This window comes from Marmota monax, unplaced genomic scaffold (genome assembly GCF_021218885.2).
Source record: "Marmota monax isolate L192 unplaced genomic scaffold, Marmota_monax_Labrador192_F-V1.1 WCK01_AAM20220418_F8-fsc00288, whole genome shotgun sequence".
In the NCBI taxonomy this organism is placed as follows: domain Eukaryota; kingdom Metazoa; phylum Chordata; class Mammalia; order Rodentia; family Sciuridae; genus Marmota; species Marmota monax.
The window spans coordinates 1,316,134-1,378,742 of record NW_026693586.1 but is presented as its reverse complement, the minus strand read 5'-3'; the positions used below and the strand labels follow the sequence as shown (position 1 = coordinate 1,378,742).

Sequence of the window (62,609 nt, the reverse complement as noted above, 5' to 3'; positions counted from 1 at the left end):
AGTGGGGAGGCAGGTGTCAGCACTTACAAGCCTGCAGAGGGACCCAGCCCCAGGGGGCTGAAACGCCACAGGGAAGAGGCTGGGCTGTGACAGGGAGGGAGCCCAGGAGGCACAGGAGAGCTGTCCCAGGAGACAAGAAAGGGCAGAAGAGCTGCAGAAGGGGTGGGGAGGCAGCTGCAGGCCACTGGTCTGGAGCCATAGGAGGCTGCAGGGGAGAGGGGACAACGTCCTATGGAGGCTGGCGGTGTGTGTGCGCGCGCGTGTGTGTGTGTGTGTGTGTGTGTGTGTGTGTGTCGGGGGTCACAGCTAGCTCCTAGCCACACAGCATGTACAGTCAGGGCAAACACCACAGCCGGCTTCGTCACTGCCTGCGACCACAGCTGGACAGCTCCGCAGGCCATTCCTCCTGGGCTTGTCCCTTGCCTGTCCTTCCCAGCACAGAAGGAGTGCGACCCTCCAGGCAGCCCCTCCCATCACGGGTGCACTCCCTGCTGCCCTTCCTTTCCTACACCCCATGTCTGCAGAGCCCTGGGACCGTCTGGTCTTCAGAGCGCTCCTCTTCATTGCCAGCCTTCCACAGAGGACCCTCTGCTTCCCAGCCGGACCTGGCTCTCTGCAGCCCTGGGGGGTCTCTGCGTCACCCCAGGCCTTCCCAGCATGGGCTATCTCCCTGTAACCTGCCACTGGCAGACCCCCCTTCATCCCCTGGGCACGGTCCCCTGCCTGTGAAGGGCACACCACTGGGCTCTGCCGCCTGCTGTTCCCTGCTGCTGCGGTCCCCTGGTCTCCTGCACTCTGCCCCTTCACAGGTGGAGTATGGCGCCTGGCAATGCCAATCAATCTCCCTGTCCCTTTTAGTACTGCCACCTTGCCTTGAGTCCTCCACATCTGAGTGATGCCCAGCCCACACCCCTGGCTGCAAATCCCCCCTCCTCAATGCCCTTCACCTTGCCCCACCCCAGTGACTCACCTGTCCACGTCCAGGTCTGGCCACCTGGACATGCTCAGATTAAGAGACTCAGTCCAAGATCTCCGTCCCTCTGACTCCCTTCCAACTCCCACCACGTCCATTCTCTGCCCTCAGCCCACCTCAGCCACCTGCTGGGAGTCCCTCCCCAGCTTCCCAGGTCAACCTCGCTTTCCACCCAGCCGTGTCCCCCCTGGACACCTCGAGCCAGTCACCGTCCTCTTTCCACTTCACAGATTGGGAGCTTCTGGAGAATTCACCCACTCCTGTGGGCTTGGGTTACTTCAGACCCCGGGCCTCCTCTGTGGGTCCGCCAGCCCTTCCCCGTCGGTGGTCCTCTCCCCAAGTCCATCTCACAGACCTCTGCCCAGGATCACGACCAGTCCATCTGCAGCTAAAAGGATTCCTCCACCAAGGAACAGCCACTCTCCTGAAGCGAAGCTGCACGCATCCTGCTACAGTTTAGCTTCCTCAGTCGCCTTTACTCAACGCCATGGTAAGCAACGTGGCGAGCCCCTGGGGAGCTCTGCAGCCTCCCACAGGACACCCGCCACCTACCCGGCCTCAGATTAAGGGGCTGCGGTGTTTGGGTGAAGAAGCGTTGTCTTCTCCTTACCGTCTTGATTCTCCTCCCCGTCCCCTCTCTACTTCTAGGAGACAAGGACACTCACATCCCTTCTGCTAGTGCAGAGAAGGGCCTCTCAGCTGCACCAGGCCACCAGCAGCTACATCTCAGGGCACTGTCACTGGAGGGGTGATTGACAGCCCCTTGGATCTCCCAGGACACAGCTAGCTACATGTGTGACCAAGTGCTATAGAACAGTGCTATAGAATAAGTGCCACTAGCTGAAGTGGAGTGAAGTCTGTCACCTGCACAAGATGGGACAAGAACAGATATTGAGAGGAGGCATTTAGACACAGTGATTTGACCTTGAGTTGATATCCAAGGGTGAGGACACTCTGACCATATTTTATGTCTAACATGTTACATTTATTTTATTGTATTCTTTTAAGAACTGAGTTATGACAGACTGGAAACTTTAAAAAACAAGTAAATAGGGTCTAACCTCTCAAGAGGCCCTGCTCTGCCCTGGGACCAGTGTCCTTCCCCTTTCTTTGGTGGGAGGGACCTGCCTTGGATTGTGTGTCTCACCCCATCCCACCCGTGAGGCCTTAGTGTCCATGTTGATAATGTCTGATCAAGAGGCCATAACACAGGATCGCCAACTGCGCGACTTGAACAATGGACACTTATTTTCTCACATTCTGGAGGCTGCAAGTCCAAGATCAGGGTGTCAGCAGGGCCAGTTCCTCCTGAGGGCTGCCTTCCAGGCTTGTAGGTGCATCTTGCCCTGTGTACTCACGTGGCCTTCCTTCTGTGTCTCTGTCCTCACGTAGTCTTTTTGTGGGGACCCCATCAGATTGGATGAGGTTCCAGCCTAATGGTCTCATTGACCTTAAACATCTTTAAAGACCTTGTGTCACTTTCTCTGGACCCAAGGGTTAGGGTGTCAACAGGTGCATTTGGGAGACTCGACTCAGCCCATAGGCCATGAGGTCACACTGTTGGGGCCTGGTCTTTCCAGATGGTGCGTCTTCTCCTTCCTGCCCCCAACACTCCATAACAGCTGAGCACCTCCATTGTACCAAGGCAGCAGAAGTAGCCGGACGTTGGGATTGTGGCTCATGTCTGACCAGCAATAACTGGAAATCAGCAGGGTCATTGGCAGCAAGATTGCTATCATCCAGGGGACTTCTGTCCTCCATAAATTCAACAAATATTAACCTAGTCCCCGTTGTGCGTGTGAAATGTTCTAGATGTACGAGCTGCAAAGCAAGCAGTGTTCTCCCAGCTGATATTCTGGGTCTCCAATCTCCCCTTCACCTCTCAGACCCCAAGCACTCTCTGCCCTGATGCTCCTCCCCAACCACTGACCTCCCTCCCTGCCACACCCTTCCCTCCAGGAGACACCAGCTGAGAAACTCTCACCCCTGAAACCCGTTCACCCCTGAAACCCGTTCACCCCTGAAACCCGTTCACCCCAGCAGCCAACTTGCTCAGGGAAACATTCATGGTCCCTGACTTATGATGATTCAACTTTCCAGTTTTTACTTTACAGTGGTCAAGATCGATACGCATGCAGGATAGTCCTCATCTTTAGGGTTTTGATCTTCTCCTGGGCATCAGCAGCCGCCGCAGCTCCCAGTTAGCCCCAGGAGACACCCGCACTCCTCAGTAGGCTACTACTAATCTAGGATGCTGGGCCGGTTAGGTGTTTCAAATACATCAAAACTGACAATAATTTTGGCTAAGGATGGTTTATCAGATGTCCAGGGTAAATCAAGAAGCGTCTGTACAGTAACGGTTTTGATTAGGTTTTCCACAAGGGCTCGGGCAATGCAGGACCACCCCTGTATCCATCGCCTGTTCCTGGCAGCCGCTCTTCCAAACCTCTGCAAACCCACCCTGCTCCTGGCTCAGCCACGACAGCATCTGTGCCCTGCTGCTGTAAACTGAAGATCAGACCAGGGCCTCACTCCTGGTCTCCAGCCCACCCTCCTGCCTGGGATGCTCAGCAGCCCCTCCCTTCTATGGAGGTACTTGGGGGGCTGATGTCTTCACAGGTCCCCCCTGAATCTGCCGATTCCCCAGCCTTCAGACTGGCTTTTGGGCTGCTGCCTCTCTCTGCCCCAAATCGATTCTGATCTCTCCATCCTGAGATCACCTGTGTGCACAAGTACTCTGTGGCTTTGGGGGGTAAGGGGAGGCAGCTGGGGCCACCGCACAGCCCAGCGAGAGCACATTTTAAGGTGACTCTGACAGCTCTGGACACCAAGCCCTCGGCCCTGACCCCTTCCACCCCAGGCCCCAGGGTCCCCCACTCTCCTCTCTCATGCACCCTCCTCTCTGGAGCTCCAGGGTCCCCACCTCTCCCACCTCCACCTGCCTGCCACATCATTCCCCACCCAAGTCACTGTGGCATTCGAGGTGACCTACCTGGCTGTCACTGCCCTGCTCTGGTTTGAATGTGTCCCCCGAGAGTGTGTGTTGGAAACTTAACTCCCAGTGCAAGAGTGCTGGTAGGCGGGGTCTAGGCAGGTGTGCAGCCATCCAGTGGAAGAGACCTAGAGGCTGGAGTCCAATCTCTTGCCCTCTTTCCCTGTCCTCCATGGACGATGCAACAGGAAGACCCCACCCAATTCTAGCCCCTTAGTCTTGAATGTCCAGCCTCTGGAATGGTGAGCCAATAAATTTATTTTCATTTAAATTATCCCCCATCCTGTGGCATTTTGTTATAGCAGCACAACATGAACTAAGACCCCATCATCTCTCCTGCCCAGAGAAGCCCATTTTTGAAGATATGGAACATACTGTCCACCTCTGGCACAGGGCCATTTTTTTCACAAGGTTCTTGTCCCCTTCCTGTGTCCCTCCACAGCCATCTTTCCAAAACCAGGGAGGCCCATTAAACCATGGAAAATGAAAGGCCATAGCCCGTCCCCAGGGGAGCGCCCAGCTGTGTGCTCACCGCCCCATCCCTTCCAGCTTCGAGGCCAGGTCCTGCTATGGCTCTTCTCAGCCTTTGCTGTGACCTCCAGCCCCACCACAGGGTTCTTTAGCTCCTCATCCTCCTGCTCCCCCCGACCTAGGAGCAGAAGTGGGCCCCATCCTGCCCTGCAGCTCATTGACCAGGTCCCACCTCTCTGTCCAGTCCCCAGTCCCCAGAGGGTCCTGCCGGATCCCCAGGGCAGAGCCACCTTCTCGGGGACGTCCCTGTCTTAATCAGGGGTGTCTCCTCCCTCACAGCCCCAGCAAGGACTGTGTGCAGGTGGCACAGGTGCTGTGGGGGAGGACCAAGCGGGAGGTGGCAGCTGTGACCTGAGACCTGTGACCTGAGAGCCGTGGCCTGGGAGGTGGGGGCAGTGGGACCTCAAGGCCTGACCAACCAGCCCCAATGCCACGTGGCAGAGAGCCTTGGGCAGAAGGCAGGGAAGGTACAGACGAAGGGATGAAGCAAAGCAGAACCCGTGAGGCACAGAGCAGGCAACAGGTCGCGGACCCTGCGAGGTCTCAGGGCCAGCGCCGCTCCTCACTCTTCTGGTGCTCAGTAGCATTTCTGAGGGACTGGGAGATGGGGAGGGACATGGTGGGCGAGTCTCCGACAGATGGCATCCCCCATGCACCTCCCTGCCCGCTCCCGGCCTGGCTGCACCATCTCAGCCTGGAGCAAGGGCTGCTTGTGCCGGGTCCTTCCCAGGAAACTGCGGCTCCCCACCCAACAGGCCGGAGCTCAGGAAGCCCGCGTTTGCGTCCCGAGGACGTGGACAGGGCCTCGAGTCAGCACGGTTTGTCCTTGATGGGCTTCTCTTACATTAGTGAGCGGACTGCCCAGCCTCCCCATTGTCCACCCTCCCCCAGCCCTGGAAAAGTCTCCCAAGATGACTGACCGACTGTCACTTTCTCAGGGCCCCGACAGGAAGTGGGACGTGCAGCTCACAGGGGTGACCAGGGGAGATATCCTGAGGCCTCGACGCCCCCACTTCCTGGTTCTGGCAAATCACTTTGCTTCTGTGATCAGGAGTCCTCCTCACTGACCTCATGTGACCCGACTGGGAGCTCAGAAATTCAAGCTGACAGCACCGAGGGATTGTGTGCAGCTACCTGGAACTCTAAACCAAACCTCAGCCACTAAGCCCACAGGTGGGTGTTTCCTCCTTGTCTCACATGGCAGAAAGCCCAGAGGTCAGTCTGGCTTGACGCAGTCAAGTGAGGCTGTCGTCAGGAGCCAGGATGGGATTCTCATGTACTTGCCCCAGGACTGACTGCCAGTGCTCCAGGCATCATCTTTGCGTTCCTGATTGGAAGAAAGGGCTGAAGGCAAGTGGGATGCCATCCAGAGATTACGCCACATGAACTGTTGAAGTTTTGTTTTGTTTTTTATTTTTTAGCCATGTCCTTGTCGCTGACAACAAAATTGGGGTTCTTTTGGCAAGGATTAGGAGCGTCCACCACAGTCTACCTCTGAGCTACACGCACACAATCCCTTCCACGTTCACTGGCACTTGGTCCTCCCACTGGGGGTGTCCAGGACCTCTGGGAGATGGTCTCCTATATCAGTTCTAGACATGGTTGGTCCTTGTGACCAATGCTCTAAAAACAAAAGGGCAAAGAGTCTGTCCCCAACAAGTCCCATATGCAATGACAAAAAAAGGAAGATCATTGTTTAAAAAAAAAACAACTCCCATAAGGAAAAGAGAATAATGGGGACCACCCCGCCGCCAAGGGCCCCTGATAGTTACCTAAAAATAGGGAGGGTGCCGGCTCAGCAGCAGACTGCATCCCGTGGCCAGCACCGCTCCCCGCCCTGGAGTCTCCCTTCATCCTTGGCCTCCATCGCTCTCCCTCCGGAAGGTCTGTCTTGGCGTGTCCGTCTCCCTTGCTGCATCTCAGAGGCACACTTGGGGCATGATCTTCCTTAGGCAGCCCCGGGCTCCAGAGCCCACCTCCTGTTCCTTTGCATCTGGAGGCCTGGGAATCGTCTGCACTGTTGCCAGCCAGATTGGGCTTTCTGTGGTCACACGTTCTCTCAGAACCTGGCCCACTCTGGTTCTGATCGCTTCCAGTCCATTTCACGCAAGTAGCACGTGGAGCCAAAGGCCTTACCCAGACACCATCCTCAGGGCCAGAGTTGCTTATTTTACTTACCTGCCACACAGTTCCCAGCCCCCAGCACTTAGAAGATGGGTTCTGACGTGAGGTGATGTCTAAGGTAATAAGCCTCCCTGGAAGCCAGCCCTCTCTCTGCCGACATCAGCACCTTTGCTTGGTGAGAAGGTCCACTTCTCCTGGGGCTGCCACTTTGAAGTCACCACTTACAACCACTCAGCTCCGGGGACAGGCGGAGTTGGGCAGTTGTGATCCTGCAGGACTCCATTTGTACACCCCTCTTTGTAGGCACTTCTGTGCAGTTGCCCAAAGGAGGAAGCAACCCACGTGTCCACCTACAAACCAATGGATGAACCGAACACGGCGAGCATGGACGACAGGAAACCAGTCAGCTGTGAAGAGGAAGGACATTCTGACACGTGCTACAACAGGAAGGTGCCCACCAAGTGAAGAAGGGTACACGTTGCAGGATCCCACTTATATGAGGTCCCTAGAGCAAAACCACGGAGATGGGGTGCCAGGTTTGTTGGAGGGCATGTGGGGAGCCAATGCCTAGCAGGCCCAGGAGTCCCCTGGGGAATGAGGGGTTCTAGAGAAGAAAGGGGGTGAGGTCTGCACAGTGTGCCCATCCCTGATGGTTCATTTTATGTTCTGTGAGTTTTGCCATGTTTTAAAAAAATCATCTTAAATAAATATGTGCACACAAAAATTACAGCCCACCGTGGAGGCACGTGAGTCAGGAAAGCAGTTTCCATGCGCCTCTGCTTGCAGCCTGGATGGAGGAGGAATTCGGCTCCCACCCCAAACCTTGCTGCCAACAGTCTGGATTCTTCTGGCCATATCCCCATTGCTACAGCCTCGGCTGGCATGTGAAACACACTGCAGGGGTTAGCAGTAGGTGACACCATCTGAACAAACGTCTGCAGATACACGGCGAGGTCACCAGCTGCTTGTCTGCAACGTCTACCAAGATGGCATCTCTCTAGCCACTTGCTTCATTCGCTCACTTTCAAATACCAGCTTCTACTGCCTGTGGCAGGCCACCCTGTGCCACAGCCCACACAGGTTAGGAGCCGTTAGGGCTCTGAGCATCAGGGATGGAGGCTTAAACATGAAAGAATTTGTTTTTGCAATTTAGTAAGACCAGAAGGAGTCACTGCTGGCATTTGTTCTGTGTCCCAGGATGTCAAGGTCAAGGTCATGGACTTTTCCCACGGTCCAAGATGCTTGCTGAGGCCCTTGACCTGTGTACCTGTGTTCTAGGAAGCAAGAGGAGGAGGGGAAAAGGCCAAAGTGTGTGTGTGTGTGTGTGTGTGTGTGTGTGTGTTCCAGCTAACTCCTTTCTTTATATTCCACCGCAAAACTTTCTGCTTGTTTCTTATTGGGCCTGAAACAGATGGGAGAAAGGTAGCTGTTGGCTGGGTACACTGATGTCTCTCCCTGCAAACCGTCGGTTCCATCAGTAGGCAGACAGGCCAAGCACTGGGCCATCAGCCTCCTTAGTGCCTCTCCAAAGAAAGCCGAGCCAGCATCTCCCAGCCCATCTGCTAACCGGTGTGTTTGGTTTTGTGCTTGGCCATTCTTAGTAGGGAGAAATTCTTTTTAGATAATCTTATTACTTTATGTATTTTCTCTAAATTTACATATGTCATCTGTATACAAAAACAAAAATTATGTGGCTACATAAGTTCCTTTAGGACAATGTATCAATTAGCATTCTCTAGAGATATAGGGCCAATAGGATGAATGGATGGATAGATAGATGATTGATAAATGATAGATAATAGAAAGACAAGCAGATAAATAGAAGGGTAGATGGATGGATGGATAGATAAATATGAATAAAATTTATTTTAAGTCATAAGTTCATCCATCATTTGGAATGATAAAAAAAAAAATCCAGGGCAAGTCAGCAGTCTAGAAACTCGGGCAGAAGTGAGTACTACAGTCTTGGGGCACTATTTCTTCTTTTTCAGGAAACTTCCATTTTTCCCTTATGGTCTTCAACTGATTGGATGAGGCTCACCCACAAAGTCAGTCTTTCTTACAGTGAACTGGTTGTAGATGTCAACCACATCTGCAAAGCACCTTCACAGAAGCACCCACTTTACTCTTTTATTATATACCACGGACACCATGCCCTGGTCAAATTGACGTACACCTGACCATCAGGCAGGTGACAGGATGTAGGGGAAATGGCACTAACATGGGGCCAGGGGCTTGAGTTCAAGTTCCGACTCTGGTCTCTGACAGCAATGCCTCTCTTCTCTGGGCCTCATCCCTTTGCCTGGACAGTCAAGGCCTGGGTGAGAGGGCCTCTGGGTCCCCCCGAGACGAGTACAAGCTCATGCCTCAGGAGGGGCTCCCCGTGAGAGATGGTAACAGCAAGGTTGATGAGGATTCTGATAAAGGAGAGAGAAGAAAAAGCCAGGGCCGGCTGTGCCCTGGGCCAAGGATGGTCAAACCCACAGGCTACAGGGCACACTGTGGCCTGAAGGAAGCCGTCAGGGAACAGTGACGTTAGTTCTCACCAGTCCAGTGCCTCAGTGGCCAGAGCCTGGGTAGAAATGCCCCCGTGCAGCTATGAGTGTGGCCAGCGGTAAACCAGGGTCCCAGCACAGACCCTGTGACCCTGCAGGACACTCAATGCCTCTGCGCCCGACCTCCTCATGCGCGGAGGGGAACGAGGGTCATTAGGCGCATCTTACAGAAGCAGCGCAAGGATTATGCGCCAGGCATCCCCAGTCCTGGAAAGTTGCCACTGTCATTGACTAAGACGCCCTTTGGTTGTTGGGATTCTAGGAGGTTTTCGTTTTTATGACCAAACGGGCCTCAGAAGAGGTCAGCCGAGATGCTCTGTCCATTCCCCTGAGCTCAACGGGGACCACGTGGCTTTCACAGAGTCTCAGGTAAGATTTGAGAATGCCTGTGTTTGGCAGAAGAACACGGGTGCGGCCCACGTGAGGCAAGAGCAGGGCGGCTGCGTCTGTAACTGGTCACCTCTGTCAACATCATCTTGTTGGCCATGAAAACAGTCACTGGGTCGCTGCAGCAGGCACCAGGGCTCCAGAGGGAGCAGGATGTTGTCCACGTCCTGGCAAGATGAGCAGGCTAGAGGGAAGGCAGCCTCCACAGACACTCCGATGCCACGTCACCAGAGCCACGTCACCAGAGCCACGTCACCAGAGCCACGGCCAAGCCACTGGATGAGCCAAGGGCACCTACTCTATGCTGGGCGGGCACGTGGCGAATAGAACAGCCGCAAACCAAACCAGACCTCCCTCCACCTTACACCCTGGCCTCAAAACAATCATCACGAGGTGGGGACGATCACAAGGTGACAACTGAGTGCTACGAGTGTGTGTACTGGGGATTCAGGGGTCGCTGAGGGAGAGGTGAGCCGTGAAGCAGCAGGAGAGTCACCTGGGCAGAGCAAGGGAAGACCTGTCCAGAAGAGATGTCCGCAGGCAAAGTCCTGGAGGGAGCCGGAGGCGAGTGGGCAAAGCAGCCAGGCTGGGCTGGAGGGGAAAGGAGGGCCTGGCCACGGGGGCCTTCAGGCCACGGGGGAGCTCTGGGCTTGCCCTTGAGTGTCCAGGAAGGCTGCGAAGCACGAAGCTGGCAGTCCACTTTGATGCGTCTGTGTGTGGAGGGGGAGGTTCAGAGACTTGGTAAGAAATCCCTACGCCCCACTACAGAGGCGGGGGGCAGGGGGGCAGAGAGGAGAAAGGACTCAGTGACCACTAGGGCGGCCAGACCTGGAGGTGGGTGGGGAGGAGGGAGGGCGAGTCAAGAAGAGCTGGAGGGACGGCTTGAGGGAGGAGGAGAGGAACCTGGGAGGTTCCCTAAGAGCCACCCCGCAGGCTCAGGGGCAGCAGGTGAGGGTTGGGGTGCGTTTTAGGGAGGGAGCAGGAAAGGGCGTCTCAGTGAGGCTGTGGACATGGGCAGTGAGGCGGGGGAGAGACAGACTTGCCCCCAGGTGACCCGGGGGTGCCAGGGGCTTCCAGGTGGAGAAAGGGCAAAGCCGGGCAGGAGGGGGAGCCCACCCCGGGTCCCGGCATGCGATGCTCAGGTGCTGAACTTGGGGCACCTCTGCAGAGCTGTTCTCTGCGCCCCTAAGTGAAACCATGTTGCTGGAAACACGGGAAGAAGTGGGGTCGGCAGGTCCTGAGGGACGAGGTGTCGGAGGACCCCAGGGACCTGAAGATAGAGGACGGGGCTTCAAGGTCTGGGAGGAAGGGGAGTCCTGGGTCCTGTGGGAACTAGCATGAGGGGGAGCCTCATGCGTGTGAGGGAGGGTGATGCCCGGACCTCGCTTCCGATGGAAGACAGCCTGTGAGGGTGGGGTGAAAGAGGGAAGGGGACAGAGGTCCCTGCTCAGGCACAGGCGGACCCAGAGCATCGCAGAGAGGAGGAGCCAGAGGAAGCCACCCAGGAGCCCGGGCGCCTCATGACCCAACAAAGCTGCACCCCACCCGCCCCGGGTTCCAGACTCGGCAGTGCCGGCCCGTCTCTTGGCAACTGGATTCAGGGCCATGGCACTCCTAACACCCCAGGGAGTGAAAGAAGTCTTCCAATTCCAGGTGAAGAAAGAGAAAGCGGGCCTTTTGAGACAAAGTTTGCCCCATGGGTCCAGAAATGGGGCGTGTGCCAGGGGTCACTCCAGAGCGGTGTCTCTTCAGGGTGGTGTCTCTTCAGGGGACACCCTGAGCATCCACCTGTCTCTCACACCACCTGTGATGGGTGCGGCCACATTCCAGGCTCGCCTACCCCTGCTGGTGGCCAGTGTTGGGGCCTGCAGGGACAGCCCCTGGTGTGGCAGAGCCTGCTGGAGAGAATGGGGGACTGCTCCTGCCTCCCCAGGAGCCCCGGCACCCTGGGGGCTCTCTGCATTTGAGCCCACAAGTGTGGGGAGCGGGGCCCTGAGCTGACTTCAGGGAGAAGTGCAGCTGGACCGCCTGGGTCAGGTAGAGGAGAAGAGGTTCTGGGACCGAGGACAGGGATCGGGCTCCCTGTGCCATCAGAGCAGTCATGGTCCCCAGGGTCCTCCCAGCCAGAGCATCCTGGCCCCAGGAGACTGACAGCCCTTGCAGGGTGGGTGTCCCCAGGGTCTTCTCAGGGGGGAGGAGACCATCACCCCATACCTTTTTCTACCCTGCCCCCTTAAGTGGCATTTGCATCTCCTACATGTGTCGGTGACCTATAAGAACCTTCTGGAAGGGCTAAAGAACTCTCAAGCAGCGGGGTCTCACTGCACACCAGGGGAAAGGCTTCCCATCAGTCTTTCCCTCCCGCTCTGCCCGAGTTCCACGGCTGAGCTTCATTCCTCCCGTGAAACATCGCCCGCCAGACGCCTTGTCTGTCTGTCAGTCATCTGCACATTAGTACGAATTCCATGATCCCATCAACAGGGAAACCCGTTGAAAGTAGTCTTGGGGGAAAATCAACTTGTTTTAGGGAAGAGGGATAAGGCCGTGAATCAGAGCTTGAGACCCACTGAAGGCCCGCAAACCTGGGCCTGCGGTGGCTGCGTCAAGTCTCGGAGAAGTGAGTTCAAACCAAAGAACAAGTCCCCAGAGAGGAGAGAGAAAGCGGAATTCTCCCGGGAGACCCTCCCTCCCTGTCCCCGGGGTCGGAGGGCCTGGGGGTGGGCCTCCACGGTATCCAGCCGCGGCCTCTCACTCCTGCAGAAACCTAAAGGTCGGGAGCACCTGCGGAGACTCCTGAACTGGGAAGCGTTTGACGAGTTGAGGGACGCGCGCAGGAGCATCCTGCTGGACACCATCTATGACAGCGTCATCTTCGCGGTGGGCAAAGGCTTCCCGTGGGTGGAGGTGGTGCAGGTGGTCAAGTTCACGGAAGAGCTGCTCAAGGAAACCAAAGGTATGGACACGGGCTGGGGGCGCCCGTGAGCCCCAGGTCGCCGCCCCGAGAGCCCGGGGAAGCCAGACCCTTCCTCCCACTAGAACTGGCTCCTCTCATGCTGTCCAGGCCTCCCCAGGGCTGGAGGCTCCTAGGTGTCTGCCCAGCTGTGAAGCTCGAGGCCCTGCGGACCAGGCCTGCGCTAGCTGGGGTTTGCGTCTGTGGCGGTTCACTTTTGCTTCAATGGGTCACGTGTCACCCCTGCTTGCAGCCCCTCGTGGACTTCCCGTGGTGCCCTGGAGGACAGCGAGCCTCCTGGGATCAGGCTTGCTGGTGGAATGTGGGGGGCTCCAAATTCCAGCAAGCTTCAGGTCTGAGCTTGCTGGCCTGACATGGAGCGGTCAGGTACATCTGGGGTGCGTCTGGGCCACCCCTGCCCTGTGCACGGCTGTCATGGGGAAGGAGCCCGAGAGCACGTGGTCACACCCATCCACCTCTTGGGCTCTGAAAGGCAGACTCATTTATGGAGCAAATACCATGTTCAGAATGGCCCTCTGTGCTGCCTCCGCCGCAGTTAACTTGGCCAAGAATCTCCCGAAGGGTCCGACTCAAGGGAGAAGGCAGTGAGAAGGGGGGCATTCCTAAGAACCCCCTCTTGGCATCCTTACCGGTGACCAGATGGAAAAGGCCAAAAGACACTTCCCTGCCGAAGTGGACCCAGCAACGTCAGTGAGAGGCCACACAAGAGCCGGGTGTCCCGGTGGGACAGCAGTGAGAAGCCACCTCCTTGTGCGTTGTGGCCAGCACGGGCCCAGCACCTGCATCTCCCTGAGGAGCCACATTCAGAACGTGGCCCCAGGTCTTCCCAGTAAGCCTCTGACAGCCCAAGGCCCCCGAGGCCCGGCCTGAGAGCGGCTGAGGAGACCGGGCCCCAAGGCGCCTGGGGCCCCACTCAGGCCGGGGACCTGCTGTGGCTAGAACTGCCCTTCTGTCCTGATGGTCAGGTTGGGTGTGTCCTTGCTTCAGGAGGCCCCAAGTGGGGACCCTGGGGAGAGTGGGCTTCGTGTGGCCTACATATCCCAAGTCGACTGGGAAAAGAACTGGTATTTTTGTAACTTTTTTATGTTTAATTTGTTTTATCTTGAAATTATCTCCCAAGAACGTAAAATGGGGTTGTGACCACGTAGGGGACGTTGGAAGGTCCTCCTTGGGCTTTCTGGGCATGATCAGCAGCGGCCACGGACCCAGGCCACACGACGCCCCCTCTCCCTGTCTTCCCCGTACGGTGACTCTGTCCCTGATGATGCCACCGTCCCTCACACAGGGTGCCCCGCGTGGGATGCACATGGCCCCGTCCGGATGCAGCCTAAGCTCACTGTCGGGTCCCAGCACCTACCCCAGTGTCCTCCCCTGAGCTCACCACCTCTCACCATCCCACCAGGCACCACGTCCTCCTCCGTCTCTTGGTGGCCGCTGCGTCAAGTCTGAATTCTACAGCCCACTCACCAAACCGCAGGGTGAATTTTCAGACACACGGTCCCACCAGGTCCCTCTTGGAAGCTGCTCGGGGCTCCCACTGCCCGTCGGGCAGGCGAGGATCAGCCTCTTGCTCTGCTCACCACACGTCCCTCTCCACCCAAGGTGCAGAGCTGCACCAGCCCACACCTCTGGAGCAGTGTCTCCTGGCCGACACCTGCTGCTCCTGGTGGGGAGGCTCTCTGGGTGGCAATCTCCTCAGCAGCATTGCACAGAGACTCTCAGAGAGCATGAATAAGCTGGACCCCCAGAGGCAGAGGATAGATTGCCTCCATCACCTCTGAAAATTCTCTTCCTGGCCCTAGCAGAGATTTCTCCACAGTCAATGCCAGTCTCAGGATGAGCTCTGAATGTTTCCGGAGTCCTAATGCTATCATTTCCTAGCTGTGTGACCTTGACAATTGCCTCAACCTCTCTGTGCTTCAGATCACGCATCTATAAAATGAGGATGACTGTGGGGTTGTTGTGTTCGTTTCTATAAAGCATTTGGAAGAGTGACTGGAGTGTTGGGTGGGGTTTGGGCCACACTCCCAAATGGTGAAGTTCTGAAAAATAAAAATCCTCAAAGTCTAAAATTCTGAAGAAAAAATTCTGGAAAAAATAACTTAAAAATATTTATCAAAAAGCCTTTTTTTCCCCTTCTTTAACAAGGAAATTTGTTAGAGAGACATGTAGACCTGAAAGATCTGGGTGTTGTGGCACACGCCTGTGACCCCAGAGGCACAGAAGGCTGAGCCTGGAGGATTGAGGGTTTGAGGCCAGCCTCAGCAACTTAAGATTCTGTCTCCCCACCAGAACAAAGTGACATAACACTTCACAGACCACTTTACAAAAGAAAATAGACAATGTTTTCGAGGTATAACCCCTCAGGCGTACACGTGACAGTAGCACAGGTCTAACAGCTACCAGCCAGTGAACCAAATCCAAGAAGAAACAGTGCAAAGTAAAACGCCAGGAGATGCGCTGTGATGGTGAGCACCAGCGCACACCTGCAGTCGTGTGAAGCACCTGGGCAGACCGCCACGGCGGATCACTCAAGAACCACGTCAGGTCACAACTCATGTCCAGTTTCCTGGAAAGCCGAGACCCTGAGACATTTCATCCTTCACAGAAGCCAGTGTATAAACATGACACCTCACAAAAAGAAAAAAAAAAGACATCTTTATTAAGGAAATCTCAACATTTTCAAATGACACAACGCACACATAAAGTCCTCGTTGAATGACGCACTTTCAAGGAGTCGAATTTGTAAAAAAACAAAACAAAAAAAAAACACCTGCCTGTGATGAATCAGGACTCTCTAAAAGCCTTTGCACGTTTATACCTGCATTGGAAATGACGCAAAGATGAAATGAACAGCATAGAAAGTGGTAAAAGTCACCAACACTGACCAACTAAAACAGTGGAGAAAAGAACTGTTTCAAAGAAGAATGCAAATTTTAAAAGGTCAAAAGCTAGAAAGGCAAAGAGCAGGATGATGATGTTCACGATCATTGACCAGATTTCAAAGTCTCCCATCAGAACCCGCAGTTTTGTTTTTTTTCTTTTAGGACATGGCTCCCTTTGAAGAATACGCTCACATTTGCTTTCTACTTGGTCCACCTTTGGTGAAATTCTCCTGTGACTCCACATCCACCCGCGTGGGCCTCCCTGTGAAACTGTCCCCCGGTCTGGGCTGTGGCCTGGTGTTCTTGGGGAGTGTGGAACTCACTCCTCTTGCACTCGCGTGCAGACCCCAAATACAGCACCAACATTTTGAAGACCAAACAGGGACGCTGGTGCCTGTCCTCTCATCCTCCTCGTACATAATTATTTTCAAACTCGTCAGTAACGTCACTGGCTGCTTCGGGCAAACGCAGCTTTAATTCATTCAAAGCTCCCGGAGTCCCATCAGTTGAAGGAAAGCCAACGCAGACAAAGGACGCATTTGTAAACTCAAGCTCTTATTGTTGTTGTATCCACTCATCTGAATTTTCTGCCAAATGCTCTGGGCTGAATGGGAAAACTAACTTTATTGTAACACCTTGAAATGTGCCTTTAGAAGCCTTGATCACACCTGATTCCAGATGTCGTCACGGTGTGGAGATTCCATTCAAATCCTTCTCTTCTGCCAAGTCTACCAAATCTCCAGATAAGCATTTTTAAAGTGCGATGCTTTCCCCAGTTGTGATACATGATCCTGCAAATAAGGTCTGGAATTCGGGGATCTAACAGGAGCATGAATTGTATATTTGATTTTAAAAAGTGAGATTGGTTTTGAAAGTGCCATCTATTTGCCAAAGTCAAACGTGCTAGTTTTTGTTGTCTTGAGACAGGTTCTCACTCTGGTGCCCAGGGGGGCCCTGTGCTGCTGGGCTCAAGGGATCCTCTTGCACCTGAAGTCGGTTTTAGGCTGTTAGTAGTAAATAGAAGTCTGTCTCTGTCCATAAGCAGATTCCCAAGCGAGAACAGTCCAGCCTCTAATGCGTTTTGTAGCACTGGGGAGGAGCTGTCATGCACATCCTTGCTTTAGAAGGTCACCAAGACCCTTGATGTCTGCCTTCTCTGACAAAGGCCAGTTTTCGGTGCTAGCGTGGGGAGCCCAGCAGGACGCGACTGAGTAATTTAGCGACTACCCTGCCTGCAACCCAGAACGCGGATCCCCTCTGGACCTCCAGCTTTCCCGCTCCCGTGCAGAGCCTCATTCTCCTCCTGCGTGGGAACTGCAGCTGGGGATGGGGGCCTTCAGGATTCCAACTTTCAGGACTGCACCCAGAGCCGCCCCAGGCCCTCTTCATCGTGCCTCTTGGTTCAGCGGCTCCCTGCAGCCATGGCCAGCCGGGACCCTCCCCACGCCCAGGATGTCTCGCAGTGCTCAGGGTGCCCTGGTCTTGCGTCCACGTCGGCCCTCCTGCGCCGCCTCGCCCACCCTCGAGAGCTTGTTCACCCACGTCCTGCCCACTCAATTCAGACTCAACTCCCCAGGGTCCTCCACCTGGACCTCAAGGAAGGCTGGACCCAGAGAGACTTGAATCCCCCCCAGGGGAGGGGCTGCACCTGTTCGTTTTTGTCCCCTCTGTCCTCAGAGCCGGACAAGGCACATGGCGTCCACTAGGACTAAGGAATGAAAGGGAGGACCTCGACGCCCGCAGGGACACAGGTGCCCGGGGAAGGGGAGGCCAGGCCGCCCGCCCTGTACGGGTTGCTCCAGGGAGATGTGTGCTCAGTGGAGTTAGAAGCATCAGAGCAACGAGGCACCAGACCTGCAGCCAGAAGGTCTGGGTTCAAATCCCACCTCCTCGCCTGCTCCTGCTAACCCGGGGAACGCTGGGTACCTCTCTGTGCCCCTGTCTCCTCCTCTGTGAAGTGAGATGGTAACAGCTCCAACCCAAAGGGCAGTGGGCAGGATTAAACAGGACAGGACATGTGAAGCCCACAGCAGGTGACTGGCACAGAGGAAGCGCTCACTCACTGTTAGCCACCACTGCTCCCCAGTCCAGAGGTGGGATGGACCACGGGTGTGTGTGGTCCAGGACAAGGAGCACCACTGCTGACCAGTGCTGCCATTCCTTGTCTTCCCTTCCTCTGCAGATGGGGTCGGGTATGGGCCAGCAGAATGGAGGCCCAGGCTACCGCAGGGCTGGCTCTAATCCAGCTGCTCCACACAGGGGCACACACGCAAGGAGGCCTTGATGCCCCCCAGCATGAGAGGAGGGACCTGTCCACGGCCCTTGTCAGGGGACCTGGCATTGAGGGGCAGGAGCTGCTCACACAGCGGCAGATCAGGCCTTCCCGTCTGCCCTCCCTCCCTGCGCTCCCAGGCACATCCACCTATCACGGTGTGGACGCAGACCGCGTCCCCGGGGTCCCCGGCCGCTCCAGGGCGATTCTGCTCTGGCTGTCACCCACAGTGGCTGGGCTCCTCTTGGCAGGCGGCTTCTCCAGGGCCACTTTGTTGTGGCTCATCTGGGGCTGAGGATGGCTGAGCTCTGTTTGCATACCAGATAAGGAGGTTGGCAGACAGCATTTAAGGAGGGTCATGTTTGCACAACAATGATTCAGACTCTGCCAGGACAGCTGCCAGTTCCGATTATCGAGCTGCCTGATCGGGCCCCAGCGGAGGGAGGGAGAGAGCGGCCCTTTATTCAAAAGCATAAGCTGATTCCACCCTGGCAAAGGGCTCAACTCGAGGCCAGAGAGACAGACTTCTACACTTGGCACCTCTTGCCAGTCTCTGGGAAGCCCTGGACAGATCACACCCACCTGTCCCTCGGGGCCGGGAGTGAAGTCACCAGCCATGGCACAGAGGTGCAGAATTCTTCCAGCATGGGACATCCTGGGGGAGGAAACCCCAGGAAGAGGGCAGAGTTTGCATGCTTCCTGAGACCTAGGAGGTTCAGGGGAGGGAGATTTAGGGTGCTCGGGAGGCCCTGCACCAGGACAGGGGTCGAAGGGACAGCTGTTCTCGCTCAGTGGAGGGGTGTGGCCCCTGCCCACCTGCTCACCTGCAGGTTGCCTTGCCCAGTCAACCACCTCCACCGCTTTGGGCACAGGCCTCTCCGGGGCCCTCCAGACACCTGGAGTAGGAAGGCCCCTTGCCTGCTGGCCTGGTGGGCAGATCCTGGGGCTAGGAGGACCAGTTGGTGGAGGACAGGGAGGGTGGCCAAGTGTGTCATGGCCCTGGTATCTGCAGTTCCGCCCACAGCCACTCCTGATTCTTCAGGAAATGTCACCCAGGCCACCATTGGATGAGAAGGTAGCCACCTGCCTGTCCCCAACAGCTGGGGTCTGGAGGAGGAACAACCCCCAACTCCTCCATGAGATTCTTCTTCCGGGACATGGAGGGTTGTACCTTGGATCTACGCTGCAAGCCCCAAGCACCCTTCCCCATGTCAGGAGCCCCCGGCATCAGGAGCAGCAGAGCCGAGAGCAGGGGCCACCGCCTGCGACAGACCCTCCCTCCAGCAGGAGCAGGACCACCTCACCAGAGGCCCTCGGGGGTCTTTGGAGGCAACTTCTTTGTTGGAATCTCTACAAAGGCCACTGGCTGGGTCTTAGAGAGAGCATTTCTTGGGACAAGTGGACAACTATCATTTCCGATACCCCCTGAGTCCCTTTGTCTGCTCAGGCCACCACCATGAAATCCCACAGACCAGGTGATTCAACATCGGACATCTGTGTCCACACGGCTCTGGAGGCGCAGTCCAAGACTAAGGCCTCGGCAGGCCTGGCTCCTCCGGAACCCCTCGGCTTGGTTTGTGAATGGTGTCTTCCCCGAGCCCTCACCTGGCCCTCCTTCTGCGGGTGTCTGTGTCCTAATCTCCTCCCCTTATGAGGACACCAGTGATATGGGATGAAGGCCACCCACATGACCTCTTTTAACCTTAATCCTCTCTTTGGACACCATCTCCAAATGCAGTCACCCTGAGGTCCTGGGGTTGGGACTTTAGCATATAAATTCAGTGGGGCACAACTCACAGAGTGAGGTCACAGCTCACCAGGTGACACTGTCATAAGGAGGCCAGAAATCAAGACCATGCCATAGAAACCTTCCCTGACATCCCCTGGCGGGGCTATCCACCCTCCTGGGGTGGCCCAGCGTGGTGTGGCCACTTACCACAGCCTGGCATCATGGGAATTTTTTTAATGGGAGACACTGAGGCCCAGGAGGTTAAGAGGCTCGCCATGGCTGTGCCCACGGGCTGTGCCCACATCTGTCTGACAGCAGAGGACACCCCTTGGCTAGCAACTGTCCATCTTGACGGGGGCCTGGTCAAGGGGCCGTGAGTCCTGAAAGCCCGGGAGGAGCCCCTGCGTGAGAAGCATTAGGCGCCAGGTGTAGAAGAAAGAGGGACCAGGGAGACACCTGGGTGCGGGTGCCTCGGTCACCGGGAGTTCCCACAGGATGAGGCGGGACGGGTCCCGGCTCCTGACAGGAAGGCCCTGATGGGTGACTGTCGAGGCCAGCTGAGAGGCTGAGCTGCACCCTGTGCTAGACGCGCCCCCGTGTGTGGGCGATGTGCAGGGACCCTCAAGACAGGACCTCTGGCTCTCTGGTGTGACCTCTCGCTTCTCATTCCTTCCTTGGCCTGCTGGACACACCGTCAGCCTCAGGGACCCCCCTCAGAGGGTTTTGGGGATTGTGTGGAGCAGCTGGCTCTCTCAGTGCCGGGCCTGCTTCAGTGGGGTTACCTGGTGCTTCTCATCTTGGGGGAGACTGTGAGGGTGAAGAAGCCCCCTCAGCAAGCTGGAGTCCGCGGCAGAGCCTGGCTGGGAGGCACCGACAGTACCTCAGTGGTGGCTTTGGGGACTGTCCGCCCCATGGAAATTCCTGCAGCATCTTAGAGTGGAGGGGCCCAAGAGGTTCCACGGTCCTCGTTCCCCACCCAACTGCACATTCAGGAATTCTGTCTCCAGCTCTGGGACCCACAGCTGCCAGCTCTGATCTCATTCCTCAGGAGACGAGTGGCTCTCTCTTCTCAAACGTTCTTCCTATTTTTGAACCAAAGCTGGTCTCTTTGGACTTCTGCCTGATGGCCCTGTCCTGCCACCACTCACTCCAGCGGTCATTCCAGACTGAACTGCTTGGAAGTCACCCCCCTCCCCAATAAAGGCTGACCAGAAAGACAACCTCCTCCTCTCCCCTGCAGCCCCATAACTGGGGGCCCAGCCAACTCCCAGCCATCCTTCCCCCTGATGTCACTGTGTCCAGGGAACAAAGAGCTTCCCATGACACCACGCTGGCCCACACTCCACCTCCCATATGGTCAACAGAGACACCAGGTGACCATCTAGATGGAGGCCATCCCATTTCCAGGACTCTCGGCCCCAAGGTCAGGCTTGTCCCTGAGAGCCTGGTGGATTCCAGATCACCTCCCAGGGTGGGGGACACCAGTGGAGGCCTAGGGAAGAGAGGACAAGGACAAGGTTATTTATTGAGTGCCTACTGTGTGTGGCACACTGTAGAGCACTGGACGCACAGACACGTAGTCCACTGCTTCCACTGGACAGATCAGAACGCCCTCCCCAGAGGGCAGAGCCATGCTGGTGGTCAGGTGGCCGAGGGCAGAGGAGACCAGCACCCTGTGAATTCCCAGGCTCAGCCCCTCACAGCCTCACCATCCTTCCTTGTTCAGGGCCAGGCTCTGAGTCCACGCCCATCACCAGTGCTTTGTGTGACCGTGAATGGTGACCGAGAACAGTGTGCGGTCGCCTGCCCACACACGGGGGCGTGACCAGACCAGAGCAGCATGCCCAGTCCCAGGGCAGCTGGTGAGGTTGGTGCCAGTCACCGTGGTACTCCTTGACCCATCAGGCTGCCTGGAGACATCAGGAGGGACGTTGCTGGTCCTCCCCCAGAGGGATATCAGGCTGCACCAGGTGACCCTCTCCCTCTCCCTGCAGCTCCACCGGGAGCTTTGCACCAGCCCCAGAAATCAGGGGCTCCTGAGGAGACTGCTAGTTCTGCAGCTGGAGGTGAGGGGCCTCCCAGGACCTGAAGACCTTGGGACAGGCAGGAGCTATGGGAGTGGACTCAGCAAAGGTGGAGAGCTCTTGGATTCTCACCTGGAACTTCTGCCTGGCCCTAGGCCAGAGGTCATCCGAGCACCACAAAGCCCACCCAGGGCAGCCCCAGATCCAGCTCTCCTCCCTCGACTGGACCCCTTCCCCCTAGGGAGACTCCCCACCACCTCCTGAGACATTGCTCACCACCCAGAAGCCCCAGGCCCTGGGGGCACTGACAAGAAGTAGAACTGTCCCTTCCCCAAGCTGAAAGAGGCATCAGGGAGGACTCTGCTGGCCGGTCCAGGCCCCTGTGCTAGAGCAAGTCCTGCCTTTCTCTGGGCCTCAGTTTCCCCATCTTTGAACAAAGGAGCTGGACCAGCTCAGTATTTCCCCCAGTGTGCTCCCTGGTCCCGAGAGACTATTTGTTCTGGGATCTGAGGAGCGCTGTGCTTGCTCAGCCCTTTTGGATGATCTGCTGAGCTCATTATCATACTGAGACTCCATTTAGTTTCCCAGGATCCCGTGTTTCTTGGAGACTCTGGCCATGAAACATGCATTTTGATGCAATACCTATTGCAGAATGTCCCCTTGAGTTAGGGGCCCTTCCCACATCCACCTCCTACAAAGAAGCCACTTGGAGCCACATGGTCAGAGTTTGAATTCAGGCTCTACCACTTACCTGCTGTATGCCCCTGGGCAAATCTCCCAGCCTTTTTGAGCCAATTTCTCGAACAGATGGAAATGATGATGCCTACCCAGGCCTCGCTGCCCTGGGAGGGGCTGGGGGCCTGGGAGGCCGGGGCGTGCTGGGCCACATTGCCATGGCAGCCCCTGACCCAGAGGACAACGTCTGTCTCCTGCCATCGCGGTGCTGCCTCCTGGTCAAGGTCTTCAGCAGCCCCTGCGTGAGAGCAGGGGAGGGACCCAGAGCAGTCAGGGGCACGAGGACAGGGCTGGACAGAGGTGGCAGGCTTGTGCTTTCCTCTGCTTCGCACACTCCTGCTCCAGCTCTGGGCTCTGGGGTTGGGGCAAAGTTAAGCCAGCCAGGTTGCGGCCTGTGGTCTTCCCCTTGCAGCCAAGACAGGGGTGACCAGACTGGCTCGACCAGACGCTGGCTCCCTCTCCCATGCCCACCCAGAGGGGGCAGCCCCTCTCTCCATTCCCTCCTCTGGCTAGCCGGTGGCCCACCCCTGCACTCCCTGCTGTGCAGCCTCGGAGGCCCCAGAGACCCCCAGTGCATCCTGGTGCCTCTTTGGCCCGATGTGGGAGCGGCTGGCATTGCCATCGCAGCGCCTCCTCCGCGCTCCCCTCCTCATTCCTCTCCTCCTCCACTCCTGCAGCTTTCCTCACAGGTGCTGGCCTCCAGGGGCTTGGGGACAACTTCAGGAAGTTCTCAGCAGCCAATGCAAATGAAGGCCACTCCCTGTTATTGAAGAACAACGTGCAGGCACAGATCTGCTCAGCCAGAGGCTTCTCCCTGAGCCCTAATCCCTCTGCTCTGAGTCACTGGGGTGCAGATCGCTGGTCTCAGGAGCCAGCTTCGGATGGGAAACGCAGCACTGGCCAGAGAGTGTCTTGGGGCTGCGGTGAGAATCCAGCCAGGGACTGTGCCTGCTTGTGGACTCAGGACAAGGTCCACAGTGGGGTTGTCGGACACCCGCAAGGGTGACAAGCCACCAAGGAACACTTGGCCACGTCTGCTACAGCACGCAGCACAATGTGCCTCGCAGACTTCTCGACCAGGCTGGGCTCCGTGCATGATCGCTGGGCTGGCCTTGGCACAGAAGGCAGGCACGGCCACTCCCTTGGAGGACCAGTGACCCCATCCCATGAGCTGCCAGGCCATTCTGGAACATAAGCAGGGCAGCTCTGGAAGTTCAGCTCCAAGGAGTCCGGAGAAGCCCAGTGAGCCGCCCGGTGGAGTTCTATTATACTTCTCTGTGGTCCAGCTTTGATGGTCAGAAACGAGGGCCTCGTGCCCATCTGGGATCCCCCTGTTGGCCATTCCTGCACCCTGCCATAGAGCCTCCACCTTCCCGCTGGACCCCGCCAGGCCTCTGCCTTTAGCCTCCAGGCTTCTGAGTGGAGCTGCTCACGTGGTGAACTTCTCCACCTTCGCAGGCTCAGCCCAGAGCAAGCTGCATGCAGAATCCTGACGCGGTGGTTCCCGAGCTCCGGGCAGCCCTGACTCTCATCCTTGGATGTCCGAGGCTTCTGCGGGAAAGTCCGGCTCTTTGGTGTGGCCTAGAGGCTCCTCCCAAGCTCTCTGTCCGAACTGTCACTCCCAAGCCTTCCCGTCCCCAGCCAGTGCCCCAGAACCAGCTCTGCCTCCCGGAAACTGGAGCTCCATGTGGGTGCCCCCACAGCCACGCTCCCCCCGCTGGCCTTCAGCCGCTGTCCCTGCTGCCCATGAACCTGGGAGCCCCTCCCACCCAGCAGCCTCCCAGGGGATGACCACATCCATAGTCCACTTGTGCCCCACACCCAGCACATGGGGGGCTCACTGAGTAATTCTTCTAGAATGACATCCCCCCATGCCTCCAGCCACCTGCAAACGCTGCAGTGGCTGCCTGCGGGCTCAGGTTCATTCAACCAGTCTCTACGTCCAGAAGAGGTGCCGGGTGCCGGGCAATCTCCTTACCCAGCTGCCACGAGCTCAGGACTCACCTTCCGGCGCAGGGCAACACACACCAGTGAACTGCAGTGTGAGGCAGCGCCAGGTGCTCTGGAGAGCGGGCCTCTGTGGACAGGGCCAGCCCCCAGTGCCCCTCTCTCCTTTACCCACCTCTGCCCAGAAAAGAGCTCTGATGTTGCCCATCTGGGCTCCTCTGTCACCATGTCAGAGACCCCTCCCTGACTATCCAGATAATCTGCTTTTCCTACTGTGCCCTTCCAGCCCCTGTGGCCCTGTGCAGAGCTAGATTATCTGTATGGCTTCTCCCTAGAACTCCCTGGGGCCTGGAAGAAGAGCTCTTGTGCACAGAGGCCCCCAGTCAGTGTGCGTCAGCTGAATGAAGAACCGCTCGTCACTGCACTCCGCACAGTGGAGTTGCTTTGCTGGCTCACGATGTCCACCAGGCCCCTGTGGCACATGGTCCAGCGCTGGCCCTGGTGATAGTCCCTCCATGGCAGTCCCAAGCCCAAGCTTTCCCCAGAAAGCCCTGGGTGCTTGGGATTGAACCAAGGGCCTAGCATGGGGTAGGCAAGCTCTCTACCACCGAGCCACAACCTGGGCCTCAGGCCTTGTGATTTTCTGCTTTGTTTTCTTGGGCGAGCACCGTGAGGGCAGGGGATGGTATTTGCCAGGGCATTGCCAAGACAGGCTGCAACCATGTATAGGCTCAGCAACAGTCTGGCAAATCTGGCAAATGAGCCTTGGATGGAAGGAAGGGAGGGAGGGAGGGGTGGTGGGTGGTGGGGCTGGGAGAGACTCTTCCCACAGAGCAGGCACACTCTCCTGCGGTGACTGCTGACTCTGGCAGGCTCCGGGCGGAGCACTTGGTCCATGGCCCCAACTGGTCTCCAACCGGCCTGCAACATGAATGTGATTGTCCTGCATTTTACATGTGAGCAGGCAAAGGCCTCATGTCACAAGCATGGACAGTGCCCCAATCCTCCCAACCCGGGACCCCGTTCTGAGACGGAGCTCAGCTGGAGTGGGGGCAGTTCTGAGCCTGCAGGTTTGTCCTGAGAGGAGGGTGGCCCAGCCCAGGGACCTTCAGTGCTGCAACAGGATCACCACACTGCACAGAGGCCTCCTTACGCTGTTGTGGGAGACGCAGCCTGAGTATCCAAGACACCCCCAGCACATCCTAGTGAGGCCCACAGTGGAGCAGTGCCCATCCACTAAGACAGCGCCCTGCCCCAGGCCTCTGGGGGAGGAAGATGGATAGATAGCCCCACCCACCCAGCGGCCTCGGGAGGGAGCCAAGTGTGAACAAGAATGGGGCAGAGGACTTTCCAGGAGACCTGGGTGTGGGGCAGTGACCCCTTCTGCAGAGCCGGGAGTGATCCTGCCCGGCTGTGGGCTCCCTGAGGGAGCCGGGGAAGGGCTGTGCAGGCGAGCCAGCCCCAGGGTGGAGGCAAGCCCCCATCACCCACGCTGGACCGCCATCCTCTATTGGCCCTGGAGCACCAAAGGCGTTAAAACAGTGACATGATGGTCACCTGGCCTCAGCTCCCACCTTGCAGAGGACACAGTGGGGAGCAGGAAAGCTGTGGCCATGTTCACAGAGGGCTTCAGGGACAGCATCTGTGTCAGAACCATGTCTGCTCACACCCATGGGGCCTGTTCAGCTGCCCCCTGACTCTGCTCTATGAGTGTCACCAGGCCACACACATGCTCTAGACACCACCCTGTCAAATCCCAGTCACGGGCTGCAGACAACCTGACCTCTGCCTTAAACTCCCAAAGGGCCGTGAGCAGCAGGGAACAGGAGGGGACAGGAGGGGTGCTTCCCTCTCCGGAGCTTGCCAAGGCACTACCCTCAGAGGTGAGGCTTTTCATGGGGTCAGTGATCCTTGCCCCACCGAGAGCCCTGGCCACCAGTGCAGCAGTCGCCTGGGCCTTCGCCGTCCCTGCATGCCCCCCTCAGACCAGACCCCTCCAGCACCCTGCCTCCTCCTCAAGAGTCCACGAGGAAACTCTGTGAAGCTTGGCTATTAAGGCAGGGCCACTGTGCAAAACAGGTGAGGACGGATGGCCACTGGCAGCGGGGAAGACGAGCACGGAAGCCAGGCCAGGCGGTGGCGCACACCTGAGATCCCAGCAGCTCGCGGGGCAGAGGCAGAGGATCGCAAGGTCAAAGCCAGCCTCAGCAAGTTAGCGAGGCCCTGAGCAACTCGGCAAGACCCTGAATAAGAATTTAAAAAGGGCTGGAGATAGGGCTCAGTGGTTAGGCGCCCCGGTTCAATCCCCAGTACCAAAAACAAAACAGAAAAGTGTGTGTGAGTGTGTGTGTGTGCGCGTGTGAGTGTGGGTAAGTGTGTGTGAGTGTATGAGTGTGTGTGGGGGTGTGTGTGTGTGAGTGTGTGTGTGTAAGTGTGTGTAAGTGTGTGTATGAGTGTATGAGTGTGAGTGTGTGTGTGTGCGCGTGTGTGAGTGTGGGTAAGTGTGTGCGTGTGCACGTGTGTGAGTGTGGGTAAGTGTGTGTGCGTGTATGAGTGTGTGTGGGGGTGTGTGTGTGAGTGTGTGTGTAAGTGTGTGTGTGTGAGAGTATGAGTGTATGAGTGTGAGTGTATGAGTGTGTGTGTGTGTGTGCGCGTGTGTGAGTGTGGGTAAGTGTGTGTGCGTGTATGAGTGTGAGTGTGTGTGTGGGAGGGTGTGTGTGTAAGTGTGTGTGAGTATGAGTGTATGAGTGAGTGTGTGTGGAAGCCAGGGTAAAAGGGAGAGCGGCTTGCTCCACAGCTCCAGAGACGAGTGGCAGACAGAATCAAGGCCGGACGTGGGTTCTGAGGGCCAGCTGCCCAGCCTCAGCCCAGGCCAGCGGGCCACCAGTGTGATTTTGCCGCTCACGCTCTGCCCCTGGCCCTCTGTGCCCGCAGGCTGCTCCATCACGGAGGCGGTGACGATTCTGGGGAACAAGCTCCGAGACTACCAGAGGCAGTTCAGCACGGCCCACCTGCTGGCCCTCTGCGACTACTTCCACAACACCTTCATCCGCCACTACCGCCTCTACCAGTACGTCCTGGGCCAGGACCAGGAGGTCAACCTGAAGGTCGCCCACCTGGAGGTGTGTGCGCCGCCCCAGCCCCTCCCGCTGGCCGAGGGCACGGACAGGGAGGTGTGGCATCACGAGCAGCAGCTGGCCGAGCTGCGGACGGCCGAGGTGCAGAAGCGCACCAACATGCTGCTCCTGAAGGAGACGCTGAGCCTGGAGCAGGCGCACATGCTGCAGAAGGCCTTCGGGGGCCAGGTGGTGCCCGCGGGGGCGCCCGCAGAGCCGCACCAGACCCTGAGGAGAGAGGTGAGGCTCCCGCTGCCGGCGCTCGCTTCCCACGGGGACACAGGCTGGACTCCGACACGGCCTCGTCTTCCGCACGGAAGCACGTAGGAGCCCGGTGTGTCCCGCGGGCCGTGCCTGCAGGTGCCATGACACCTCCCAGCAGGGCAGACACTGTGTCCCCATTTTGATGGTGAGACAAATGAGGCTCAGAGAACTTACTCTGCCCAAAGCCACCAAGCTAACCTGGGTAGAGGTTACAGTGGGCCTAGGGTCTGGCCGACCCTAAGTCCAAGTTCTGCCACGCTGTCATCGTGGATCTGTGGCTCGGAGCCGCTGCACATTTTCCTAATGCCCTCGTCCACGGACGCCCAGGGACAATGGAGGAAGGAGCATGGAGACCGCTCAGGGAGGGGGTTTGGGGTGAGGCCAGGCAGGACCAGAAGGGTCTGGTGGTGGATGTGAGACACAGCTGCCCTGCCCATGGGTACAAAGACCCCAGGCCCCCGTTGCCAGCGCCTCCCCAACCTCTCGGATCATGGTGACCAGCCTGAGGGAGTTGAGGCCAGCTCTAGCTCTACACAGGCACTGGCACTGTCTTGGTTACCTGGTCTTTGAACACAGGGACGAGTGTGTGCTCGAGTGTAGGTGTGTGCCTGTGTTGTGGGCACGGGGGAGGGGGGCAGGGGAAAGGGCTGTGTGTCCCCAAGGAGTTTCGTAGTTTGTCAGTTGGTTTTGGTTTCTGAATTGTCACCTGATGAGGAAAGAATTCCTTTGAAATTCAAAAACATATTTGGAAAATCTCTAAAGAAAAATTAAAACGACAGAATGGATGGTACTCATCCAAGGCTAGGTCTCCAGAAACACAGCACATCCAGGTGCCATGTAACCTCAGTGCATTAAGGTATCCCACAGGAACCAGGCACAGTGGTGCCATCGTGATCCCAGCAACCCAGGAGGCTGAGGCAGGAGGATCGCAAGTTCAAGGCCAGCCTGGGCAATTTAGGGAGACCATGTCTCAAAGTAAGAATAAGGGCTGGGGCTAGAGCTCCATGCAGAGTAGCGCAGTCCCCAGTACCACACACACACACACACACACATCCAATGGGGACTGAGTAGAACCCAGGCACCAGCCTGTCTGCAGTCCTCTTCAGGGGACCTCGCTGCAGAATACGTGAGGTCCCCACTCCTGCTCTCTCTACACACTCGACAGCCCCTCCTGCCCACTCTCCCTGCCCTGTCTGGCTCATGAGCCGAGGCCCCTCCACGTTGTGCCCTGGCACTTGGCCTGAGCTGGTAGCACTAAGCTCCACAGAAAGAGCATGGGGCATCAGCTTATAGCCCATGTCCCCAGGACCCAGGGGAAGAACAGTAGTCTCATTCTAGGAGGCGAGGACAGATATTTTGAGGCTAATGCAAAATTCTGCATGGGTTTTGCTTGTTTGTTTTTTTGGGTGCTGGGGATGAACTCAGGGGCACTCGACCACAGCCCTATTTTGTATTTTATTTAGAGACAGGGTCTCACTGAGCTGCTTAGCATCTCACTTTTGCTGAGGCTGCTTTGAACTCACAGTCTTCCTCCCTCAGCCCCCAAGCCGCTGGGTGTGCATGGGTTTTTAAGCTAAAATGCAGATCTCAGATGTATCAAGGAATATTCCAGAACGTCCCCTGCACCCCTGGATGGGCATAACCTCTCCTTTGTTGGCTGGCTACTCAGGCAGGAACTGGAGCAAAGAGTTACATGTCCCTGTCTCCAGGATGCTATGGCACCAGGAGTTGACAGAGACGGTTTCCTGGTGACATGGCAGCTGGTGGCTCAGTATCCCTCTTCCCACGGCTAACGGGAGGACACGCCCACTTCCTGGAGTAGTTTCCCTTTCTGTCCAATAGGACTTGGAGATGTGACAATGGGCAGGGAGAGGGGAGCCCAAGAGAGAGCGGGGCCAGTTGACACAGCCGATCCTGTGGCCTGCAGGGCGGTGTGGGTGGAGAGGACCGTGGAGGTGTTCAGCTCAGGGCGGGCTGGGAAGGGCCTCCTGGGGGCCCGGCTCACCAGCCTCTGGCCCCCAGGTTCTGGAGCGCCTGGTCAGCGAGGCCATCCACATCCAGATCAAGTGCCTGCAGGAGCTGCTGCAGTACGAGATCCAGGTCACGTTTGACATCCTGGACCTGCGGCTTCAGAGGAAGACCATGAGTCTCCACGCCCCGCTCCCCGGCAATCCGGGGCGAGAGGACACTCACCAGAAGCCCAACAAAGGGAACAAGGGAAAGAAAGCTAAAGCGAAGAAGTGAAGCCCCTGCCCAGGCGCCCAGAGGTGACCAGGGAAGGGTTATATGGTGTGCTCAGCACCCAACAGAGCAGAGGCTTCTAGTGATTAAAAGAAAAAAACAAAATGCATCCTGAGTCTGTCTTGGAAACCGTCTTCAGCACCGTGTGCCCTGGTGACAGGAGAGAGTGCCCGCCTCGGTCCCACACGGCACAGGGCGTCCTCTTGGCAGGGAGTCAGGCACCCAGTGGCTGAATCTGAGCAGATCGGGCTTGGGCAGTAAGGGTCAGGGAGCCCAACACCAGCCACCAGCCATAGCTGACGGGGCGTCTTCTTACCCAGATGTTCACGGAGGGATCAGCTCAGTGGGGTGGATGGGGGGCGGGGGGAGCTCGCAGAACCTCACACTTCCAGAAAGCACCACCCAGGAGGTCAGAGACCCGGTATGAACCCTGCTCTGCCGCTGGTCTGCTGGTCACTCTGCTTGTGTCCCTTCTGTCCCTGGGTCCCTGCTGTCAGGTGGGAGGTTTGTGGGTGTGGCCAAGGTCCCTCTCACAACATCCGAAGACAGAGGCAAGACCAGGTTGCTGTTCCTGTGTGTCAAGGGCTTCACAGTTCAAGGGGGTCAGTATCAACGTCACCCATCGAGGGAGCCAAAGAGCCAGGGCGAGGCCCAGTCCTCAGGACTTCTCTTTCTCTGCTCTTCCCAGGGCACCGTGCCCCTCAGGCAAACCACAGCAAGACTGCTGTCGCTGCTGGCCTGACAGGGACTCTGCCCCCAAGTCAGGCGGGAAGGACCTTACCACACACTGCCAGAGAGTAAGGCCCCCTGGTGCCCAGGGTCCCCGGGCCCAGCACTACTCACTGTCCAGAGGCACTGGAAGGAGCAGCCCAACACTGGGTGGTCCCTTCAGTAGAAGTGATTGCTAGTCCCTCTCACCTGGCTCTCCCATGGGGGGCTCGCCCATTCCACCCATACCCACGTCCAACCTCAGGCCCCCAGAGGGCTGAGCCCTCTGGACTCAGGCCACTTAGACCAGGCTGTGCACAGTGGCTACTGGCACTGTCCTCTCCAGGATGCCTGGGTCTCCAGGCGGACCCAGCTGTATGCGAGGACTTCCAGCCTGGCGGATCCATCCTCTTCACACCAGCCCAGCTGCTCCAAGGGGGCAGGTGCTGCAGGGATTAGAGGGGAAGAGGTGGCTCTGCAGTCCTGAGCCGCGGCCCTTCTCCCCTCCTCCAGGGCACCGTCCCCTCCTGGAGGGTGGGTCTGCGCTGGCTTCCACCTGTGGAGTGAGGGAAGAATGAACCAACGACGTGAGAAAACCAAATCTCCTGCCTCTGACGCAAGGGGTGTCGGGAGCTCATCAAGCTGCCCAGGTACACAGGCCCCTGTGGCAGCTCTAACAGGCTGGCGGCTCTAGCTCAGTGCCGGGAAGACGGGGCCATCAGCCCACCCTGCCCTCCCCTGGACCCCTCTGCAGGGCACAGCCCTGTGCCAGCAGGTTGTGGCCTCACATCTCACGCACACCAGGCTGGCCTCCACCACTGTTTGGTGGCCTCTGCTCAAGGACATCTGAGGGGTAAGGTCTGAGGGGAAGAGAGCCTGCTGCATCTCGAGGCCCTTCCATGCCCCTAAGCAAACTTACTAGCTGGTGGGAGTCCCCATCCCAGGCAGCGGGGCTCTGAGCCGGCGTGGAGGCCAGCACCCCAGCTCCCTTTCAAGCCTGTAGGCTTGGCTATAGGACTTTTAAATACATATCTCACTGTAGCTGAGCTCCATCTGTGAAGGCAGTGGGCATGAGATGAGGGCAAGCCACAGGGAGTAGTTCAAGGCCCCTCAGGCTGGGAGAGGAGGTGCCATGGGAGGGGCACCCTGGAGCTAAAACTGGACCTACCGCTCCTTCAGAGAATGGTGGTGGAAGGGCCGGGGCACCATATTCCTGCAGAGCCAGGTGGACCCCCTGACCACGGTGGGACGGCCACCTGCCATAGGCCTCGTGCACACACGCACAGGCCAGGCCTAAATGCTTTCACCAGGCAGCACAGAGGCCACAAACTGAGACAAGACCCAACACCAGGAGGTGGGACAGGCTGGGAGCGCTCCCCAGGTACTCCAGCCTCGCCACACCTGCACTGGGTGGGGTGAGAATGTCTAGGCACGTGAGCACCCACGGGGTGCAGTGGTGAGTCCTTACCAGTGCCGGGGCTTGACGGGGAGACACTGGAGCTGGCCTGCCTTTCCACCAGCCCTTTCCCTGGTCAGTGGCACCCTCCTGGGGACAGCACGAGCAACCCCACCCCAGACGTGGAATGCAGGCGGACCTGAGCAGCCGAGGTGGGCCTCCTCCCCTACGCAGGTGGCACTGCGAGAAGAGTCCAGCGCTGCTACTCCTGCCAGCCACCCAGGCCTGAGCCTCTTGTGCCACTGCTAGGTTCAAGAGCCAGTGGGAAAAGCAGGAGCACGGAGCCCCACTTAGGAGGCGCCCCCTCTGTCGCCAGGAGCCGGGAGGCAGGACTTGGGCACGTGGGTGGTGGGATCCTGCAGCTGGTCATCGTAGTGTCTGCTCTGTGCTGTCACTTTTCAATGAATCCTTCTGACAACAAGGGGTTTAACAAAACCAGAGTGAGCACGCACCGTGAAACCACACTTATCTCAGCTTTCCCTTTTTTGAGAAATGTTGATGATGACGCCATAATGTATGCAGAATGGACCTCTGTGCTCCCTCCACGCCACACAAGCCACAGCAATGCCCTTGACCACGGGAGGAGAGGAAGCAATCTGCCAGAGGCCAGCAGGAGCGTAGCAGCTACCTGGCCCCGGGACGACCCCAGGGTAAATGACCCCACCGCACTTCCCTCGGTCCTGTTCTCACTGTGGCCAAGTTTCCTGATACACGATCTGGAGATAAGTGACAGCTGTTTGTGGAGGGCACCCCTCTGGGCAGAATTGGGCATGGCAGTGGGTTACCATACGGTTCCCGTTTCCATCTGTTCCAGGCAAAGTGAGGCATTTGGAAATTCATTCTGTTGCCGGGTTCAGAATACCTCTCAATATTGCAAATGCTGTCAGAAATTCACTGAAAAAGTTCAACATTAACGATAAAAGTATTTGCTTTATGCCAGGCACAGTGGCACACGCCTGTAATCCCAGCAGCTCGGGAGGCTGAGACAGGAGAATTGTGAGTTCAAAGCCAGCCTCAGCAACAGTGAGGTGCTAAGCAACTCAGTGAGACTTCGTCTCTAAATAAAATACAAAATAGGGCTGTGGGTGTGGCTCAGTGGTTGAGTGTCCTGAGCTCAATCCCTGCCCCCCCCCAAAAAAAGGTACTTGCTTTTTTAATAATACAATACAAATGCTGGTTGATCTTAGATCCTTGGCAGAGGGACATTCTCATTAGATTTTTTTTTTTAGTTTTATTTGTTTTTATTTTTATGTGGTGCCAGAGATCGAACCCAGTGCCTCACACATGCTAGGCAAGTGCTCTACACTGAGCCACAACCCTGGCCCTCTCTTTAGATTTTTTTTTAAAAAAAGCAACTGCACAGGCGTCCTGAGAAGAAATGTACTTTACATTGTCTGATGGGCACACAGAAGTCGTAGCTGCACCCAGAGGGACAGAAGTGGAAACGAGGATGGAAGAGGGCGGAGAAGGCAGTGAGCAACCTGAAATAACAGTGGGACTCCTCCCAAGAAGCACCGTGCGTCAGGGACAGTTGACCTTCCTTCATTTCACAAATATTAATTGACCAATTATTTGTAACAGACACTGTTAGGCTCTGAGGACTCGATGGTAAACAAGTCGGACAAGGTCCCCCACTTCTGAGGAGTTTGAATCCTCGTGCAGAATGCCAGCGGTTAAGTAAACAAGATACTCACAGACGGGGCAGGCACACATGGCGGGCAACCTTGGCGAGGCAGCGATGTCACTGCCAAGCTATTTAGTGCATATTGTATGTTCGAGGCATACAACAGGCACTCGATAGCGTATTAGGATAGGACTCAAATGCAAAGTCAGAAAAGAGGCACAATCGGCCCTCCAGAGTGCACAGCCTGGGGTTCTGGTGGGGGTCCCCAGCCGCAGTGCTTCTCTCCCTGGCCAAAGGGTGAGCCTGGTCTCTGTGGACCAGTCATCTACTTCATGGCCATGGGCCTCAGTGATTGGACCAGGTATGGGCCCATGACCCAAACTGGACCTTTTCAAGTATCCCGTCTTCATCCCACCCACTGCACCCCCAGTCACAGTTGATTCTGGAATCTTCCTACTTAAAGTTTCCAGGACTCCCTTCTTTTTGGTTGTGAGGCCGCAAGGATTTCAGGAGGCAGAAGAGCCTGCAGCTGGGATTCTAGTCTAAGAAGGAAGACAGGCACAGAGAAGCCGAGGAGAGGAGAGATGGAGAGATTGTCTCCTTAATCCAGCCACCCTGGAGGCAACCGCACCCTGACATCAGAAGTTGGGTTATCTGAGCCAACGTGCACACACCCATTATTTGACTGAGGTCAGTGAGACAGGAAGGGCAAGGAATGCTTCAACCATGACAGATAAAGAAACTGAGGCTCAGACAGGTGGAACTATTGCTCAAGAGCACTTGACTAATTGAGGGTGAAGTCAAGCAGAAGCAACCAAACCTCTGAACCACCTAGATGAGCGCTCTCGTCCCATCCACTGCCACAGAGAGCACGGCTCCTGTCCCCAGGTGGGCCATGTCCTCCAAAGCCACCCTTCAGTCTGGACTCTGAGGGCGACAGACCATGGTGTCTACTCAGATGAGAACTACTCGGGGCCCAGGGGCAGAATCTCTCCTCTGGGAACTTGCACTCACAAAGTCCGGTGGGGGACTGGAGCAAAATGGAACGAAATTACTTGCTATTGTCATTGCTCCTTCCTCTGAAAATGTCCACTCCATCTGCAGTGCCACCACCTCCCCGTCACTCAACGGCCATCTACCATCAAATGCATAAGTCCCGATTGGTGGACCACTAACACCTTACCCTTATAGTCACTCACACTGTCGCCTGTAAAATATCCTCCAAAGAACCCAGACAGCTTCCTGTCTATCCTGTCAGATTCTGTAAAGTGCTTTTATACCAAAAGGGTGAGGTGTGGAGGTGGTTGGCAGCACCCGCGTTTTTGAAATGAGAAGCAAGGGAACCTCTGTGTGTGTTCTAAGGCCACTTCCTGCTCCCACATGCTAAGAGCGTGGCTCCCAGCCATGGTTCTCAGGCACCTGGGCCAGACCGAGAACTGGGACATGGGTTTTCTAAGCCGGACCCAGGCCTCCAACATGATGAAACTCTGTGATGCAGGCCCCATCATTCCGGAAGTGTCTCCCAGGAGGTAGTCCTTCCTGTGGGTTTCAGATTTCCAGCAAAATCTGGAAATGCCACTTCCATTGACCCTCAAAGCAGAAGAAGAGACACGGCTGAAGCTGCCCAGAGCCTCTGAGTAAACCACCCTTCCCATTTTCTTCTTCATATCCCTCTGGGTTTATCTTGAGAGTAGGTTCAGGCTAGACAGGTCAACAAAGGCTCTGGAACTTTTGTAGCAAAAGGACAGAGCCGTCACTGAAAGCTGGGCAGCACCACCCGAGATTCTGCACTAACGTAGGCAGCAGCCACAGTCCCCAGGACAAGGGGGCCCCTGGGCGTCTGCAGAAGGAATGCAGCATTTATAGTTGGCAGGCTCATGGAGTAATCTCTGCACAGGGGTCTGGGCCTGAAAACGCCTCCTGTGTCCCTGTCATCCCACCTGTGGGCCACTTCCTACTTCTCAGCCTCTCCCCTGACTCCAGTCAAGGCTACAGAAAACCAGGCCACAAGATTCCAGTTCACGCCACAGAATCTCGTTAGTGCAGGCACCTCATCTTAAGCCTGTGCCAAGTGTCTGTTGCTTCCTGTCCTGTTCTCTGCTGTCACACAGTGGGTCTTCAGGACCCACACATGCACACAGAATGCTCTGTGTGTAACCCAGCTAATGGGAGATAGGAGCCGGTGGCCCACTGCTTCTCCCATTTATGTCTGGGGGGAACAATCCTGAGACAGAGCTCCATAGATCCTCTGCGGGACCCAGGTGATCAAGCACTGGTCACCTACAATGGTGGACAACCTGGTCCCACACCTCAGAGTGGCTTTCCCTTTGGGTCTCGCTCCTGCTCTCTGGGGTCACCTCCCAAAGACACATAGCTCCATGTTTATTTCCCCACATACCCACATACCCTATTGTTGCATAACAAACTATCCTAAAATTCAGACATTTCAAACAACCATCCTATTGTGCAGTTGAGGCAGATCATCTGAAAACAAGGGTAGTCTGTCTCTGCTCCATGTGGCAGAGAGTGAGACTGCTGACCAGGGCCTTGATTCTCCCCCAGGGGCCTCTGCAGGTGGCTGCTTGGGCTTCCTCACAGCATGGCAGCTGGGTTCCAGCAGGAGACGGAAGGGTTCCTTTACAGGCCTCACTTCAAGTGCTTTCCATTCACAAAGGCAGCGTCAGGCTGCCCCAGAACCAAGCGGGCAGGAGAGTAGGCGTGGCTCTCGGCACAGGAGTGACATCGAGTTTCAGCATCTTTAATCCGTCATGATTAACTGAATGAATGAATCAATCAATGAACAGTCAGCTGTTAATTAATCCACAGGAGCCCTCTCCCCATTCAGCTGCTGCCACTAGGCCTGAACTCTGGGAATAAGATATTACTTGGATAATTTGTTTGAGACTAGAAGGTTTTTTGACCTCAGAGTCTTCAAATGTTCAAGCTGAAGGGACCCGAGAGGTGCAATAATCCATTTAGTCACCTCATAGAACAGCTGGAGACAAGGAAGGGCAGGAAGGGGCTGTCTGAGGGCACCATTCTGGCCGTTGGCAGGGTAGGCACCAGCCCACGGCTCCCCTCCCGCCACCCGCCTCCTCCACCCAGGGATAATGAAGGAGGTGACCCATGGAGACCTGCCGTCCCAGAGCCTTTCCATCTCCACTCCTAGGAATGCTGCTGTCCCGACTCTCAGGAGCTCAGGGGGGACCCTGTGAGTGAGCCAAGGGTGTCGGTGAGGGAAGGTGCTCAGACCAGGGACTCACCAGCCCCCGCCATGCAGCCTGACCTGCTCTTCCATGATCCAAAGGTGACCCAGTTGCCACTCACGGCCACCCAGCCCTGAGGGTCACGTGGTCCACCCCTACAATGACAGCAGGCTACTTCCACACTTCATGAACACTCAAGAAACCTCTAGAATGTGCAAGGCAGAGAGGGAAATATGAAATAATACGATAAGCCCAGTCCCTAGCTCGTATTGAGTACCGACCAAGCCAGGCGCTTCAGAGCACATCCTCATTCTACTCAGGAAGAGGTTCAGGGGAGCCGGGCAATTCAGCTCTGGTTCCCAAGCAAAGTGTCACCTGCTGGGACCAAACACAGGCCCATCATCCACTCCTCTCCCTAAAGCGCGATGGGACTGCCCCTCCGGGAGAGGAGGTCTAGAGGTGAGGCCACGGCACCTTCCATTCCGTCAGCAAGGAGCTAGTCCCAGACACCCAGAAGCTGAAGAGGCAGGACTCAGGACCACAGCAGGGCACAGCAGGTTGGCCTTGGCTCAGGAGGCCCAGGAGAGGCTGGGTGGGGAGGTCCCCTGAGGCGGCCGAGCCAGAGGCTGAGCCAGGGCTCCTGGGTGGAGACGTGGCTGGTCGTTGGTGCCGTGGTCCTCTGGGGCTGGCTGCGGGATCTAGTGGGGGCAGAATTGCTGTGTGGAAGGGCCTGGGGGGCACTCCTGCACTTCAGGTTCCAAAAGGGGACCGAGGGGGGTCTGTCTTGCAAGCCCTGAGGTTTCTGATGTGGCTGTTTTCCCAGGTGCCATGTGTCCTGCACCAAGCCTGTCCCTTGACGATCACATCCCGCCTAGTCACAGTCCTGCTGCACAGAGGGGACACACAGGACAGTACCCCCCAAAGACCCTGGGGCAGCATCTCTAGCCAGACACCAGGGTCTCTGCCCCTCCTGCTCAGGAAGAGAGACTTCCGCCTGAGCAAGACGGCTCACGTCGGGCCCGGCAGCCCCAGGCCCAGGGCTGCTTCCCAGCACTGTGGGGCAGCCGGGCCAAGCTGCTGACTCACCCTGTACCCTCAGACGAGTCACTTCCCTCCTGGCACCTGTCATGGAATTGAAAGTGGGCATCCCTGTGTCCCTGGCCTCCGGATCCGGGGCTGGACTACCAGAAGGGCCTTTCCAAGCAGGGCTGACTGGCTGGTGGTGACTGAGGGGTGGGGGTCAGGGGAGCAGGGAACAAGTGATTTGGAAAGTTATACTCAATGAAAGAATGTTGCACTCAGAAAGTGGGAACTGCCTGCTTAACTTCACAGTCCACACCACTGAGAGTCTCCACGAACCTCCTGGGGACAGCAGTGTCCTGGGGTGGCTATGCCACTGGAGAGGGACACAGCTCAGGATCACAGTGGACCCCGGGCAGGACCACACGAATCACTGTGTGGTAGATGAGGGGTGTCCTCATTTTGGATACCTGGGGTTTCTCCAGCAAACTGACATCTGGTGACATGGGAAGCTGAAAAGGGTCTTGCAGAAGAAACACGGTGGGAGGTCCAGCCACCACCACAAGGCACACGGTGACACAGAAGGACAGTCAGGCCACATGCTCACTCTTCTAAAACATAAGTTTATAAAACAATTTAATCCCAATATTTAATTTTTAAAAAGAAATTTAAAAATGAATGTTGTAAATATCTATGTGTATCTATTTCCCCCAATACATATGTATCAGGGAGAAAGTTCTAGAAGCCACACAATGCAACATTAATAGGAGGTGTCCTTGCAAGGATTTCCTCTCCCTCCCTTTCGCTTTCTTTCTCTTGCCGTGTCTCTGTAGGTCCAAGTTTTCCACATGTGCTTATATAACACATTTAAATAAAGTAAACAATGAAAGAGTTTGTAATTGGGCCCGGAGAAGAACTCAGAACTTAGCACCCTATTGCCAACACCGTAGGGTGGTGGATCCTAGTGTCCCCCTAGGATCTGTTCCAAGGGTCAACAGACAGCAAGCTTCTGGGCCAAACGAGGCCCACATTCCCTTCCTCACCGTGCTCCAGCGAGGACAGTGTTACAGCTCATTCTCAGCATGGGGGACGGACATAGCCTGGGGAGTGGCAGGGATCCCAGGCAGAATTAAAGTTTTCCAGAATCATGGAGAGGCAACGATATTAGGAATTTATTCTCACCGCTGACCATCTCTCGAGCTATCCCTGCTGCTTCTGATTATGACCATAACCTGAACCTCTGGCCTAGGGCAGAGGAGCAGCACTGGGCCCAGAGAAAGGAAGCACTGGTCTAAGATCAGTCCTGAGCAGCAGCGTGCACAGAGTCCATGCTGGAGCCCAGAGCAGCCGTTCAGTCCTCCAGCAGGGTGATCAGACACCTACCGTGGCCTGCCATAGGACAGGCCCCGTGGAACCAAGATCAATAAGATGCCTTATTCAGATAAACACGTTCCCAGACTAGTGGGAGGAGAGAGACTCAAACCCAGAGAGATTACATCATCATACTAATAAATGCCGTGTGAGAATACTGTGGGGCTACACAGAAAATGGGGTCCCAGTCAGATGGGGGCAGGGACTCTGAGAGGGTGAGCTTGAGGGGGGCAAGTATGAGCTGGGTCCTGGGACATCATAGGAATCCACCCAGTGAGGATGTGCGAAGGCCCTGGGTCGTGGGAAATGCCTGTTTGCTGTGGAAACTGAGTCATGCGAGGAGAGTTTGGCCAAGTTAGTTGGGATTAGATCTAAAGAGCCTTGACAGTGTCTCTGAGGAGTTTGAGTCTCATTTTGTTGACACTATGGGGTAAGCAAAAACTTTTTAAGCAAAAACTGCCTTTTCTGCTCTGTGGACCTGACTTTCTGGCTGGAGAGGCAGTGGAGAAGCCCGGGTGATGGGTAGCCGGGAGTGACTAGGTGAGGGCCGGAGGGCTGGGGAGGTGGGGACGGAATCCAGGAACCCGGAGGGCCCGGAGGCCCTGCCCACAGGACCCAGGCTCCGGCCACAGCAGGCCCTGCCTGGCAGGGAGTGCGCTCCTGGTGCCAGGGTCATGTGAGGATCTGCAGACTGGGCTCAGATGACAGAGGCCTCTTGCTCCATCCTGCGCAGCCCGACTCCCGGGTGGGGAGGTGGTGGATCAGGCGATGTGGGCAAGGTGGGGCAGAGCTCCTGGAGGTGGGGCTGGGGCTGCTGACGCATGGGAATGGGGCCAGGCCAGGTGTCCGGGGGCCTCATGTGCAGCCTGGTGACAGAAGGTTGGGCGGCAGCCCAGGGCAGTGGGGGCAGGAGGGGTGCGACCATGGGAGGTGCGCGGGCACGGATGCAACCACAGCTCCAGCCCAGCCGGGCAGGGCTCCTGAGCCTCACCTGGCCCTGGCTCTGCCCTGGCACCCCCAGACTCCACCTCCTAGAGACCACCCCCCTCGCTGAGGCAGAGAGGAGGGATCTCTCCACAACTCCTCACTCCATTTTCAGGGCTCACTGAACCAGGATTCTGTCTCTTCATTTACCAAGGCCCAGAGAGGGGATGTGACTGGCCCAAGGGCACACAGGGTACCAGTGGCTGAGCCGGCTGGAAGAGCATTTGATGAGAAGGCCTGGTCCTGTTTTCCTTCCTTTGCTGGCTTCTCCACACTCAGGGGACCCCAGGCAGCTCGGTGGCACTGTGCCACCAGCCCCATCTTGCTGTGGGAATTCCCCACCTTCCTCTCGCCGCCCACCAACTGCTGAGGGCCTGCGGCTCAGCCCTGTCAGCAAAGGCTCCACCTCCATTCCCGGAGCAGCCCAGGAGGGAGCTCTCCTCCAGTGCAGGGTGAGGGGCTTGTCGTGTGGGTCTGGTCTCCCACCGACCGGCCGTGAGGACCAGCAAGGCCGGCCTGTGGTCTGCTCGTGGTTGCTGTCCCCCCAGCCAGTGCCGCGCCCTCTCCTGGCCTCCTACCCGCTGCAGCGTCAGCCTTGCCCTGTGGAAGGCCCAGCCACACCTGGGTCAGGGAGCCTGCTAGGCACCTGGAGCATCAGACGTGGTGATGCTCTCACTGAGGACAGATGGTGTCCCTGAGGCTGGCCTCTGGAATGTGCCCTCTGATACCTGCCGATGGGGAAGCCAATGTGACCCCGCGGCCCGAGCGCATCTGTTCTGGGCAGTAAATGGCTCCTGGCAAACCTTTCATGACCCAGGCTGGCGCCCTGGTGAGGGCGGGCGGGGGCAGCTCTGAGTGGAGGAGGAGGTGGACCCCTGGGTTTGGGGCGCCACCCCAGCCAGCCGGCCCTGGAGAGTGGTCCTGGGGGAAGGAACCAGCCGGAAGCCCCAAGTCCTGGTGGCACTGGCCTGTGAACAGCCCCTGCCCTCGGGGGGGGGGGGGGCCTGTCCTTATTAACAGGAGGATGTCAGTGGCTCTGAGCAGCACAGCCCCCTTCCTCTGCAGCTGTGCACAGCCACCGTCCTGCGGTCGGCCTGGACCCTGGGGGCAGGGGACAGCAGCAGGCCACAAAACTAAAGGAGAATTAATTTTCCCCATGGGAAGCGGAGAGGGGGGCTGAGGGGGTCCGTCCAAGCCGACTCAGCTCCAGCCACCTGCAGGGAGGGAATGCTGAGCCGCCCTGGGAACAGCCCCAGGCCTGCTGCCCCTGACAGCGCCCAGTCCAGCTCCCAGATTCGAGGGAGGGAGGAGCCCTCAGCTCCCATGTGAATGAAGCTCAGAGAGGGGCAGCAGCTCAGCCCGCCACAGCCGTCAGAGGAGGTGAGGTGGGATGGGAGCCCGTGGGTGCCAGCCTGCCTCCATAGCCCACCACCCCATCTCCCGGAATGTCCCTCTGAGAGGCCGGAGAAGAGCCCAGGGAGCGGGTGGGAAGAGGCAGGTCCATGGACCAACTGTGAACAGGTGACCCATTTCCCAGGCCGAATGGCAGCAGGGCTGTGACAAACACACAAAGGGTGGCCATCCGTACCTCCTTGGATACGGTGGACTGTGGCGGGGGCTGGCTTCTGCTCCCGGAGACCTGGAAGGCGGGGCCCCGAGCCAGGCGGGAGCCCCTGGGCCTGGAGTGCTCCGTCGGGACCTCTGGGCGTGCAGGCCGCGTTTCCTGTGGCTGCGGCGGGCGGGCGGGGAGGAAGGCGCAGCCTGGGCAGCTAATCTGGAGAAGTGATTTTCCTCCTCGGCCAGCCCTTCCCTGGGCAGGGCTCCGCGGCAGGCGTGAAGGTGGCCCACCAGGGCTCCGCAGGGAGGGGCCAGCTTATCAGGCAGGAAACACTGGGCTCCGGCCACATCCTCCTGCTCCTGGTCACAGCAGCTCCCATGGGCAGGAAAAGGCTCAGCAGCAGACGGCTCCTGGCCCTCCCGGCCCCTCCTGCGCTGGCCCTGCATTCCACCCTCCCCCGCTGTAGGGGCATGGGGCAGGGCCTGTGACCGGCTCTGCCCTGCGCTGGGGACCCTGGCTTCTGGGTGCCTTTCCAATCCTGCTTCCTGGTTACAGCAAGGGGGGCACAGATGGATGGCAAAAATACAACCAAGGGTCACTGGTGCCAGGGCGTCAAGGTTGGGAGACACCACTGCTCCAAGGTGGGCCTGAGGTACCCAGTGGGACTTGGCTGCTTGGAGTGCTGCTCCCGACCTTGGTCTCCTGAGCCACCCACACAAACTGGACTTCAAGAGGCTCAAGAAGACACTTGTTGGGAAGCACCTAAGACACTCGGGTCCCGTCTCCCTCCATCTGCACCTCCAGGCTCCTTCTTCCCACTCCCCCTCCCTGTGCCTGAGCCCAACACTGCCCACAGCCATCAGGCGAGACCCCTGAGGCAGCTGAGCTTGCAAAGAGGGCATCCATGGGCACCTCTCTCCACAGCGCTGACCCCAGCCTCAGCCCTGAGGGGACCTGCCCCACACCCACCAAGATCTCCACCCACAACCCTACACAGTGATGGGCGGCTCGCTCTGGGCAGCTAAATCCTTTTGCCACTCTGAACTTCCATTTCCTTTTTCAACAAATCTGAAGGTTGGCAGGGTGATAACAATGATTCCTTCCACCTCAGCCAGTCAGGGGCTCTTTCTTTTCATAATTACAGAGCTGGAAGGAGAATCACCTGGTTCCAAGCCACACATTCTATTCAATAAAAATGTGACCAACACACACCGTAATCCCAGCAGCCCAGGAGGCTGGGACAGGAGGATGGCAAGTTCAAAGCCAGCCTCAGCAAGTGAGGCACTAAGCAGCTCAGTGAGACCCTGTCTCTCAATAAAATACAAAATAGGGCTGGAGATGTGGCTCAGTGGTTGAGTGCCCCTGAGTTCAATCCCTGGTACCAAGGAGAGAGAGAGAGAGAGAGAGAGAGAGAGAGAGAGAGAGAGAGAGTTAGGCCCAGGCCCGGAGTCTGCACTGAACATGCATGGGCTTTGGTCTTGTCATTATCCTCCAGTGACACAGTTTAACAGCTATTGACATAGCATTTGTGTTGCATTAGGTATTTTAAGTCATCTAGACACAATTTAAAATATATGGAGGATGTACATAGGTTCTATGCAGATCCTGGGCCATTTTATAAAAGGGACTTCAGCATCCAGGGATCTGGGGCCACAGGGGTTCTGGAAGCAACCATCCCAGGATGTCACGAGGGGACGCGCTCTGTCTACATTAGGACACCTCTGGCTGGACTGAGGAGGTGGCGGGCGAGCACCTCCCTCTTGCTCTCCCCTGAGTGTCTTGAGATGGGCACACATTCCCCAACCTGCAGGCTCGGAGGTGTGGGGTTGGTAGGGAAAGGAAGAAAGGAAAAGAAAGTCCTCCGACTCCCTGGGGTTGGGACGAGGAACCTCAAGATGCTCTGGGTTTCTCCAGGGTGAAGAGACGCAGTCGGGAACCCTCAGACGCCTTGGCCACTTGCCCTCGGCACAGCCTTGAGCCTTGGATGTCCCAGTCTTATCACAGTCTCATCATGGGCGCCTCGAAGACCCGTGGCCAGGCTCCCTGAGGGCCCTGGAGGCTGCAAAGACCATTCATGCTCAGGAAGCAGCTCCTTCCAGGAGGAATCTTTCCAGGTGTTAAGGTCCTCCATTTATCTCAGCTCCGTTGCCCCAATGCCCTTGGGACGGGTGGAGATGAGTGACCTATGGAAGGACAGTTAGCAGGGCTGAGGAAAGCTTAAATCTGACCCAATATTGTGGACCTCTGAGAAACGAATACACCCAATGCCACTCTGGAATGGAAGAGCCCACCCTGGGGAAGCCCTGCCTTGTCCCCCGTGAAACTTTTCCCTCCCTCCTGCTCCCCGTATCCACACAGCGTCCTGAGTCTGGAGGAGACCCCTTCCAGCCCCCAACATGGTCCCCAAAGGGGGAGGAGGGGACCACCAGCTAAGACGGGGGCACTTGGCTCTAAGTAGACTGAAAAGGGAAAGATTTAGATGAGGCAGAAGAAAGGAGTCTCTGATGATGGAAACTGTTAGAGCAGCTTGCAGATAGAAAGATCCCTCCTCCTGGGGAATTCAGAAATTGAACAAAACCCATCTGCCAAGAATGAAGAGGCTGTCCTTCACAGAGGAAGAGAATGGCCTAGAAAGGGACCCCAATGGTCTCTTCCAATCCCAGCTCAGTGCTGAAGAGGGAGAGTAGCACAGACCCTCCACAAGGTCCTCTCCCCTACAGTCAGCCCCATCCTGAACCACTGAACTGCCTCCAGGGTCTCTGCACTAGTGCAGCCGCCAGGCCTAGCAGAACTTGAAGTTGCCTGAAGAAATCCAGAATAGACAAGAGCTCCTCTGCACGTGTGCATGAAGCTTTGCAGTTTTTGAAAGACCCATGAATCACTAACTACCTCCTCAGGGGTAGAAATCAGGTGCAGGGATTTATCCAAGCCCCCACCAAACTGCAGCGATAGGTAAGGCCTGTCCCCTGATGTTGTCCCTTCCAGATGCTGTCCCCAAGACAGACAGAGAGCTCCTCGGGGCCTGCAGTGGCTGGAGAACCCACTGGCTGTCCTGCTGATTGACAGGGTGATCCCTCCCACACGGGGAGTTGATACTAGGATTCCAGGTCAGAGTCACTCTCACAGGTGTCCTGCTGCAAGTGGCCCTCACAGGCCAGGCACCAAGGCAGGTGCATCCTCCTCAGTGAGATCTGGGAAAAGGTCACCCTTGATGGCCCAGTGAAAGGCACACAGAGCAGGTGAGTCCTCGAGCAGAAAAGGGCACTGAGAAGGGGAGGCTTTCAGCCCTGGTCCAGCTTAGTCAGAAGCAAATGGCCTTCAGCAACTCGAGTCCTTCCCAGCAAGAGCGAGGTAGTTCACCCTGGGGACGGGATAGTCCTTTTGTGCCCTGGCCACCAGTTGAGACCCCCTGGGAAAGCTGAGTACACTGGGAAAAGGCTATCAACATGCTGATGTGCTTGGGCCCAGGGTTGCCCCATCTGGAACCCAGCCAGGGACACAAACCAGGAAAAGACCACTGCACGGTGACTTATAATTGCAAGGAAAAAAACAAAAACAAAACATTCAGTTACCCAATAGCCAGAGAGTGGTCAAGTTGAATAAGCTACATCAATTCACCAAAGTACCCTGTGGTCACCATAAAGGGAGAATATAAAGAGACATCGTCATGGTAAACTTTCATCCTAGGACATGGAGTGGATCAAGTGTGGCATCAATGTCCACACTCCAGCTGCAGCGCTGTGTTGTGAGCGTGTGGATGTGGGACACGAGCCCAGTGTTGTAAAAACGAGTGGGTAATTTTTCTTTTTCAAAAGAAATTCACATTGTTTTTTCAAGTAGAAAGAAAATAATTTTTGCAGAAAAATAAAATTTAATGACATAAATAAAATGTTAATGTACTATTAATGAATAAAATATCTATCATAAAAGACACTTGCAAACGTATAGATAGTCCAAAAAATTAGATCAACAGACTAGGGGTGCAGCTCAGTGGTAGAGCATGTGCTGAGCATGCACACCGCCTGGTTCTGATCCCTAGCATCCAAAACAAACAAAAAGTCAAGTCAGGATGGGCACGGTGCCATATGCCTATAATCTGAGCGGCTCAGAAGGCTGAGGCAGGAGGATGGCGAGTTCAAAGCCAGCCCCAGCAAAAGCAAGGACCTAAGCAACTCAGTGAGACCCTGTCTCTAAATAAAATATGGCTCAGTGTTTGAGTGCCCCTGAGTTCAATCCCCAGTACCAAAAAGAAAAAAGAAAAAAAAAATAGCAGTGTGTCCAAAAATTACCAATAATATCTCTTAAGTTGTGGACAATAGATTACTTATTCTTTGTTTTATGTTATTTTCCCTAAACTTTCTCCAAAGAGTATGTCTATATTGAGAATTAAAATACAGATGCATAGATACAGAGATGGGGGATGGATGGATGGATGGATGGATGGATGGATGGATGGATGGATGTGGGGTACATGAGTGGATGGATGGATGGACAGATGAAGAAAGAAAAAGAGAGAGAGGGAGGGAGGAGGGAAAGAAAAGGAAGGAAAGAAGATGGTTGGACGGATGGATGGAAGGATGGTTGATAGATATGTCTCCCTCCCTCCCTCCCTCCCTCCCTCCCGTCCTTCCTTCCATCCCTCCCTTCTTCACGGGGATGAAACCAGGAGCACAGCTTCAGCCACCCCAGACCCTGCCTCAGAGCCTGTGAAGGACGCAGACAAAGGCTCTGGGGTCTTGGTCTCCAGAGAGATGGGAGGTGAATTGGGGGCCCAGAAAGGTTCAGGTCTTCACTAGCAAGCGGAACCAGAACACCCATGGGACTCTCAGGGGCTCAGTCATTGGTTCCTTCACTGACTTGTGGCTCCTTGGCTGGGAGGGTGCACACGCTGGATGATCCCAACGCTGGACAATCACTGCAGTCACCAAGGAGCACCCAAGTCCTGTGGGAGCTCAGGGAAGAGAGTGGCCAGGCCACCGCCAGGCAGGGTGGGAGATGTCTGAGGCCCACTTGGGCAGTAGGCAGGGTGTCACCAGACAGAATGGGAATAAGGGTCACCCGGTCAGGAAGCAGCATTGGTGCAGATGCTAAAGTAAGGAAAAGAGGGGCATCTCCAGAGGCCAGAAGGCTTCCTTGTGGTGAGATGCACTAGGGGGATCTATGCCAAACTTCTGGAAAGAAGAGGGTCAGCCATGGGAGCCAGTCATATGGGGACCAAACCAGGTATTATCATCCTGAAGCTTGTATAGGACTTAAAAGAAAAAACAAAAAAAGTATCTTTCTTTTTGCAAAGTTTATAAAAACAAGTTGCACAGGTGAGTCCCCAGAGGGGAGCCTCTTCACCTTGAGGAGAGTCCACCTCTGCACCGTGTGCTGTGGGGAACATGTAATTGCCGAGGGGTCTTAAGGTAAGGAGTGAAACAGTGCCATCTGCATTTTAGAAAAATAGCGTCACTGTGCATTGCCATCAGATCTCATCAGCCAAAGCAAAACAGTGCTCTGGTCACCAGAGGCACACCCTCCTGGGGTATGCAGCAGGGGCAGCTGAAAGTCTCAGAGACCCTGGCTTCTGGGTACAGCTGTTTCACTGACAGCCGAGCACCCACTGTCTGCCCGCTTCCTGTCCTTTCAGGAGGCAGGGATGACGCCCACCCAATGGTGTGTCCTGGAATGCAATGTGTCATTTGGCAGTGCCAAGCCAGCACTCCAGGCAGACAATCAACCTACAGACTGCCACCGTCAGCCAGCTGCAGTGACAGGCCTTCAGTTTCATCTTAGCCCCCAATTTCCTCTTGGTTCTTTCTCTGGGCTGTGATAGGTAGAGACTGGATAGCATATCATCCCACGCCCTGGTGAAGTGCTAAAATAAAAGCACCAAGCCTTCAGCTTGAAGGCTCTTTGGTTAAAATGCTGCCAACTAACATATGCGACAGATGCTGAAAACCTGGAGAGCACAGGGAGCCTCACATCAGCTCCCACCCTGGGCCTCGGTGTCCCTGGCCGTGCCACGGGGTGGGTGGATGACAAGCCCCACCTGGGGCTGTGGATGAGAAGTAGCCTGTAAAACTTTCCGTAAAGCTCTGTACACCTATAAAGTGCTATTAAAGTAATGACTATAGCTTATGAGGATGAACAGGGGCCCATTGGGCCCTCCCAAGACCCACTCCTTGGCCCAGGGGGCCTGGGAAAGCACAAGGCTATCCTTGACTCAAACAAGTCTCAACTGCTTTGCCATGGAGAGAGGCCAGGCAGAGGTGACCTGCACGGGCTGAGTAATCACCAGTGTTCCCAGGTACTTTGTGGCTGCAAGTGTAGCCCTAACCTCACCAAGTGCCACACATGTGCTGAGCTCCCGGCCTCTCCACAGAGTGCCATGAGTCTCCAAGAGCCCAGGGCAGCACCCACAAACACAGAGGCCAGGACAAGTGAAGTGTTTTCAAGATTATTTCATAAAGAAGAAAATAGTGTGGGAGACTCAAGTAAGCACATAATTGGAGAAAACTCACTTTGTATCTTCAGGTGGCCCATAAAGTGCGGAAAGTCCTCTCAAGGAGAAAATTCTCCTTCCTGTGGGCTGTGAATCGATATTTGCTGTCAGTGTCACTGACAGAGCCACTGTTACCAGTGTGTGAATTAGGATTTCTCCCTTTGGTATGATTTATAAAATAAAATAAACCACTCTGACAAGATATCAACTTTTAAAAATAAAACGTTGACGCAGAAAACTTTTTGAGACCCAGGCCTCACTCAAAACCTTGATCTTTTTGCAAACCTGTGTTTCAAATGACAGAATGATCATGGTACAAAAACGTTTATTTAAATTAAATATTTTCAACAAATCAATATTCCAACTGTTGCAAGCATGCGTAGTTCTTATAAAAAGTGGAACACTTGAGCTTAATGTCTGTGGTGCTATTTTACAAGATTATCAATACACATTCTCGACTGGACTCCAGTCAATCATATCACCAATGATTTACTATTTATTACCAAATGGCATATACAGTAACAATGTAAAGATTAACCTTATTTTATAGGTGATTTTACAAGAAGACGTCTCAGGAGAAACATAGGTCAACAATACAAAATATAAGGTGAAATAATAGAAGAATATATAAAACACACTTCATACAGGCAATATGCTGCTGTCAGAAGACAGCACGTGTCTGTCAGCTGACTGTTGGGTTTGTTCCTTCAAAGGAGGTTTGGGGAGGGTGGGGATATTGGGGTGGCCAGGGCTCAGAAACACTTTCAGTCACAGTGAGTTTCTGGTTTGGGACGTGAACCTCGGGAAGGTGCATCAAGGAAGCTGCTCCAGAAATCAGCTGAGGAGGTGCCTGACCGGCGTGTGAGGCAAACCAGTCCCTCATGGCCAGAGGAATCACACCTGGGCTTTTAAGTCAGGGCTCTTTGAGTTAGGAACCAATTCAGGGTGCAGGAAGAGAGAAAGAAAAGCCAGGAAAGAGAGAGAGGGAGCCGAGAGAGTGGGAAGTCATGTCCAGAGGGGAAAGTGTGCTGAAATCCTGCTCAAGAAATCAACACGTCAGATGCGCTGCTTTGTTGCAACACTCTTTTAGGTCCCTGGCTCTCTGGGTCACTCAGAGCCAACAGTGGGCGGAAGTTGCCATTGCTGAGAATGTTGGATTGAGGCTGCACGTGTGTGTCTAGGAGCATGCATGGGCGAGCCTCTCAGACTGTACCCGCTCTTGAAGTGTGTGTAATAAAAAAGAAGAATTTATCTAAAACATATATTTTTTTAAAAGTTTGAATTCAGTCTCATTTCCAGTGATGCAGTCAACCATACTGGTTAATTTCCCAAGTCAGGATGAGTGTCTTTGTCAAATTGGAAGACCCTTTGGGAATTCTAGGGCGAGGGAGGAAGGGAGCACAGAAAGCAGAAGGCCTGTGTCCTCAGGCTGGGCGCACGAAGCGCTCCCCAGGCTGCCGTTAATGGGCTCATCAATGAGAAGCTCCCTGCTTTCCTTTTGTAAGCCTGGAGAAAGCCCTGACTCAGAGGGACTCAGCTACTGCGTCCATCCTTCACTCTGCAGGGGCAGAGCAGAGGGAAGAGAAGGGGGGCAGGCTTGGGTTTCACTTTGCAGCAGAACCAAGACAGGACCTTAGGGCTAGGGTCCAGACCCAGGGCTCTTCTCACCCTCATTTGGAGCATCCAGAGATCAGGCTGTGTAAAAAAACAGAAGAGGGTCCGGTGCCGCCTGAATTCCCATCACTGGTTGTAAAGACGGGGACAGGGGAAATCCTACTGGGAAACAGTCTTGGCAACTGGAGGCCATGCTCCTGGGATGTAGCCAAGGACGCTCATTTGAAGGAACAGAAGAGGCACTGGACCAACAGAGCCTGCCTCCTGCCAGCCGAGGGTCCAGAGGAAAGCCAGCGGCACTGTGTGGTCTCTGCTCCACTCAGCGCACAGGAAGGACAGGGTGGCCAGGGCTGGCCCAGACTCCTTGCCTCTGACTCTAGGACACACTGTAGCTGTTGTAGTAAGTGGCAGTCGCATCAGCCAGGACGGAGATGAGGCTGGTCTCTGTGGGGCCCGATGGGGTCACCTGGGAGAGTGGGCCATGGCCACTGAGGGCGCCAGCCCCAGCAGCAGAGTCTGGGTGACCAGGAGTGTTCAAATACTGGTCGAACTCATTGCGATCCATGTCCCCTAGAAGTTCCACCTGGCTCAGTTGATCCAGAGCATCGAAGCCAGGGGGCTCGGGAGGTGGGGAGAGCTGGCCCAGGTGGGCCTGGAGGTTGGAGTGGAGAGGGTGGTAGGTGGCAGGAGAGTAATAGGCAGGAGATGGCGGGCAGCCAGGTACAGTGGACATCATAGAGACCCCCGGGGTCTGGCCAAGGGTCAGAGATCCCAGGGTGTGGCTGCAGTGGAGGGGGCTGGGGGCCAACTCCGGGGAGTAAGGGGGCCCTGGCAGGTGGGGCAGGTGGTGGGGGTGGGCGTGCTCCTCCTGGCAGGGGGAGGAGAAGAAGGTCTGCTCCGGCTCCAGCACGTCCAGGGGAGACATCTCCGGGGGCGTGGGCAGCCCATAAGGATACGTGTCCACGCTGCCCGCGGCGCCGCCACCAGCTGGGCCCTCGTGGTAGCAGCCCCGGAGGCCGGGCAGGGCAGCGCCCGGGGAGTACTCACCCCTGCCCTCCTTCTCCCCCAGCGCCCCGCGGCCGCCGCTCTTCTCCGGCAGCGCGTTCTGGTCTCGCGAGAGCGAGCTCAGGAGGAAGCCGGGGTCCACGCGCTTGCAGAGGCGCTTGGCCTGCTTCTTCCTGCGAGGCCGGTACTTGTAGTTGGGGTAGTCCTGCATGTGCTGCAGCCGCAGCCGCTCCGCCTCGTCCACGTAGGGCCTCTTCTGCGACAGCGTCAGTGCCTTCCACGACTTTCCTGCTCGCACAAGCCAGAGAGGGCCACGCTCAGCAACTGCGCTACTGGCCTGCGGGTGCACCTGCTCCGCTCGCGCCTCCTCGCCCCGCACACGCCCCGCACCTCACTCACGCCCTCCTCCCGCACGCCACCGCCTTCTCTCGGCCTCACATCCTCTTCCTAGCCCAGATCCCGCATAGAGAAGCCCAACGAAACCCTCCTGCCTGAACCCTGCACAGCCACGTCATGCGAACGCGCACAAAGACCATGCCTCTCCTCCAAGACCAAACAGATGACCTGACAACTAGAAACTGGGATCAGATGTCCGCGACAGGGGGAAAAAAAGATCTAACAACCACTATGACATTTATTGGGGGATATTTTTCCTCCTTAAGAGTCGATTCTAATATTTTTTGCCTTTTGATGAAAATTCCCCGTCTCTTAGGAAATGAGACCATAATATTTACTTATGACATAAATGTCACAGCCCATGTGTGAGGGAACCCAGGCTCAGTCAATAGTTTCACAGATGCAGATAAAGTCCAGGGTCTCACTTAGGTGAACACATGGCACTTCTTTACCTCTGAAGGTCCAACAGGACTCTGCTGTATGAAGACCTGAGCGTGGCCAAAATGCTAGCATCTGTAGGCAACCCCAGAACACACAAGAGAGCCTCCCAGTCACCCTTAACTCCCCTAGGGCTCTCACTACAGTAAAAATACTATGTGTACCCAACTTAAAACTGTGGTACCCAAACACTCTGCACTGCCCAACACAGAGCTCTCTCTTTAAGAAACATCCCCCTCACATAACCCACTTATGCTAAAATGCTGCCTGAACTTGTTCCATTTGTTGTTCCTTGTCTGTTGTTTTGCAAGTCACTTTGTGTCTCTTCTCCATTTCTCAATGTACATTGTACACCCCTCTGGCTCCAACCTTTTCTGAGGGTCTCTTCTAGACCCCTTGGATCCATTCCTCCAAGGGTTGGTTCAGAATTCTACAACTTTAACATGTTCCCCCACAACTCTAATGTATTCTGAAGTTTGAGACCCATTAGCTGAGAGGTCAAGGCCTCTGGCTAAGCCCTGTAAGGAAAGGGACCTCATCTTTCACCAGGCACAGTCAGCACAGGGTCAACTGCAGAGTCATGTGAATGGTAATCACCAGTGCCCAGATTGGCTGGCTCCATGGGCCAGGCCCTCAAAGATTTTAGGCTGGGGGCTAAGGGTTCAAGGAGGGCAATTATTAAAGGGATTCTCCCCCTTGGGTGAAAGTTTATAACTGTTACAGGGAATTGTTAATTGCTACAATTAGCTATCACTTTAAAAAGTGACTTGAAGAGTGTTATGAATTCAAGATTCAGATCTACACATTGGTTTCCAGCCTGCAGCTAAGACCACAAAGCTCTTGCAAGAGGCCCATTGGTCCGGACACAATGTACACTGTATGATCCGAATATAAAATGTGACTCTAGTATCTAAATGTACTTGGATGTTGTGATATTAACAAAATACAGATTTGTTTTTAAATGCTACCAAGTATCTAATTGTCTTGATGTACTTTCTCATTCATAATACACTGAAAATACTAGTGTAACCAGGTGATATTTTGAAGTTTGGAAGGCCTATATTGGAAAAAGTTGAAATTCACATTCAGGTCAGAAAAGGAAGGGCTGAGAAAGACCATAGGGTGGAAATACTCATCCTGCTGTCCCTGGTTAACAGGTGCACAAAGTCCCTATTTTAGAAAGCAACACTGTGTGGGTTTCCCTCACCCAGTTACACAGGCTGTGACGCTAAACAGGAAGGAATTAGTGTCTTTCCTGCAAAATGAACTGTAACCTCTTGGAGTCTAGGTGCCAATCTAGACAGAGATCAGCTCACAGGAGGACTTCACCTCTTGAGTCCCTTTGCTTGACCCTTCCAGGGAGCAGGCTGTCTCAATCTGTAGGGCAGGTCTCCCTAGCCTTTCCTCTCCTCCCATCTCTGCCTGCACCTGCAACAGAAACCTGGGTACAACTAGAGGCTTCCTGTTGTGCTTGGTCAATAGGACCCACAGGAGAAAAAAAAATGCTTTCATTTATTTAAAAATATTTTAAAATCTGAAGAAAATATAAACTTTTAGGTGGAAGAAAAATATTATTGTATATATTAGCATATTTTTATTTATGCTAACAGTACAAAATATACATTTTGCTATCTTGTACAGAGGAAAGTGCACAGGAAGGCACCAACCCACCAACATAATGTGGGCACATCTATACCACAAGACCAGCGGGTGGGCGAGGGGCTCCTGGAACCCAGCATTCCCCCAGCTGCTTCTCTGGGTCTCTAACTTGCGGAGTGCTGAGTTTTGCTGGCCTTCAGCTTTAGCCAGCATAAATCGGGGAGTCAGTTTTCACTCCATGGTTCTGCCAAAGGAAGGAGCCCTGTGCTCATATACGGAAAAAGGAAGGGCTACATTCCCGGTGGGTGAGGTCGGGTGACCACTCATGTCCCTTCTCACAGGGCCTGGCGCACACTGTGAGCACAATGTACTTTGAAACACTTTCATTGGTTAAAATGAATAAAAACCAAGTCAAAGGGCAAAGAGATCTGAGTAAGGCAGAGTTGGAAATTGTTCAGCTTTAGGCATAGGAGAGAACATGAACCCCAGCGCCAGCACGGGTTTGTTCTGAAATGCTCACTCCCTCTTGATACCCTCACGTCCTGATATCCCCACTCTCTGCCTCAGGCTTGGCCGGTCCCAGGCCCCAGCCTCTGCGGTGGCAGCATCACAGCAAGAAAATGTAGGGCTCCAGAACAGACCCTGACTAGATGCCCTAACCATCTGCATCAAGTGACCTACACTCCTAAGCCAGAAAGAGTAATGAATCAAGTCTACTTAGGTAGACTATTTTCCCTGCTGTTTAATAATTAAGTTAAAGCAAAGATTCGTCCCGCAAGGCCTTCCTTTACGTATATTCGTTTTAGCTTTATCTGTGACGATCTCCCTCTGATTGTCCCAGTCGTACAGTGCAGGGAATGATGGATCTTCCCGCTTCAGTCTTCCCAGCAAAAGCCGGTTCCACCCAGCCTCGACGTTTCCGTTCTGGCTCTCTATGTGCGCGGGTCCCTGTCGTCAGGCTCTCTATGTGCGCGGGTCCCTGTCGTCAGACTGCCCGGGCTTGGCCACTGCTGTGTCGCTCCCGCCCAATGGGGCCCCTCTCTAGGCTCCAGTCCCGAGGAGGGGCTTCCCCGGAAATCTGGGCTGGTGGCACGGTTTCGCTTTGGACCTCGCCGGCCAAGATGTCCAGGCTCTGATTCCCGGCACTGCACGCACCCACGCTCGCACAGATGCTCAACCTCGCCCTCACAGCTAGCGCTGAGTCCCCACCCGTCGGGTGGTACCCACCCTCCAGGAGCCCGCACCGGCTAGACTCAGGTCCGCCGCGCCCCTGGCCCGCTGACCTCCGGGTGCGCCCAGCCCGCCGCGGGGCCGCACGATCACTCACCCAGCATCTTGCTGAGCTCGGCGTTGTGCAGGTCCGGGTTCTGCACCGCCAGCCGTTTCCTTTCGTCCTTGGCCCACACCATGAAGGCGTTCATGGGCCGCCGGATACGGCTTTCCGAGCCCTTGTCCCCCGGGGGGCGGGGGGCTGCTGGCGGCGACAGACCATCAGACAGCTCAGCTTCCAGGGCGGGACACTCGAGCCCCTCGGGCCACGGGTAGGCTCCCAGCAGAGAGGCCATGGCTGCACCGGGGTTGCTTGACTTCGCCTTGCCGGGCCTGCGCTGACCTGGCCCTCGATCGGGTCGGGGCGTCCAACTTGGCCCGCAGCCTCGGCCCGGCCCCTTATTTATCAGCTTCGGACGGCCGGGTCCTCCAATGACTCTCGAAGGCGGCGCGGCCCCTCCCTCGGTCGCAGCGCAGCCCCCTCCCTGCGTCCCCGGCGGCTGCCGCGTCCCGGCTCCGACCTGCCGGGAGGGGTGTGGAGGAGGGAGGACGTCGCCCGCGCCCGCCCCCGGCCCGCCCCTCGGCCTCCTAGGCCCGCCTGGGGATCCTCGCCCCTCCCGCTCCAGGCCGCAGGTGCCGCAGAGCGGCCAGGCGGGCGCAGCAGGCGGTCACCGCGGCTGGGCTCCGGAGAGGTCTGGTCCAGCCCCCAATCCCAACGGACCGCGGCCTCAGAGGGCCGAACTCCACCAACTCCGCCCGCAACGGAAAACCGAACCCAAACAGCTTTCACTAGGATCGTCCGGGCGCGGGAGACGCTGACCATGAAGCCCCCCGACCCCCAGATCAGCCAGTGAGCCGTTCTTAAGCTTTTCTAAAATGACCGGGCTTTCAGCCACCTCTCCCCAGTGAGCTTGGGCCGCCACAGACGCTGGCCTGGGCTGGTGGGTGCACCGGGTCTCGCCCTTTGTGCAGTGACCTCGGAAGCCTCCCCCGCTGCCCATGCCCACTAGCTCTCGGGCGGGCATATCTGTAGCCTCGGTTCTCTGCCATCTGATTTTTCCTCTTCTTGTGCCCCACCTCAACCCCAACCTGGTCTCGGGGTGCGAGTCTCCAGCTCCCTCGCCTCTTCCTTCGCGGAATTCCGTTCTTGTATTTTTTCCGACTGAGTGGAGTTGGTCCCGCATGATGCGCCCCCTACCCTTCGGTGTAACCCGTGAGCTCCCCCTGTTCCCCACATCCCTTCCTCCCAGGGTAGAAGGGTTGCGCGTTGGAGCCCATGGCGGTCTCTCTCTGGCAAGGGCCACTAATCTCATGTCACCCTGTTGGATTTGATAGGGCCATTCCCACACTCTTACACCAGCGCTGGCACACAGTAGGCATTCAAGAACTGCTGGATAAGCGAATGAATAAATGAGCGAGCAAATATGGCTTACACACACCTTACTGCATAAAAAACCAGGGCAGGCTGAACTAGATCCTGGAATTCAATCCACAAATGTTTACGGAGCACCACCCCTGTGCTGAATCTGCAGAGGTGACCCTGGAAGGAGGCAGCATCGTGGTGGGAGGGTCGTGGAGTCCGGAGTCAGAACCTGCCTTGGTGTGTGGGTTACTGAAGCCTGAGGCATCTCCGAGGCCTCCTTTCCTAATATTGAAATGGGGATGATAAGACTGACCTCGTGGGACTAGTGGTGAGGATTCGCTGAGATAAATACAGTGAAAGCTCACACTCCCTGCATGAGAAGTGACGTCAGCACAAGTCTGGACTGAAGTCCTTAAGTCCCAGCGTACAGTGACCGAGTTCACAGACGCCTTGCATGCAACATGACCGCTCAAGGAGGTGGGGCGTTTTTCGTTTTCTCCGTCCTCATTTTAACCTCTAGAGCACCAGATAATTCTGATCCTGGCACGCATTTAATAACATAAAATAAAAAAGATCCCTGGGGCTGCCCCTAACCTGAGCCAGGATCCAGTGGCAGCGCCATAGGCTCTCATGCCCCACCCTCTGCTCTCGAAGGCCTGGGCAGCCTAGACAAGGACTTGGGGCCAGGCGCCGCACCGTGTCGCATTGGCCTGGAAAGGGCTGTCCCCAACAGGGAGAGCATCTTAAAACCTGAATCCCCGCAGCGGGTCAGCCCGGCGCCAAGCGGGAAGGCTGTTTGCAGGGGTATCTGCCATGTAAGCCGACTTCTCTATCCCAGGAAGCCTAGGCCTTATCAGCGATGGACCCCCAGGCTGCAAATTCTTCCAAGAAAACAACTTTAGGCCAGAATGCTTCTGGCCAGGGTCATGGGCTGCGCCCTGCCAAGCAAGTTAGTACTTTGAGAAGCGGGACTACGTGTCCCACAGGAGAACCGGAGCACCTCTCCCTGACTCTACTGCCACGCTAGGATGCTGTCCCGCAGAGTCAGAGAACTCGAGGGAACAGCGCTGCCTTTCCAGCCGCCGGCATCCTCACTCAGGCCCTGGTCCCTGCCGCCCTCCCGGAGCAGCCCCGGAGCCGAGCGCGCACGCCCAGGGGTGCGCCCAGACGCCAGGTTAGGAAGACGCGCGCCCAGGGAGCGCAGAACATTCAAGCTGGACTCCAGAGACTAATGGCAAAGATAAAGAAAACAACCGGCGAGGAAAAATCCCCACGTGTTGTGAATGTAGTTTCCGGTTGTTTAAGGTTTTGCATTGAAGTCTGGAGAGCGCTCCTGAGCCCGGGCTGTCCAGGAGCTGAGCTTTTGCCGCTCCCTCCCTCGTGCGGGCCGGCTACCTGCACACCCGAACCCCGTTGGTTCGCTCGCTCCATTCCTTCATCTTTTGCATCAATGCATTTATTCATCTGAGCAACTGTGTCCAAGCGCGCCTTGCTGCGGGCGGCGCCGAGGGACTCAGGGTCGCGGTAACCCCGCCGCCTCTCCAATCAGCCTTTACAGAGCCTCGCAAAGCCAGGGCTCGGAGGGCAGAGTTAGAGCACCTGAGCTCCTCGCGCCTGCCAAGTCATCCCGATGCCTGTTCTCGTCGGCGCTGGCCCAGGACGTCAGACTCTCCAGTCTGTTCTCGCCCGCGGTTCCCCAGTCGAGGTTGTGCTGGAATCTTCAAGAGCGGATCAGGGGGAACCAAACGCAGAAAAGTCAAGGCGCAGGGACTGCAGCGCCAGGTCCTGCGGGGATCGGATAGCGGCGAGATGGGATGAGATGGGATGAGACCCACTGGGCCCAGTGTCCCACCGCGCAGCGGTGTCTCATAAACGGTTTTCTTTTCTTTCCCTTCCCTTCATCCTTGTTCCTCTCTCCCTTCCTTATTCACTCTTCCCTCACTCCCTCTTCTTTTTCTTCCTCTTGTCTCCCTCCCTCCTCCCTTCTCCCTCCACCCTTCTTTGTTTCTTTTTAGCTCTGTAGTTCTCTGAACTCTGGTTTGCAGGAATGCAGGACCTGAAATCAGAAACTCCTAGGTCCAGGTTGGTTGTAACTTGCAGTGTAAGAATTCAGCCTCTCTTGGTTCACTCTAAAATGAGCATAATACGGGTCACTGATAAGCCATCTGTGAAAACTCCTCACAAATGTTAATATCCGGTGGAATATAAAAAGTGTGAGTGGGTGAATTTTAAAAGTTAAAAGGGTCAGGCCTCCAGGAGCTTCCCTTATTCTGTTCCAAACAGTCTTTTAGTGAAGCGGGGCAAGAAGCAAGGGAGAGGGAGGGAGAATCTGTGGTACATTCCTTGCACTGCCCGATAACCCTGGCGTCCACTCCAGATGGCTACAGACTCGGCACTTTCAGCTTGCATACAGTGTGGCCCTGGTGTGGCTGTGGCACCACTGGCCAGGCCAAGGGTAGGGCCACAGTGTCTGCTCTGGAGGACTGCCACAGCCCCCACGATGGGCTGGAGCAAGTTGTTTCTTGCCCCTCGACCCAGGCTGGCGGTAGAAATCATGCTCATCACCATCTTTGTTCACACTGATTTGTCTGGACTGGATTGACAGTCTTCACAAAGCAAGTTCCTGCCTCCACACAACCATCTGTGAAGCGGGTGAAGCAGAGACCTCAACTCATATCTCTGACCCTCCAGCCTTTGGAACTGGTTCCTGTGTGCCCAAGGGAAGGGAAGGGACACTCACCAGTCACTGCATTCCTTTGCTCTTTGCCCTGTCCAGTCTGACCTCTGGAAATTTGAGCAGACCTTTTCTCATCCTCATAACTCAAGTTAGAGGCATGTTCTGGACAAAGTAAGTGAAAAGCAAGTATGAACCCAGTTGGCCACAGGTGCAGTGTAGCTGGAGAACTGGAGACCTGGCCTCTCTCTTGTCTCCTCCGTGGCTAGTCTAGAATCAGCAGCCCTAATTTCCTTAAGTCACTGCACTTGGAGTTCCTTATTTTAACCTACAGACATCTCTTAAGTCATTTAGGAGAATCCATCAAAGCTCCTAATTTAGAATGACTTCTGGGGTGAAAGTACAGAGCAGGGATTTGATGTGCGCCTGAGGCTTAACTGAACCTACAGAAGCAGGCAGAACCCGGACAGAGTTTCTCAGGCTCTTGAGGTCAATCTCTCTTCCATATGGACCTAGCGGGGAAAGGGGAAAGGAAGAGAGCTTCCATACTAGATTGCTTCTGCACATGGGTAGTGTAGACTCCTTATAACATCAAAATCTTTTGTAAGAGTTGATTAATAGTAGCAAAATACTAAGTACAGAAACCCATGTTTTCTTGGGGTTCCCCAAATCAAGACATCTGTGTTCCTATAGCACCCCCACCCCACAGACCTGTCAGTTCTCCTGCCAGACAAATCACGCCTCCCAGGGAGTGTCTGGAGACTCCTTGGTGGGAAGAACGCTGACTGGGAGCCAGAATCCATGACTGCAGGTTGACCTGCCACGACTGGTGCAAACGCTAGTAAGTCACTTACCTGGTTAATTCCCAGGACCGGAGCCTCACCGAGGCCCTATGAGGTGAAGGACGTGGCCAATTCTGTGCACTCTCCAGGGCAGACAAGCCGATAGTGCTTGTTGTGTTGCTAGTGTCTGCTTCTCCCTAGCACTGAGGGGCAGGAGAGTTCCAAGTGAGGAACAAATTTTTTCTACCCTAATTGTCTTCCTTTGCACCTAGAATGATGATCAGGTTTCCTCGAAGGGGGCATGTGCCCAGATTACTGCACACCTATGATCTTTATTTAATTGGCCTGAAGCTAAACTTTCAAATTCAGTGGCAACATCAACAAATGACAAGAAGACACAATGGCTGGTTCAAAGGAAATTTTTCTTTCTCTTGACCCTACTGTTTCCTTCGCAGTGCCCAGAGGAAGAAGAGCAAACGAGCAGGAAACACCTATAATAATCCGAGTGGAAAAGAAGGCTTTGCCTCGGCAGTCTGCAGCCATCCAACCTGTGGGTGAGGAGTGTCAGGTGGGTGACAGGCCAGGAGACACCCTGCTGGAGTTTCATCTCCAGAATCCTGTCTCCACTCAACAATTCTCCTGTGAAAGGCGAGGGCACTTCCTGTTTGTATAGCTCATGAGATTGCTTTGATGTGAAGTACTGGAACACTGGCGTCATGGTAAGGCCTACAGATCGGAAGCCAATGGCCACTGAAAAGACAGTTGGTCCCTCGCTGGGAAGGAGGCATGCTATTTCAAGGGGTCAGGAGGAGGCACTGGGGTCAGGCAGGAGGCCACGGGAGAAGGCCAGTGGTGGGCAGGGGCCTTTGCAGTGAAGGAATGGTCAGGTTCTGTACAATGACTTTAGCAGGCCCTGGGGCACAGGGGATATCCTTGGTGGTCTGGCACCTGGCCCTGAGATGGTCAGGACAGGGGCACGGTGACCTGGAGTGGGAGAGCCCAATATAGAAGGTGGCTGAGGTTGGACTTGGGATCAGCTGGTTTGCATAAAAAAGGCATGCTCATAGGTGAGTTCTTTCTTATCTTTAGAAGTTGGCCAACTCTGGAGGGACAGTCTGCCAGGGTCTGCAAGTTCCCAGGGGTCAAAGCACCAGGATGTGGAAAATAGCAAAATACGCCTTCATCTTTTACCTAAGATAGTGACTTCACATCAAGGGCACTCTGAGAAAGGGGAAAGAAGGAAGCTACGTGGGTGGCCAGTTGGGCAACAGGAGGGTGGCCTTGGATAGCCTCACCTCCCACATGTGCTATGGTGAGGTGCCTAGTGCCAATTAAGGAGTCAGAGAAATGGCTTTTTTTGCTTTTGCAGTGCTGCGGGTCAAACCTAGGGCCTCCTGCATGCTAGGTAAGTGCTCTACGATGGAGTTGCTATGACCTCAGCCCAGATAAATGGCCTATTGCAGCCCCACCTGCTAGTGTGAAGAGATGCCCACAGCTCCAGGATTAGGGAAGTTAGGAAGTCTCTGCTGTCTTTGATGGATGGAGTTTCACCCAGACTCCACACTGAGAAACATGCCCCTCATGCTCACATCCACCTAGACCACCTACCTAACTTGGTCCTTGAGCTGTGTGCTTCAAAGTCCTCTGCACCTGACAGTGCTTTGGGAACAGGAATGTCCCAGTTACCTACTGCTGGGCACCCCAGTGCTGCAATCAGCTATTATGTCCACTGGCTCCATGGGTCAGGAATTTGCATAGTGCACATTGAGGGTGCCTCGTGGCTGCTTCCTGACATCAGAGTCTCAGCTGGAAAGACATGAATGACTAGAATCATCTGGAGGCGTCTTCACCTACACATCTTGCACCAGGGCTTGGTGACTCCAAGGCTGAGCTGAGCTGAACTGAACTGCAGGCTGCAGTGTCCATGGCCTACACAGTAACCTTCCCCATGGGGTTTGGCTTTTCTTTTCGCATTATGGCTTCAGAGTACATGGACTTCTTACATGTCACCTTGGGGCTCCAAGAATGTCCCCAAAGACAAGGCAAAAGTTGCATGGCCTTTCATGAGGGCTCAGAAGGTGCATAACAGCACCTAGGGCCAGCATTTCATGGGCCAAAGCAGCCCCAGATGGCTGGATTTAGGGGAGACAACACAGACCCCAAATCTAAGACAGGGAGTGTCCAGGAGCTGTGGACATGTTTTAAACCCCCCTGTGGGGTGTGTGTGTGTGTGTGTGTGTGTGTGTGTGTGTGTGTGAGATGGTGGAAGTGAGAAAACCAGGGGTATTTGCTGCAAAGCATCTCAGGAACCCAAAGTGCTCTTTCCCACCCAAGACCAGTTCAAGACAAAGACGAATGTCGCCCTTCTTTGTCCTCCTTCCACGCACACTTAAAAGAAATGTCCTTTAAAAGGGTTCTCAAAGTTCTTCTAAAACAAAAACCAAAAACACTAATTAAGTGAGTTCATTTTAAGATGGAGGATGTAAGGCACAAGATGTCTTCAGAGCCAAAAAGCAACTTAAAGAACAGGCTGGGTCTGAACACTGTGCTGGGAGAAACACTGAATGAGTTAAGAGTCTATGCTGAGTGCTAGGATTTATGAGCTTTTTGGAGGGGGGTGTCAAGGGCATTTTACAGACAATTTAAGTGCAGGTAGAGGAACTGTTCCTAAGCCTTCCTCAGCTGTCTTCCCAACAGGAGTCACCCCTGCGGTCTGGCTCTGGATCCAGCAACACGCTGCTCGCTGCTCGGGGAGGGCTAATCAGCCTGTTGACCTGTGCAGATACGATTTTAAGGTGCTCCTAACCATCCCGCCTTTCCTTGTCTAAAGTGAGCAGGAAGGTGGACTCTGACTGCCCTACTCATGTAGATGAGAACGGGGGCATGGAGATTAGAGGACAGCTGGCACAGCACCTCAGCCAGGCCCCTCTCCTGGGCATCGTTCATGGTTCACTCCTTGCAGGACGTAGGCCTGAATGAATAAGGCCTGAATGAATGTTCCAACAGAACACTATCACATGTAAGGAAGTAGTACTTAAATTAGGATGTGTTCCTTATGCCCGTGACCAGCAAAGTATTTACCATCCTGCCTTAAATAACTACGAAACTGGACAGGATACATGAACCAGGAGTTTTCAGATGCTGGACACCAGCCAGTGCCAACAGGGCAGGACAGTGAATCTGGAAGAGAAATGAACGAGTGCCTCTGCAGAGGTTTCCGGACCTCCAGCACAGAGACCAGGGGCTGAGCTACAGAGTTCTGAGTCCAGGGCGGACAGAGCAAGAAGACAAGATGCCCAGGGGGACAGC

At 55.7% G+C, this 62,609-nt stretch overlaps 2 protein-coding genes across 2 annotated transcripts; one reads left to right on the top strand and one right to left on the bottom strand.

The window, feature by feature from the left end:
* Positions 1–11,167: 11,167 nt before the first annotated feature.
* Positions 11,168–30,032, top strand: CUNH8orf74 (chromosome unknown C8orf74 homolog). Its single transcript, XM_046459291.2, has 4 exons — positions 11,168–11,215; positions 12,323–12,515; positions 27,060–27,481; positions 29,528–30,032. The coding sequence occupies exons 1-4, from the start codon at positions 11,168–11,170 to the stop codon at positions 29,747–29,749; spliced, it is 885 nt and encodes a 294-aa protein (XP_046315247.1). The 3' UTR covers positions 29,750–30,032.
* Positions 30,033–48,468: 18,436 nt separating this feature from the next.
* Positions 48,469–54,967, bottom strand: Sox7 (SRY-box transcription factor 7). Its single transcript, XM_046459338.2, has 2 exons — positions 54,540–54,967; positions 48,469–51,067 (listed from the first exon to the last, which is right to left on the bottom strand). The coding sequence occupies exons 1-2, from the start codon at positions 54,775–54,777 to the stop codon at positions 50,151–50,153; spliced, it is 1,155 nt and encodes a 384-aa protein (XP_046315294.1). The 5' UTR covers positions 54,778–54,967; the 3' UTR covers positions 48,469–50,150.
* Positions 54,968–62,609: the final 7,642 nt, after the last annotated feature.

Excerpts from the sequence above, each read along its gene's own strand:
- CUNH8orf74 (XM_046459291.2), top strand. The coding sequence starts at position 11,168 with ATGGCACTCCTAACACCCCAGGGAGTGAAAGAAGTCTTCCAATTCCAG. Across the intron at positions 11,216-12,322 it reads AAGAAGTCTTCCAATTCCAG|AAACCTAAAGGTCGGGAGCA; the intron begins GTGAAGAAAGAG and ends TCACTCCTGCAG. Across the intron at positions 27,482-29,527 it reads ACCAGACCCTGAGGAGAGAG|GTTCTGGAGCGCCTGGTCAG; the intron begins GTGAGGCTCCCG and ends TCTGGCCCCCAG.
- Sox7 (XM_046459338.2), bottom strand. The coding sequence starts at position 54,777 with ATGGCCTCTCTGCTGGGAGCCTACCCGTGGCCCGAGGGGCTCGAGTGT. Across the intron at positions 51,068-54,539 it reads CGAGCTCAGCAAGATGCTGG|GAAAGTCGTGGAAGGCACTG; the intron begins GTGAGTGATCGT and ends TTGTGCGAGCAG.